Source organism: Tursiops truncatus, chromosome X (genome assembly GCF_011762595.2).
Source record: "Tursiops truncatus isolate mTurTru1 chromosome X, mTurTru1.mat.Y, whole genome shotgun sequence".
NCBI classification, from domain to species: domain Eukaryota; kingdom Metazoa; phylum Chordata; class Mammalia; order Artiodactyla; family Delphinidae; genus Tursiops; species Tursiops truncatus.
In genome coordinates, this window is record NC_047055.1 from 79,251,761 (window position 1) to 79,321,303 (window position 69,543).

Below are 69,543 nucleotides of genomic sequence, written 5' to 3' on the forward strand. Positions count from 1 at the left end.
AAAGGGAGAAGACTCAAATCAATAGAATTAGAAATGAAAAAGGAGAAGTAACAACTGACACTGCAGAAATACAAAAGATCATGAGAGTTGGCAAGCAACTCTATGCCAATAAAATGGACAGCCTGGAAGAAATGGACAAATTCTTAGAAATGCACAACCTGTCAAGACTGAATCAGGAAGAAATAGAAAATGTGAACAAACCAATCACAATCACAAGCACTGAAACTGAAACTGTGATTAAAAATCTTCCAACAAACAAAAGCCCAGGACCAGATGGCTTCACAGGAGAATCCTATCAAACATTTAGAGAAGAGCTAACACCTATCCTTCTCAAACTCTTCCAACATATAGCAGAGGGAGGAACACTCCCAAACTCATTCTAGGAGGCCACCATCACCTTGATACCAAAACCAGACAAGGATGTCACAAAGAAAGAAAACTACAGGCCAATATCACTGTTGAACATAGATGCAAAAATCCTCAACAAAATACTAGCAAACACAATCCAACAGCACATTAAAGGGATCATACACCACGATCAAGTGAGGTTTATTCCAGGAATGCAAGGATTCTTCAATATACGCAAATCAGTCAATGTGATAAACCAAATTAACAAATTGAAGGAGAAAAACCATATGATCATCTCAATAGATGCAGAGAAAGCTTCTGACAATATTCAACACCCATTTATGATAAAAACCCTGCAGAAAGTAGGCATAGAGGGAACTTTCCTCAACTTAATAAAGGCTATATATGACAAACCCACAGCCAACATCATCCTCAATGGTGAAAAACTGAAAGCATTCCACTAAGATCAGGAACAAGACAATGTTGCCCACTCTCACCACTCCTATTCAACATAGTTTTGGAAATTTAGCCACAGCAATCAGAGAAGAAAAGGAAATAAAAGGAAACCAAATCGGAAAAGAAGAAGTAAAGCTGTCACTGTTTGCAAATGACATGATACTATACATAGAGAATCCTAAAGATGCTACCAGAAAACTACTAGAGCTAATCAATGAATTTGGTAAAGTTGCAGGATACAAAGTTAATGCACAGAAATCTCTGGCATTCCTATACACTAATGATGAAAAATCTGAAATCAAGAAAACACTCCCATTTACCATTGTAACAAAAAGAATAAAATATCTAGGAATAAACCTACCTAAGGAGACAAAAGACCTGCATGCAGAAAACTCTACAACACTGATGAAAGAAATTAAAGATGATACAAATAGATGGAGAGATATGCCATGTTCTTGGATTGGAAGAATCAACATTGTGAAAGTGACTCTACTACCAAATCAATCTACAGATTCAATGCAATCCCTATCAAACTACCACTGGGATTTTTCACAGAACTAGAACAAAAAATTTCACAATTTGTATGGAAACACAAAAGACCCCGAATAGTCAAAGCAATCTTGAGAACGAAAAACGGAGCTGGAGGAGTCAGGCTCCCTGACTTCAGACTATACTAGAAAGCTACAGTAATCAAGACAGTATGGTACTGGCACAAAAACAGAAATATAGATCAATGGAACGGGATAGAAAGCCCAGACATAAACCCACGCACATATGATCACCTTATCTTTGATAAAGGAGGCAGGAATGTACAGTGGAGAAAGGACAGCCTCTTCAATAAGTGGTGCTGGGAAAACTGGACAGGTACATGTAAAAGTATGAGATTAGATCACTCCTTAACACCATACACAAAAATAAGCTCAAAATGGATTAAAGACCTAAATGTAAGGCCAGAAACTATCAAACTCTTAGAGGAAAACATAGGCAGAACACTCTATGACATAAATCACAGCAAGATCCTTTTTGACCCACCTCCTAGAGAAATGGAAATAAAAACAAAAATAAACAAATGGGAATAAAAACAAAAATAAACAAATGGGACCTAATGAAACTTAAAAGGTTTTGCACAGCAAAGGAAACCATAAACAAGATGGAAAGACAACCTCAGAATGGGCGAAAATAGTTGCAAATAAAGCAACTGACAAATGATTAATCTCCAAAATTTACAAGCAACTCATGCAGCTCAATATCAAAAAAACAAACAACCTAATCCAAAAATGGGCAGAAGGCCTAAATAGACTTTTCTCCAAAGAAGATATACAGATTGCCAACAAACACATGAAAGAATGCTCAAAATCATTAATCATTAGAGAAATGCAAATCAAAACTACAATGAGATATCTCACACCAGTCAGAATGGCCATCATCAAAAAATCTAGAAACAATAAATGCTGGTGAGGGTGTGGAGAAAAGGGAACACTCTTGCAATGTTGGTGCAAATGTAAATTGATACAGCCACTATGGAGAACAGTACGGAGGTTCCCTAAAAAACTACAAAGAGAACTACCATACGACCCAGCAATCCCACTACTGGGCATATACCCTGAGAAAACCATAATTCAAAACATGTCATGTACCAAAATGTCATTGCAGCTCTATTTACAATAGCCTGGACATGGAAGCAACCTAAGTGTCCATCAGCAGATGAATGGATAAAAAAGATGTGGCATATATATACAATGGACTATTACTCAGCCATAAAAAGAAACGAAATTCAGTTATTTGTAGTGAGGTGGATGGACCTAGAGTCTGTCATACAGAGTGAAGTAAGTCAGAAAGAGGAAAACAAATACTGTATGCTCACACATATATATATGGAATCTAAAAAAAAACAAAACAAAAAACTGGTCGTGAAGAACCTAGGGGCAAGACGGGAATACAGACACAGACCTACTAGAGAATGGACTTGAGAATACGGGGAGGGGGAAGGGTAAGCTGTGATGAAGTGAGAGAGTGGCATGGACATATATACACTACCAGACGTAAAATAGATAGCTAGTGGGAAGGAGCCGCATAGCACAGGGAGATCAGCTAGGTGGTTTGTGACCACCTAGAGGGGTGGGGTAGGGAAGGTGGGAGGGAGGGAGATGCAAGAGGGTAGAGATATGGGAACATATGTATATGTATAACTGATTCACTTTGTTATAAAGCAGAAAGTAACACCCCATTGTAAAGCAATTATACTCCAATAAAGATGTTTAAAAAAAATAAAAATATAAAAATTATTTTGTAATTTAGTTTTTATTTTATATTGGAGTATAATTTACAATGTTGTGTTAGTTTCAGGTGTACAGGACAGTGATTCAGTTATACATATACATATATCCATTCTTTTTCAGATTCTTTTTCCATATAGGTTATTACAGAATACTGAGTAGAGTTCCCTATGCTGTACAGTAGGTCCTTGTTACTATAAGTATCTATTTTGCATATAGTAGTGTGTATCTGTTAACCTCGAACTACTAATTTATCTCCCCCACCACAACCTTTCCATTTGGTAATCATAAGTAGGTTTTTTAAGTCTCTGAGTCTGCTTCTGTTTTGTAAATAAGGTCATTTGTATCATTTTTTAGATTCCACATACAAGTGATATCATATGGTATTTGTCTTTCTTTGTCTGACTTACTTCACTTAGTATGATAATCTCTAGGTCCATCCATGTTGCTGCAAATGGCATTATTTCATTCTTTTTTACACTTGAGTAATATTCCATTGTATACATGTACCACATGATCTTTTTTTTTGGCTGCATTGGGTCTTCATTGTGGCACGTGGGCTTTTTCTAGTTGTGGTGAGTGGGGGCTACTCTTTGTTGCAGTGCAACACATTAGAATTAGAACATTAGAGAATGTTCTAATTTGCTAGAAGAGAATTTGAACATTCTCTTCTCATTGTGGTGGCTTCTCTTGTGGAGCACAGGCTCTAGGGTGCGTGGGCTTAAGTAGTCGGGGCCTGTGGGCTCTAGAGCACAGGCTCGGTAGTTGTGGCACACGGGCTTTGTTGCTCCACAGCATGTAGGGTCTTCCTGGAGCAGGGATTGAAGCCATGTCCCCTGCATTGGCAGGCAGATTCTTAACCACTGTGCCACCAGGGAAGTCCTGTACCACATATTCTTTATCCACTCCTCTGTCAATGGACATTTAGGTAGCTACCATGTATTGGCTATTGTAAATAGTGCTGCAGTGAACATTGGGGTGCATGTATCTTTTCAAATTATGGTTTTCTCTGGATATATGCCCAGGAATGGGATTGCTGGATCATATGGTAGTTCTATTTTTAGTTTTTTAAGGAACCTCCATACTGTTCTCCACAGTGGTTCTACCAATTTACATTCCCACCAACAGTGTAGGATGGTTCCCTTTTCTCCACACCTTCTCCAGCATTTATTGTTTGTAGACTTTTTGATGATGGCCATTCTGATGGGTATGAGGTGATACCTCATCGTAGTTTTGATTTGCATTTCTCTAGTAATTAGTGATGCTGCGATCTTTTCATATGCTTTTTGGCCATCTGTATTGTCTTCTTTGAAAAAATCTCTATTTAGATCTTCTGTTCATCATGTTGATTGGGTCATTTGGTTTTTTTTTATATGAGCTGCAAGAGCTGTTTGTATATTTTGGAGATTAATCCCTTGGCGGTTGCTTCATTTGCAAATATTCTCTCCCATTCTGTGGGTTTTATTCCCTTTGTTTATTGTTTCCTTTGCTGTGCAAAAGCTTTTAAGTTTAATTAGGTCCCATTTGTTTATTTTTGTTTTTATTTTCATTACTCTAAGAGGTGGATCCAAAAACATATTGCTGTGCTTTATGTCAAAGAGTGTTCTGCCTGTGTTTTCCTCTAAGTGTTTTACAGTATCTGGTGTTATATTTAGGTCTTTAATCCATTCTGAGTTTATTTTTTTGTATGGTGTTAGAGAATGTTCCAATTTCATTCTTTTACATGTAGCTGTCCAGTTTTCCCAGCACCATTTATTGAAGAGGCTGTCTTTTCTCCACTGTATATTCTTGCCTGTGTGTGTGGGATCTGGGTCCAAGTTCAACTGACATGTGTGGGGCACCCCCGCTCCTCGGCCCCCATCACGTACTCCATGGAGGGAGCTCACCTCTTTTCCACTGAGGAGCCCTTGACAGTCTAGCCACCCGGCTTTGGGGTGGAGGGCCCGGGGGAGAGGAGAAGGTGGTGGAGAGAGGAGGCCAGAGTATACTAATCATTTCTCTTCATCCTGTATCTGCTGGCCTAGTGTCTCGCGCTACAGAGAGAAACAGACAACTATAAGGAGCAACTTGGTATGAGGAACCAGGGCCGGAGAGCGGTGTCTTAGTGAAGAACCCGGGTGGGCACCTGGGGTGGGGGTGGGCTGCAGGTGCAGTGGGCCTGGCAGGGACGATCATCCCTGTGGGGAGGAGAACCTCTCAGGCCTGGCCCTGGAGCTGGCTGTGCATGTACAACTGGACGTGTGTACAAATAGCAAAGTACTGTCTGGACTGCATGCACACTTTGACAACCAGACCAGTCCTAGGGAATGTCCTTCTGATAGGACTTTTAGAGATGCCTCGTTGATTTTTCCCTTGAACTGCTGCTTGGTGTGGCTTCTAAGGTTCTTGTTGGATTGTTTGTTTGTGTGTGTGACAAGTTCTGAGTGGTTGTGGCACGGCCCACAGCATGAGAGCTGCTGGCACATTTTGTTTCCCTTTAGGAACCAGCTCCACATTCAATTTGGGTGGTGGGGAGTGATCAGGCCCAGAGCTCTTTGCATCGGGTCTGGAGGGGTTTCAGGTATCAGGGCTAGGCGGTTCCTCACGGGGATAGGGGGACGGGCTTCTGTATCCCTCTGTCTGGAGCGCCTGCTAATGCCTGTCCCTGTTGCAGCCGCCATGCAGTACCTGGCTGACAAGTTGCAGACCCTTTGAAGTGAGTGTTACACACACCGTACCCCTTCCCACAGTCCTGGCTGTTGAGCAGGGCTGGGGGCTGGCCCTGGCTTCAGGCTCTTCCCTGACTCTGCTGTTTCACAGGTTGAGCCCAGCGTCTTCCTGCAAGAGGAGCAGCTGGTACCTTTGGGGCCCTGGAGCTATGGCCAAGCTCGTCCCTCCTGTTCTGCCTCAGCTAGGGCTTCCTCTCCCCCCTGTTTTGCCCCCGCCCCGCCCCAGTTTCACAGCAGTTTCCAATTAAAGTACCTCTCATATTCTGTGTTCTGCCTTCTCTCTGGAGGGGTAGGGGTCGGGGTCGGGGTAGGGGGCCGGGGCGGGGCGCTGCTCCACGTCAGAGCCTTTTCCAGAACGGTATCTGTGGCATCCTGTGGTGGGGACTCTGGGCCAGCCTCTGCTACCATCCCTGCAGTCAAGCCAGCGGAGTGTCCCAGGTCTGGGTCCTGTGTGTGCTCTGCCTGGCCACATTGGCACGTCCTCCCTTTCCCCCGAAGGCCCTCTTCTAGCTCTCTCCAAACCCCCCTCCTCCTCTGGGGTCTGGCGGTTCCCATTCATCTCTGCCATTCACCCTTCTCATCAGCAGGAACTCATGACCGCCTTCCAGAGCTCCAATCTGGAAGCATTCACATCCTCCCTGCCCTAGCCAGCTGACCACCCTCCTCCAGCCGGGTCGTCTGTACACCCTTGAGTGGAATTTGGCCCGTCAGGTTCTATGGCGAGTGTGGTTAGTCGGTCTGTGTTGTTGCACGGTCCCCGTCAAATACTCTTCCACCAGCCCCGTGACACAGATTTTCCTGGAAATGATATTTCCGTGTCCCAGCTCAATCTCCCAGACTGCCTCTTTAGAACACACGAGATTGAGTCTGAACTCCATGTTCGATTTCCCCCTCACTCGAGGTTGGGGAGCACTTCCTTCCCTCAGCCAGGACCCAGGGCTGTATCAGCCTGAGACTCAGAGGGACAGATTTGTGTTTGAGTGAGGCAAGGGTGGTTCTGCCTGACACCCTTCCTGAAAGACCGGTGTTTTACTACACAAAAGGGGGTATGATGGTAGATTGGCCATTCAAGGTTGGTGACGGTGTGTCCCTGTGTGTGAATAAATGTAATCAGGGGTAATCTCCCTTGAGGGAGAAAGATGTGATTCAGGGAGTAAAGGGAGTAGAGGCTGGTCCAGGTTCTGTAAGGCATTGAATGAGCAAAAGCAAGGGTCGGATCTGTTTTGTTCAAGGGTTGTCCTTAAATTCCCAAAACATAGGAGGGGGATGATGCAGAAGTCACCAACCCCCACGACAGGGTGTCATGATGCTCGAAATGTTGGATTCGCTGGAGGTGGCTCTCGATCCTACTCTGTGATCCTATGATGTCTGACAACTACTGTGGGTGTGGATGGAATGAGACTGGGAAGGGTGGCTCCTCAGAGTAGCTCATCTTAGAATCAGGGGACCCATATATGAGGCCACCCAACATGAGCTACCCGGGACAGGGGCAGGATGGGCGCAGTGAGGATGGGAAGTAAGGAGTGACTGCACCTGGACAATGGGGAGCACTTGGGTCCACCCTTCCCCCATATTCTCACCCTGACTCCCTTCCAGAGTCCATGGCATGAGCTCAGGTGGACAGACCACAGGTGGGATGGGACAGTCACAGACCTCAGGGTCAGAAAAGAACGTTCGTGGGACTTAATCCTTCCCCTCAAGCCCCTCCCTGGAGAAGGTGGGCTTGATTGCTGCCCAGGCCTCTGGCTGGATTCCTAGAATGTACCCAGTGCCCCACCCAGCCTGTACCAGGCTTATGTTCTAGCCCCTCTTGCTCCGGCACTGCTCCCCACTGAGCTGAGGCCATTACCCATGAGTGTGTGTGCACTTCGAGGAAACAGAGCTAGCTTAGACCTTGGACCTGCCTCTGACCAGTAGAGACAGTCATTCCAGGTCATGTGTCCCTGCAGACACTCTGGAGAGAGTGAAGCTAACTACAGGCTGGAGACAGCCATCACAGGAACTCGCTTCCCGGTGCACACTATGGATGTTAATAGAATGTTAACAGAATGTTCATAGAAACCTTATTCATAGTCACCCCAAACTGAAAGCAATCAAGATGTTATTCAACAGATGAACGAATAAAACCATACATCTATAAATGAAACATTTTTTAACAATACAAAGGAAGGAACTCTTGATACATGCAACAACTTGGATGAATCGCAAATGCATTATGCTAAATGAAAGAAGCCAGTCTCAAAATGTTACATACTGTGTGATTGTGTTTGTATAATATTTGGAAAAGGTAAAACTATAGGGATGGGAAACAGATCACCAGTTATCAGAGGTTTGGGATGGGGGAGATGGTTTGACTACAAAGCAGCAGAATGAGGGAGATTTTGGGGCTGATGGAACTGTTTTGTATCCTGATTGTGGTGATAGTTACACAAATCTGTCCATGTGTTAAAACTCATGGTACTGAAAACAAAAAAGTTAATTTTACTATGTAATAAATCAAAATATATGTAACTAAAAAAATTAAATGTGTCATACATAAAGGCTTGGGAATCATAATGGCATGCAAAATAGTACCAGCATTCTCAAAAGTGACATTGAAAGTCAGAAAACTTTTCAGCCTGAAATTATATATTAGCTATCAAATAAGCATGAAATTAAAGGTAATATTAAAGGTAATACTTGTTCATGCAAAGTCTTAAAAGAAATTATCACCCATGATACCTGGAGAATGAGTCCCATCAAAACACTGTGGTAAACCAAGAACAATGAAGGCATTAGTTCTAGGAAGCAGAAGATCCCACTTAGGGGTTTGGTAAAGGAGTGTTCGAGGAGCAACACTCTAGGCAACCGATAAAGATTGAAACTGGGTCCAGGAAAGTGATTTCCAACAACAAAGGAATGGACATAGTTGAAGATTGAGAAAATATTGCCAATAGGCCTATGACAGAAATGTAAGCTCTTGAGGGAAGGAACGTCATCTGTTTTTCTCAGTGATGTAGCACCATGTGTTAGAACAGCACCATGTGTTAGAACAGTACCTTGTCAGCCCTCAATAGAGAATTGTTAAATGGAAAGGAGAGAAAGAGTGAATGAGAAGAGAGGAATTTGAGACAGCAAGTATACACTGACTCTTAAGGAGTTTTTATGTGAAGGTGAGCAGAGAAAAATGGTGTCGCTTGAAGGGAAATTGGAATCAAAAGAAGGTTTTCTTTAATTGGGAGAAACGACAACATACTTGTATGCTGATAGGAATGATCCAAAATAGAGAAAACTATTTATGAATGAGGGAAGTTTGTTTCTGATTGCCTGTATACTCTCAATGAAATGGGAAGCAAGGTCATCAGGTGAGAGCAAAGGTGGTCCATGATCAGCAAGTACCCCCTCAACTTTCCCGGATCATCTTGTGATCTTCTTCTTTCTTTTAAAAGTTTATTTATTTATTTGGCTGCGCTGGGCCTCTGTGGCTGCGCGCGGGCTTTCTCTAGTTGCGGTGAGCAGGGTCTACTCTTCGTTGTGGTGCGCGGGCTTCTCATTGCAGTGGCTTCTCTTGTTGTGGAGCATGGGCTCTAGGCACGCAGGCTTCAGCAGTTGTGGCACGCAGGCTCTAGAGCACAGGCTCCAGTAGCTGTGCCGCACAGGCTTAGTTGCTCCGTGGCATAGGGGATCTTCTGGGACCAGGGATCGAACCCGTGTCCCCTACATTGGCAGGCAGATTCTTAACCACTGTGCCACCAGGGAAGTCCCGTGATCTTCTTGTATGGAACTTTTCATAATAAAGTGCTGTGAAAAATTAAAAAGAAGTGCTTTTGTTCGTTAAAAGGTATGATAAAAAGAGTGAAGGCAAGCTAAAAACTAGAAGATATTTACATAACACGAAATCATCAAAGAATTAAAGTATAGAATACATAAAGAACTTCCACAAATAAATATGCAAACAACCCAAGGGGAAAATGGGCAAAAGACACTAAATGAACACCTCATAGACAAGAAAATCCCCAAGGCCAAGCATATGAAAAGCTGCTCAATATTATTACTAATATTATTACTAATCAAGAAATTGCAGATTAAATCTACAATGAGACACCATTTCACTATCACAAGATTGACAACAATTTTGTACTTTGTTAATATCAAATGTTGATGAGGATGTGGAACAGTTAAACACTGTTGATAGGAGTAGAAATTAGCATGACCCCATTGTAAAAACTCTGGCATGATCTAGTAATGTTGGAAATCTTCTTTCCCTATGAGATGACAATTTCAGTCCTAAGTATGAGCACTGGAACGCAGCTTCCCAGCCATTTGATTCTATGGCTCACACAGAAAATGATGATTGTATGGCATACAGGAGTAAGATGACAAAGTTGTTCAGGGCCAGAACCAAGCGGTCCAGGGGCTGCTGTCTGGCTGTCTCTGGAGATGAAGGCCGCAAAGTCCCAGGTCCAAAAGTTGGAAAGCTCTGCCCTGGAAGGCTCTTGTACGTGGACACCAGGAAACATGCGCCAGAATGTTTATAGTAGCGCTATGAATAATATCTGCCCAAATGGAAACAACCCAAATTACCCATTGACAGTAGAATGGATACATAGGTTGAGATACAGTTGATTCTTGTTATTTGTAGATTCCATACTTGCAAATTCCCCTATTTGCTAAAATTCATTTTTAACCACAAATCAGTACCAGAGTGCTTTCCTCCTCATTCGAGAGAGCTGTGAAAAATTTGAGTTGGTGGAATATGTTCCCAACTGAGGTCAAACAAGGTGACGCTCTGCCTTCTGGTTTCAGTCTCATACTGCAAGCAAGTGTCCTTTTCATGATTTATTTGGTGCCACATAGTTTGCATTTTTGTGCTTCTTTGTTGGTGATTTCATAATTAAAGATGGCCTCCAAGCTTAGTGCTGAAGTACTGTCTAGTGTCCTTGAGTGCAAAATGACTATGACGTGCACTCAAGAAAATATGTGTGTTACATAAACCTTGCTCAGGCATGATTTATAATGCTGTTGGCTGTGAGGTCAGTGTTAATGAATCAATAATATTTGTATTAAATAGAGTGCCTTTAAACAGAAACACACATGAAACATGATTACGCAGCGATCAGTCGATGAAAATGTTGTGACCAGCGGATGGTAGGAACTTGAAATTATATTTCCCTTAGGAGCAATGTTTCAGGATTGCCTAATTCAGTGTTCATGGCAACTTTATAGACTGCAAATAACTATCATGATAATGAGAGTCTACTGTATATTCATTTGGTGGAACAGCGTACAGCAATGAAAATGAACAAGTGCCTGCCACATGCGACAACAGGGATGAATCTCAGTTACACAGTATCACACGGGAGAAGTCAGAAACAACACAAATGATTCCATTTACATAAAGACCAAAGGATGCAGCAAAACCAACGTTGTTAGGAATATGAACCTATGTAGAGAATAACTAAAGAAAAGGAAGGGAATGATGAAGACAAAGGATAGAGGTTACTTCTGAGGAGGGTGAAGGGAAAGGAATTGGAGCTTCCATGCAAAGAACTTCTAAGGTTATGGTGACGTTTGAAAAAACACTGCTATAAAAGTTTACTGAGGGAATGAATGACTCCCAAGTCTGTATCTCTCTCTAGCTTTGACCCCTCACTGGTGTTCCAGAACCAAATTTCTAAGTGCATCCTGGCTAATTCCACCTGCATGTCCTATAAGAAACACAACCTTAATGTATCCAAAATCCCATCATTTCCCTCCCAATCTTTCTTTACTTCCTGTGTCCTTATGCTCCCCACCACAAAGTCACTCAAAACGGAAATGACTTCTGCTTCCTTGTGGTGGCCATAGAAACATGCCCCTCCGATCCACTGCAGGGAACATAGTAGATTGGCAAGTGCCAGCTGCCACTTCTCTGGCACCACCATTGTTTGTGCCAAGATCCCACATCCTCTGGGTAGCTCCCAGCCAGTGACTGAGCATGGCAGGGGCATACTGCTTCAGGACAGGGACTCCTCTAAATGGCAGCTGTAGGGTGGGGACTCCACATGAGCCTGAACAAACTAAACTAAACGGAACTAAAGTTTACTGTTAGAACGAAACTGCATCTGAGATTCTTCTTATCTGATCCTCCTTTCCCCCGCGTCTCTCTTACAGACGTCAGACCCGCATCGCACCCTGAAGAAGAAGACTCATTCCTGCTCCTTCTCCTTTATCCTTCACATGCCATTCTCCCATCATGTTCGTTCATGTCCAATCATGCCTTGGTGTCCGTATTTTTGGAGGACCCAAACTAACAAAAGTGGTACCAGGAGTGGTCTGAGAAGTTAGCTATAAGATGGGGTTTATGGACCAGCTCACTCACTGCCCAAATGACAAAGAGCGTACCATTTTGAGTGTTATGTGGGGCATGGATAATCTCTAGCACAAGGTTACCTCCTGATTCCTTAAGGTTTTATCCATACGTACCTTGAAAAATATCCCAGTGGAGGGTCTTACTTGTGGCCTGTGAGATGATTCAGGCCTTTGAATGGTAGGGAGGGCACTATGTCTATAGGGAGGGCACAGGCGGCTGTTCATCACTGTTATACTGGCGCCCTGCAAAGACATAATGAGAAACTAAGGGACATTACCAAACAGTTAAGGGCCAAGTGTAAGATTCATGGGGTTTTCTTTTTTTTTTTTTTTTTTTTTTTGCGGTACACGGGCCTCTCGCTGTTGTGGCCCCTCCCATTGCGGAGCACAGGCTCCGGACGCGCAGGCTCAGCCGCCATGGCTCACAGGCCCAGCCGCTCCGCAGCATGTGGGATCTTCCCGGACCAGGGCACGAACCCGTGTCCCCTGCATCGGCAGGCGGACTCTCAACCACTGCGCCACCAGGGAAGCCCTCATGGGGTTTTCTTGGTGGCTTACAAAATGCCCTTGCCTCCTGCAGAGACAGCTGAGTAGCTCACAGATTATGCGATAACAGTAAGTGCAGAACTCCAGAGATGCATACATCCTTGACAAACACAGGCCTGTTATGGGAAGGTCAGGGCCCTTTTTGGAAAAACTTCAGACTCTGAAATGTAGGCCGGGTATATTGGCATGGATGTCCCCAAACGTTGGCTTATCAGATCCAAACGTCCTGAGGCCTCAAAGCTTGCAGGGTGGCCCTTCCTTCCCTAGCAAGAGCTAACACATGCCCTGTGCTGGTAGATGCTACAGAGTCTGCTCCCCCACAAAGTGACAGACGCCTCTCCCAGGGAAACCCTCATCTCTTCTCCATAAACTCACTGGGATATGCCGAGCCTGATAAGGGGAAAAAGAAATTATACACCAAGAAATAACAAGCCTGTACTGGCAGGAGCAGGGCAATATCCCTGGGATTGGATTTTGAGGGTGCTGGATCAAGTGGACAGGAATATAAGAGTGGATAAGCAAGTTTTGCTGAGCGGAGGCGCTTTCTCATGCCATGGGATTTAACACACGGGCAAGGACTCCAGGAGATGGAGGAAATTCACTGCCAGACTGGCCCTTTGAAACTTTGAGAAAGTGATGGCCCGTAAGGAGAGAAGTGGAAATGCCTGCCTTGGATTGGCAGATGGCAGAGGAAGGAACAATAAGGTTGAGTGATGCAGACATGCTAGAACGGACAGAAAAGGTGAGGCCAGTCACATGGCCTCATGGTTATGTCCCACTGTAGGGCTGAGAGGACACATCACTCACCAAAGCCATCAGAAGTGTTCTGGTGAGAGGGGCCCCAGCATCACTAGAAGTTTGGTGGTTGCTCCCCTCTGGAGGCCAATGCCAATGATGGAAGGAAAGTGGTCCCGACCTGGGCTCATTACCACCCATGGGAGCCAACGAATTCTGACATGATAGAGGGCAGAGGGCAGCTCTTAACCAAGAGATGCCAGCAGACCACATTTCCAGTAACGACCAGCAAGGTCAGAGGGGCAGTCAAGAGTGCCTGCTTGACCGGCAGAAAGCTGAGAAGATGGCTCAGACAGCATGGCTCCCTAGGGGCAACGACAGCCAGCAAAAGGCAAGAATGCAAGAGAAGGAGGGCCATCATCCCGCTAAAATGCCACAGTCTCCTGCTCAGTTCCTGGTCCTCAGCCAATTCAGAGACTGGCCCCACTGAAGAGGTGGATGAGTCCTGAGGAGGAAGGATCCTCCAGAAACAAGGCAGTGGGTTATGACCGTCCCTAAAGAGAATGACTGCCAGTTCTCAGGTGACTGTACCCGGAGGCTAGAAAAAGACCCAGACACTTCTACTACTACTGGACACAGGATCTGAGCTGACATTGATCCAGGAGGCCCAAAGTGTCATGATGGGGCCCCATTAGAATGGGGCTTATGAGGCCCTGACATTAAAAGGAGTTGGGAATAGAGACCGGTTCACAGTGAGCTGAATGGGTCCCTGGACCAAAATAGCAGTCATTTCTCCACTCCCCAAGCTGATAATGATAAGTGATGCACTTGGCAGTTGGAGCAATGACTTCCACATTGGGTCACTGCTCTGTGGGGTAAGAGCTATCCCGGTGGGGAAAGCCAAGAGGAACCTCTGACACTGGCTCCCACCCCAGGCCAAGAGAGTAAGTCAAAAGCAGTATTGGATCCTGGTGAGCATAGGGGGCTAAAGCAGAGATTAGTAGACATCGTTGGAGACGTATGGGATGCAGGGGAAGAGGAGGTAGGAGAGCCACAGGGACGAAGAGAGTGGAGAAGGTGAGAAGAAGTTCTGGGAGTCTCTCTCTGGGGGAGGGAGGAAGGGAATGGAAATGGTGAGAGGGAAGACGGAGGCTTCCACTGAATCCACTGGTAATGTTTCCCAGGGTGCTGGTGGATGCAGGAGATTTTGCTATATCCTTCCTTATCCATTTTAACATATTTGAAATAGCACACCACGACTTAAAAAGTCACTGGGAGAAGTGGAAGAGGGCGGTATCCACAAACGGGCAGGCACCATCGGGGGCAGGCTCGAGGAGGAGGATTGCAGATTTACAGTGCACCCAATCTCCCCTGCTCTGAAACTTCTCCAGCACGGCCAGCTTCTCAGGTGCAGACCCAGAAAACTGGGCCTTTGAGTTCCACAGGCAAGAGGGGTTCAGACACCCCAGGACTCTCCAGGAGGTCAGCCAGAGCAGGATGCAGGAGACAGAGGTGACTGAAGACAGAGGAGTATGAACGGGAAGGAGCAGAAGGAAGGTATGGGAGGAATGGAGCGGTGTCAGAGTAGGAGTGGGGTGGCAGACACGGGAAATTCTAACACCCATGGGCCGTATAGAAACCAAGGGAGGCACCACTCCCCAGACATCAGTACTGCTCAGCTCAGGGGAGCTGAGAACTGACAGTTCCAAGAAAAACTGAGGGACACCTGGCTATCCACACCCACCGCCATCACAACTGGTAGGCCTTGGTTGTGCGTCCTTCAAAACTTTAAAACATACTTGTACATATACTTAAATGAATTCTCATATATTACATAGGATTGACTGGTGTGTGTGCGTGTGCCCACGCACGCAAGTGATTTAACTTACAAACGTGAATCCAAAGCCATCGTTCTGCAACTTGCAGTTGGAAGTCAGGCGGATGCTTTCGAAAGCTGTGAGAATGGCCTGATGCATTCCGTGGGACTGCCACGCTTTGTGCTACTGGATGCTAAGCCACGTTGCATTCATCCATTTCCTTACTGACGGGAATTTGGAGTGTTCCCAGTTTTTCCCATCACCAACACCCTTGTGCATGTGTTCTTGTACACTACAGGTACCAGCGTGTCTCCGGAAGAAGTACCAGGCAGCGGACTTGCAGGAGCATAGAGGAAATAGATTCCTTCTTCCTTCCTTTTAAAGATCTTGGGCTAAAAGCAAGGACTCTGGAGTCAGATAGATTGGTTTCAATCCTGCTGCTGATCCCCACGAGCCGAATGACCTTGGGCCAGTGGCCGAACCTCTCAGTGCCTGTTTCCTCACCGGGAAGAGGCCAGTAATAGTTGGTACTATAGTTAAAGGCGTGTCACGCGGATGCATTATTATTTATGCCCAGCGCTTAGAAGAGTGCCAGGCACAGAGTGCGTGCCGGCACTAAGTTGCTTTCAATGGATTCTGCCAAATTACCTCCCCAATGCGTCTCTTGCACCACCGCCACAGGGGTTCGCTCCTAACCTCTCCCACCCTCGGAATGGTTAAGCTCTTTGAAGGTTGTCAACCTAGTGTGTGAAACCCGATTCGTGGTTTTAGTTCACATCTCCAGGATCAGCGGTGGGGAGCACCTTTTGGGGTGTAACTGGCCACTGCGATTTCCTCTTCTTTGAATTTGCCTCAGAGAGGGGGAAGGGCTGATGGAGCGAGGCCAACCCCAAGTCTATCCGCCACACCCGCCTGCCAGTAACGTCTGCTGAGCCACATTTGATGGAGCAGTTGAGACAGAGACCTTACAGAACGAAAATACGATCCCTTTGCTCTCTGGCCGACCCCTGATCACTGACTGCGGGACTCCTGTGCCCATTCTCCTGTTGGGTCTTAAGGCTTGCGGTGGAAGGGAGGCTGGCAAATGCTTTCGGCGCGTGCTAGGCATCCAGCGCCTCCATCTTGATGTTTCATGCTCACCACCCCTGGAGCCCGGCGCCCTCACTCCCCGACGCCCTCGACCCCCTGTATACATGGGAAACGGAGGCTCAGAGCTGTGACTCTAACCAGAAAGGGGAGGCGGGACAGGAGGAGGCGGGCCCAGAGGCTTGACAGAGGGAGGCACTCCCACCATCTCCTTCACCAGCCAACTGCCCGGACCGCCCACGGGCTTGCGAGCAAACCAGAGGCCCTCGGCCCCATTGGTTAGGTCTCGACGAGGGCGGGCGAACAAGGCGCCCGCTGGTTGGCGGGGGCCGGACCAATGAGGAGGCTGCGGCGCAGGCGTGAGAGGCGCGCTGAAAGTGGCGCGTCCTTTCTTTTGAGGCGAGCTCGTGCGGTGCGTGAGGTGGTTGACGCTCCCTTCTGAGCGCCGGCCGCCTAGCCCGCCGTGACCGCGACCGCGACTCGGGCCATCGACCGTCGCCCCGGTTCCGGGGCCGCCCGGGTCGCGACATGAGCTCCCCGGATGAGGTGTATGTGTGGGGAAGGCGTGTCCGCCCAAAGGTCAGGGAGCGGGCCGGCGTCCGCATAGCCAGCCCCGCAGTCCCGCCGGGGCCCGACCCAGGCCCCGAGTCTGGGGAGCCGCGGAGCGGCAAGGGCGGAGGCGGCTTCCCGGACCCCGAGGGCTTCCAGTCGAAGCGGGAGATGCTGGAAGCGCGAGGGCCTGTGCTGTGGGGCCGCGAAGGCGGACCTGGCTCCCCAGATGAGCACACGAGGGACCTCCTGGACCTGATCGACGAGTCTGAGGCGGCCAAGGAGGCCAACCTGCAGCAGCTGACCGACCAGGACGTGCTGGGCGTCCGCAGATACCCGGACCCCGAGGGCTTCCAGTCGAAGCGGGAGATGCTGGAAGCGCGAGGGCCGGTGCTGTGGGGCCGCGAAGGCGGACCTGACTCCCCAGAGGAGCACACGAGGGACCTCCTGGACCTGATCGAGGAGTCTGAGGCGGCCAAGGAGTCCAACCTGCAGCAGCTGACCGACCAGGACGTGCTGGGCGTCCGCAGGTACCCGTCCCCGGAGAGCTCCACCACCTTCAAAGAGTCCACCGTGTGGACACTGCGCCTCGAGGCGGGTCCCGGCGGTCGAGGAGCGCCCGGCCAGAGCTGTGGGGAGGCGCCGACGGCTCCAGCCGGCCCTCTCCACCTCGGTGGGCCTGAAGCGGGCCGGGCCTTGGGGAACCCTAAGAGAGGCACTAAGCGTAGGTTGAACGTGGCTGCGGATCGCCAGCGGCGCTCCGCGGAAGGCCTGGCCTGGCTGCTGTCCGACTCCGAGTCCTCAGATGAATTCAGTGAGACACAGCTGATGACGGTGAGCACTTACCGCAGAGGAGGAGGCCAGGCCAAGCCCAGCAGACCCGAGGATCCCGGGGACACTCCCAGACACTCGAAGTTCCAAGTCAGGGAGAATTACCGTCACGTGACAGGCTCTTCCCTGTCCTCGGCTCCGCGAGGACTCTCTTCGGTTGTGGAAAGGCAGGGCGTGGGAGAGCAGGGCATCTCTTCCCCTAAGAAAATGCAGAGCATGCTGTGGGGCAAGGGGGGCAGCAAGCCCAGCTACCCGGGAGCTGCTGCTGCTGCTGCTGCTGCTGCTTCTGTTTCTGCTGCTGCTGCAGGTGGCCTGCCGCGGGTCACTCCTAGGAAGAACGGAGCCCAGGAGAAGAAATCCGTCGGGGAAGCGTCCAAACTTGCCCTGGGGGGAACCTTCTGTTCCCGGGGGCAGCGAATCTCGGCAACTCCCGTGGAACCGGCCACCTTCCCCCCAATCTCTGGTATTCCGCTGCCTGGGAGACCCAAGAGTTATACCTTGGTCCTTTCGGGAACCAAACAGTCCAAGCACAGTGGCGCTGGGAAGAAATCCGTGGTCAGGTGGGCAAGGGAGTCTGAGGCGGTGGCGGGAGAAGATAAGGACCCAAATAGAGACCCAGCCCCAAAGGGCCAAGTGAGTAGGCCATGCTCCTCCTCTCTCCCCACTCTTCCCCCCCCCACAGCACCCAGGGCACACGTCTTCACCCATGCTGCCTCTGTCCACCCCTCAGAGGTTAGCATTGGGTGCCCCTCGGTCACTGGGTCATTACGATGCCAGATCGGGCTCCTTTTCCTAGGGACAAACATTAAGGTAGCACTTCGGGTGTCCTGGGCCCGGTTCTCCACCCTTGGCCTCTTTCCAACCTCCTCTGAGAGACTTGGGCTGGGATGGAAGGGAGGGCTGGTAGCTGAATTGGGTCGGGGGATCCCTTAAAAGCTTCCCCGGAAAGCCTCAGTATTCAGACTCACCAGCTTCCCGAATCCTCCTTCCTAGCTGTTCCCCAGACCTTCCTTGCAGGGGGCCTGGGCTTTCTCAGTGTCCCACTGTTGTGCCTAGATCAGCTCTGCCTACTGGCCTGGGGCTGACTGAGGGAGAAAGTGCTAATGAGATCAGCCTTTCAATTCCCTTCCCAATTCCCTGCCTCACCCTGGCCCGAATCACACAACTCTCTCTCTCTGTCTCTCTCTCTCTCTGTCTCTCTCTCTGGCTCTGTCTCTCTGTCTCTCTGTCTCTCTGTCTCTCTCTCTCTCTCTCTCTCTCTCTCTCTCTCACACACACACACACACTTCCTTAGTCCAAATCGGTGAGAAATTTTTGTTTCAGCTGCTAACTCACAGGCCAGGGACATCTTGTCTGCGCATGCATCGTAGAAAAGCCAGCAGTGGCGACGTCAACACCAGAGGCCCCCAAGATCCAGGAAACTCAGAACCCTTGGCCCTGAACCAGGGAGAAGTCATGCCCAGGGGGCCTGCCCCCTCAGGTGAGTGTCGTGGGTTTGATATGAGGGGAGGGAAGAGGGGTTGAGGACAGAAACCTCTGCCTCTGTCTCTGCCGGGGGCACAGCCTTGCTCCCAGGCAGCTTCTCCCACAGAAGACGGGGTGCTGGCAGGGCTGGCCTTGAGCCACATCATCCTCTGTGTGGGGTTTGTGCGGCCGGGGTGATCGGTGGCAGTGCCCCAAACAGCTGCTCCCGGTGTAGACTTGCAGGGGAACAGCCTTTTCTGTTAAGTCCTGTTCGGCCACATTGCTCTCCCACGTGCTGGCTGTGGCTGCAGCTCTGGGAGGGTCGAATCCAGAGCCACATTGTTTGGGGACCACAGTGGCGAAATGGCTGTCCCCGGGGAACAGGGGAAGCAGGCCCAGAGACAAGGTTCCGGCTGCTGGGCAGAGCAGGGGCGGCTGGTTGCCAGCAGAGGGTGGTGCTGCCTCACCTCACTTTAGAGCCCGCTTGGCCCTTTCCACCTCACTGGGAGCCTGGGAAGCTGGATTGTGTGTCCTTTCCCTCTCAGGTGACCGGGGGCCACTTGACCATCCCCCAAGACCGGAAACGCAGCAGCAGCCACTGGGAACGCCCTGCTGTCCTTGGGTAATGCTTCCACTGCATCCTGGAAATGCAGGCCCAAACTCAAGGGTGGGATCTGGGTCCAAGTTCAGCTGACATGTGTGGGCTCCCCCTCCCCTGCCCCCATCACGTACCCCATGGAGGGAGCCCACCTCCTTTCCACTGAGGAGCCCTTGCCAGTCTAACCACCCGGCTTTGGGGTGGAGGGCCCGGGGGAGAGGAGAAGGTGGAGGAGAGAGGAGGCCAGAGTATACTAATCATTTCTCTTCCTCCTCTGTCTGCTGGCCTAGTGTCTCGAGCTAAAGAGAGAAGTAGACGAACTTAAGGAGCAACTTGGTATGAGGAACCAGGGCCGGAGAGCGGTGTCTTAGTGAAGAACCCGGGTGGGCACCTGGGGTGGGGGTGGGCTGCAGGTGCGGTGGGCCTGGCAGGGACGATCATCCCTGTGGGGAGGAGAACCTCTCAGGCCTGGCCCTGGAGCTGGCTGTGCATGTACAACTGGGCGTGTGTACAAATAGCAAAGTACTGTCTGGACTGCATGCACACTTTGACAACCAGACCAGTCCTAGGGAATGTCCTTCTGATAGGACTTTTAGAGATGCCTCGTTGATTTTTCCCTTGAACTGCTGCTTGGTGTGGCTTCTAAGGTTCTTGCTGGATTGTTTGTTTGTGTGTGTGACAAGTTCTGAGTGGTTGTGGCACGGCCCACAGCATGAGAGCTGCTGGCACATTTTGTTTCCCTTTAGGAACCGGTTCCACATTCAATTTGGGTGGTGGGGAGTGATCAGGCCCAGAGCTCTTTGCATCGGGTCTGGAGGGGTTTCAGGTATCAGGGCTAGGCGGTTCCTCACGGGGATAGGGGGACGGGCTTCTGTATCCCTCTGTCTGGAGCGCCTGCTAATGCCTGTCCCTGTTGCAGCCGCCATGCAGTACCTGGCTGACAAGTTGCAGACCCTTTGAAGTGAGTGTTACACACACCGTACCCCTTCCCACAGTCCTGGCTGTTGAGCAGGGCTGGGGGCTGGCCCTGGCTTCAGGCTCTTCCCTGACTCTGCTGTTTCACAGGTTGAGCCCAGCGTCTTCCTGCAAGAGGAGCAGCTGGTACCTTTGGGGCCCTGGAGCTGTGGCCAAGCTCGTTCCCTCCTGTTCTGCCTCAGCTAGGGCTTCCTCTCCCCCTTGTTTTGCCCCCGCCCCGCCCCAGTTTCACAGCAGTTTCCAATTAAAGTACCTCTCATATTCTGTGTTCTGCCTTCTCTCTGGAGGGGTAGGGGTCGGGGTCGGGGTAGGGGGCCGGGGCGGGGCGCTGCTCCACGTCAGAGCCTTTTCCAGAACGGTATCTGTGGCATCCTGTGGTGGGGACTCTGGGCCAGCCTCTGCTACCATCCCTGCAGTCAAGCCAGCGGAGTGTCCCAGGTCTGGGTCCTGTGTGTGCTCTGCCTGGCCACATTGGCACGTCCTCCCTTTCCCCCGAAGGCCCTCTTCTAGCTCTCTCCAAACCCCCCTCCTCCTCTGGGGTCTGGCGGTTCCCATTCATCTCTGCCATTCACCCTTCCCATCAGCAGGAACTCATGACCCCCTTCCAGAGCTCCAATCTGGAAGCATTCACATCCTCCCTGCCCTAGCCAGCTGACCACCCTCCTCCAGCCGGGTCGTCTGTACACCCTTGAGTGGAAATTGGCCTGTCAGGTTCTATGGCGAGTGTGGTTAGTCGGTCTGTGTTGTTGCATGGTCCCCGTCAACTACTCTTCCACCAGCCCCATGACACAGATATTCCTGGAAATGATATTTCCGTGTCCCAGCTCAATCTCCCAGACTGCCTCTTTAGGACACACGAGATTGAGTCTGAACTCCATGTTCGATTTCCCCCTCACTCGAGGTTGGGGAGCACTTCCTTCCCTCAGCCAGGACCCAGGGCTGTACCAGCCTGAGACTCAGAGGGACAGACTTGTGTTTGAGTGAGGCAAGGGTGGTTGTGCCTGACACCCTTCCCGAAAGACCGGTGTTTTACTACACAAAAGGGGGTATGATGGTAGATTGGCCATTCAAGGTTGGTGACGGTGTGTCCCTGTGTGTGAATAAATGTAATCAGGGGTAATCTCCCTTGAGGGAGAAAGATGTGATTCAGGGAGTAAAGGGAGTAGAGGCTGGTCCAGGTTCTGTAAGGCATTGAATGAGCAAAAGCAAGGGTCGGATCTGTTTTGTTCAAGGGTTGTCCTTAAATTCCCAAAACATAGGAGGGGGATGATGCAGAAGTCACCAACCCCCACGACAGGCTGTCGGGATGCTCGAAATGTTGGATTCGCTGGAGGTGGCTCTCGATCCTACTCTGTGATCCTATGATGTCTGACAACTACTGTGGGTGTGGATGGAATGAGATTGGGAAGGGTGGCTCCTCAGAGTAGCTCATCTTAGAATCAGGGGACCCATATATGAGGCCACCCAACATGAGCTACCCGGGACAGGGGCAGGATGGGCGCAGTGAGGATGGGAAGTAAGGAGTGACTGCACCTGGACAATGGGGAGCACTTGGGTCCACCCTTCCCCCATATTCTCACCCTGACTCCCTTCCAGAGTCCATGGCATGAGCTCAGGTGGACAGACCACAGGTGGGATGGGACAGTCACAGACCTCAGGGTCAGAAAAGAACGTTCGTGGGACTTAATCCTTCCCCTCAAATCCCTCCCTGGAGAAGATGGGCTTGATTGCTGCCCAGGCCTCTGGCTGGATTCCTAGAATGTACCCAGTGCCCCACCCAGCCTGTACCAGGCTTATGTTCTAGCCCCTCTTGCTCCGGCACTGCTCCCCACTGAGCTGAGGCCATTACCCATGAGTGTGTGTGCACTTCGAGGAAACAGAGCTAGCTTAGACCTTGGACCTGCCTCTGACCAGTAGAGACAGTCATTCCAGGTCATGTGTCCCTGCAGACACTCTGGAGAGAGTGAAGCTAACTACAGGCTGGAGACAGCCATCACAGGAACTCGCTTCCCAGTGCACACTATGGATGTTAATAGAATGTTAACAGAATGTTCATAGAAACCTTATTCATAGTCACCCCAAACTGAAAGCAATCAAGATGTTATTCAACAGATGAACGAATAAAACCATACATCTATAAATGAAACATTCTTTAACAATACAAAGGAAGGAACTCTTGATACATGCAACAACTTGGATGAATCGCAAATGCATTATGCTAAATGAAAGAAGCCAGTCTCAAAATGTTACATACTGTGTGATTGTGTTTGTATAATATTTGGAAAAGGTAAAACTATAGGGATGGGAAACAGATCACCAGTTATCAGAGATTTGGGATGGGGGAGATGGTTTGACTACAAAGCAGCAGAATGAGGGAGATTTTGGGGCTGATGGAACTGTTTTGTATCCTGATTGTGGTGATAGTTACACAAATCTGTCCATGTGTTAAAACTCATGGTACTGAAAACAAAAAAGTTAATTTTACTATGTAATAAATCAAAATATATGTAACTAAAAAAATTAAATGTGTCATACATAAAGGCTTGGGAATCATAATGGCATGCAAAATAGTACCAGCATTCTCAAAAGTGACATTGAAAGTCAGAAAACTTTTCAGCCTGAAATTATATATCAGCTATCAAATAAGCATGAAATTAAAGGTAATATTAAAGGTAATACTTGTTCATGCAAAGTCTTAAAAGAAATTGTCACCCATGGTACCTGGAGAATGAGTCCCATCAAAACACTGTGGTAAACCAAGAACAATGAAGGCATTAGTTCTAGGAAGCAGAAGATCCCACTTAGGGGTTTGGTAAAGGAGTGTTCGAGGTGCAACACTCTAGGCAACCGATAAAGATTGAAACTGGGTCCAGGAAAGTGATTTCCAACAACAAAGGAATGGACATAGTTGAAGATTGAGAAAATATTGCCAATAGGCCTATGACAGAAATGTAAGCTCTTGAGGGAAGGAACGTCATCTGTTTTTCTCAGTGATGTAGCACCATGTGTTAGAACAGCACCATGTGTTAGAACAGTACCTTGTCAGCCCTCAGTAGAGAATTGTTAAATGGAAAGGAGAGAGAGAGAAGGAGAAGAGAGGAATTTGAGACAGCAAGTATACACCGACTCTTAAGGAGTTTTTATGTGAAGGTGAGCAGAGAAAAATGGTGTCGCTTGAAGGGAAATTGGAATCAAAAGAAGGTTTTCTTTAATTGGGAGAAACGACAACATACTTGTATGCTGATAGGAATGATCCAAAATAGAGAAAACTATTTATGAATGAGGGAAGTTTGTTTCTGATTGCCTGTATACTCTCAATGAAATGGGAAGCAAGGTCATCAGTTGAGAGCAAAGGTGGTCCATGATCAGCAAGTACCCCCTCAACTTTCCCGGATCATCTTGTGATCTTCTTCTTTCTTTTAAAATTTTATTTATTTATTTGGCTGCGCTGGGCCTCTGTGGCTGCGCGCGGGCTTTCTCTAGTTGCGGTTAGCAGGGTCTACTCTTCGTTGTGGTGCGCGGGCTTCTCCTTGCAGTGGCTTCTCTTGTTGTGGAGCATGGGCTCTAGGCACGCAGGCTTCAGCAGTTGTGGCACGCAAGCTCTAGAGCACAGGCTCCAGTAGCTGTGCCGCACAGGCTTAGTTGCTCCGTGGCATAGGGGATCTTCTGGGACCAGGGATCGAACCCGTGTCCCCTACATTGGCAGGCAGATTCTTAACCACTGTGCCACCAGGGAAGTCCCGTGATCTTCTTGTATGGAACTTTTCATAATAAAGTGCTGTGAAAAATTAAAAAGAAGTGCTTTTGTTCGTTAAAAGGTATGATAAAAAGAGTGAAGGCAAGCTAAAAACTAGAAGATATTTACATAACACGAAATCATCAAAGAATTAAAGTATAGAATACATAAAGAACTTCCACAAATAAATATGCAAACAACCCAAGGGGAAAATGGGCAAAGGACACTAAATGAACACCTCATAGACAAGAAAATCCCCAAGGCCAAGCATATGAAAAGCTGCTCAATATTATTACTAATATTATTACTAATCAAGAAATTGCAGATTAAATCTACAATGAGACACCATTTCACTATCACAAGATTGACAACAATTTTGTACTTTGTTAATATCAAATGTTGATGAGGATGTGGAACAGTTAAACACTGTTGATAGGAGTAGAAATTAGCATGACCCCATTGTAAAAACTCTGGCATGATCTAGTAATGTTGGAAATCTTCTTTCCCTATGAGATGACAATTTCAGTCCTAAGTATGAGCACTGGAACGCAGCTTCCCAGCCATTTGATTCTATGGCTCACACAGAAAATGATGATTGTATGGCATACAGGAGTAAGATGACAAAGTTGTTCAGGGCCAGAACCAAGCGGTCCAGGGGCTGCTGTCTGGCTGTCTCTGGAGATGAAGGCCTCAAAGTCCCAGGTCCAAAAGTTGGAAAGCTCTGCCCTGGAAGGCTCTTGTACGTGGGCACCAGGAAACATGCGCCAGAATGTTTATAGTAGCGCTATGAATAATATCTGCCCAAATGGAAACAACCCAAATTACCCATTGACAGTAGAATGGATACATAGGTTGAGATACAGTTGATTCTTGTTATTTGTAGATTCCATACTTGCAAATTCCCCTATTTGCTAAAATTCATTTTTAACCACAAATCAGTACCAGAGTGCTTTCCTCCTCATTCGAGAGAGCTGTGAAAAATTTGAGTTGGTGGAATATGTTCCCAACTGAGGTCAAACAAGGTGACGCTCTGCCTTCTGGTTTCAGTCTCATACTGCAAGCAAGTGTCCTTTTCATGATTTATTTGGTGCCACATAGTTTGCATTTTTGTGCTTCTTTGTTGGTGATTTCATAATTAAAGATGGCCTCCAAGCTTAGTGCTGAAGTACTGTCTAGTGTCCTTGAGTGCAAAATGACTATGACGTGCACTCAAGAAAATATGTGTGTTACATAAACCTTGCTCAGGCATGATTTATAATGCTGTTGGCTGTGAGGTCAGTGTTAATGAATCAATAATATTTGTATTAAATAGAGTGCCTTTAAACAGAAACACACATGAAACATGATTACGCAGCGATCAGTCGATGAAAATGTTGTGACCAGCGGATGGTAGGAACTTGAAATTATATTTCCCTTAGGAGCAATGTTTCAGGATTGCCTAATTCAGTGTTCATGGCAACTTTATAGACTGCAAATAACTATCATGATAATGAGAGTCTACTGTATATTCATTTGGTGGAACAGCGTACAGCAATGAAAATGAACAAGTGCCTGCCACATGCGACAACAGGGATGAATCTCAGTTACACAGTATCACACGGGAGAAGTCAGAAACAACACAAATGATTCCATTTACATAAAGACCAAAGGATGCAGCAAAACCAACGTTGTTAGGAATATGAACCTATGTAGAGAATAACTAAAGAAAAGGAAGGGAATGATGAAGACAAAGGATAGAGGTTACTTCTGAGGAGGGTGAAGGGAAAGGAATTGGAGCTTCCATGCAAAGAACTTCTAAGGTTATGGTGACGTTTGAAAAAACACTGCTATAAAAGTTTACTGAGGGAATGAATGACTCCCAAGTCTGTATCTCTCTCTAGCTTTGACCCCTCACTGGTGTTCCAGAACCAAATTTCTAAGTGCATCCTGGCTAATTCCACCTGCATGTCCTATAAGAAACACAACCTTAATGTATCCAAAATCCCATCATTTCCCTCCCAATCTTTCTTTACTTCCTGTGTCCTTATGCTCCCCACCACAAAGTCACTCAAAACGGAAATGACTTCTGCTTCCTTGTGGTGGCCATAGAAACATGCCCCTCCGATCCACTGCAGGGAACATAGTAGATTGGCAAGTGCCAGCTGCCACTTCTCTGGCACCACCATTGTTTGTGCCAAGATCCCACATCCTCTGGGTAGCTCCCAGCCAGTGACTGAGCATGGCAGGGGCATACTGCTTCAGGACAGGGACTCCTCTAAATGGCAGCTGTAGGGTGGGGACTCCACATGAGCCTGAACAAACTAAACTAAACGGAACTAAAGTTTACTGTTAGAACGAAACTGCATCTGAGATTCTTCTTATCTGATCCTCCTTTCCCCCGCGTCTCTCTTACAGACGTCAGACCCGCATCGCACCCTGAAGAAGAAGACTCATTCCTGCTCCTTCTCCTTTATCCTTCACATGCCATTCTCCCATCATGTTCGTTCATGTCCAATCATGCCTTGGTGTCTGTATTTTTGGAGGACCCAAACTAACAAAAGTGGTACCAGGAGTGGTCTGAGAAGTTAGCTATAAGATGGGGTTTATGGACCAGCTCACTCACTGCCCAAATGACAAAGAGCGTACCATTTTGGGTGTTATGTGGGGCATGGATAATCTCTAGCACAAGGTTACCTCCTGATTCCTTAAGGTTTTATCCATACGTACCTTGAAAAATATCCCAGTGGAGGGTCTTACTTGTGGCCTGTGAGATGATTCAGGCCTTTGAATGGTAGGGAGGGCACTATGTCTATAGGGAGGGCAGAGGCGGCTGTTCATCACTGTTACACTGGCGCCCTGCAAAGACATAATGAGAAACTAAGGGACATTACCAAACAGTTAAGGGCCAAGTGTAAGATTCATGGGGTTTTCTTGGTGGCTTACAAAATGCCCTTGCCTCCTGCAGAGACAGCTGAGTAGCTCACAGATTATGCGATAACAGTAAGTGCAGAACTCCAGAGATGCATACATCCTTGACAAACACAGGCCTGTTATGGGAAGGTCAGGGCCCTTTTTGGAAAAACTTCAGACTCTGAAATGTAGGCCGGGTATATTGGCATGGATGTCCCCAAATGTTGGCTTATCAGATCCAAACGTCCTGAGGCCTCAAAGCTTGCAGGGTGGCCCTTCCTTCCCTAGCAAGAGCTAACACATGCCCTGTGCCGGTAGATGCTACAGAGTCTGCTCCCCCACAAAGTGACAGACGCCTCTCCCAGGGAAACCCTCATCTCTTCCCCATAAACTCACTGGGATATGCCGAGCCTGATAAGGGGAAAAGGAAATTATACACCAAGAAATAACAAGCCTGTACTGGCAGGAGCAGGGCAATATCCCTGGGATTGGATTTTGAGGGTGCTGGATCAAGTGGACAGGAATATAAGAGTGGATAAGCAAGTTTTGCTGAGCGGAGGCGCTTTCTCATGCCATGGGATTTAACACACGGGCAAGGACTCCAGGAGATGGAGGAAATTCACTGCCAGACTGGCCCTTTGAAACTTTGAGAAAGTGATGGCCCGTAAGGAGAGAAGTGGAAATGCCTGCCTTGGATTGGCAGATGGCAGAGGAAGGAACAATAAGGTTGAGTGATGCAGACATGCTAGAACGGACAGAAAAGGTGAGGCCAGTCACATGGCCTCATGGTTATGTCCCACTGTAGGGCTGAGAGGACACATCACTCACCAAAGCCATCAGGAGTGTTCTGGTGAGAGGGGCCCCAGCATCACTAGAAGTTTGGTGGTTGCTCCCCTCTGGAGGCCAATGCCAATGATGGAAGGAAAGTGGTCCCGACCTGGGCTCATTACCACCCATGGGAGCCAACGAATTCTGACATGATAGAGGGCAGAGGGCAGCTCTTAACCAAGAGATGCCAGCAGACCACATTTCCAGTAACGACCAGCAAGGTCAGAGGGGCAGTCAAGAGTGCCTGCTTGACCGGCAGAAAGCTGAGAAGATGGCTCAGACAGCATGGCTCCCTAGGGGCAACGACAGCCAGCAAAAGGCAAGAATGCAAGAGAAGGAGGGCCATCATCCCGCTAAAATGCCACAGTCTCCTGCTCAGTTCCTGGTCCTCAGCCAATTCAGAGACTGGCCCCACTGAAGAGGTGGATGAGTCCTGAGGAGGAAGGATCCTCCAGAAACAAGGCAGTGGGTTATGACCGTCCCTAAAGAGAATGACTGCCAGTTCTCAGGTGACTGTACCCGGAGGCTAGAAAAAGACCCAGACACTTCTACTACTACTGGACACAGGATCTGAGCTGACATTGATCCAGGAGGCCCAAAGTGTCATGATGGGGCCCCATTAGAATGGGGCTTATGAGGCCCTGACATTAAAAGGAGTTGGGAATAGAGACCGGTTCACAGTGAGCTGAATGGGTCCCTGGACCAAAATAGCAGTCATTTCTCCACTCCCCAAGCTGATAATGATAAGTGATGCACTTGGCAGTTGGAGCAATGACTTCCACATTGGGTCACTGCTCTGTGGGGTAAGAGCTATCCCGGTGGGGAAAGCCAAGAGGAACCTCTGACACTGGCTCCCACCCCAGGCCAAGAGAGTAAGTCAAAAGCAGTATTGGATCCTGGTGAGCATAGGGGGCTAAAGCAGAGATTAGTAGACATCGTTGGAGACGTATGGGATGCAGGGGAAGAGGAGGTAGGAGAGCCACAGGGACGAAGAGAGTGGAGAAGGTGAGAAGAAGTTCTGGGAGTCTCTCTCTGGGGGAGGGAGGAAGGGAATGGAAATGGTGAGAGGGAAGACGGAGGCTTCCACTGAATCCACTGGTAATGTTTCCCAGGGTGCTGGTGGATGCAGGAGATTTTGCTATATCCTTCCTTATCCATTTTAACATATTTGAAATAGCACACCACGACTTAAAAAGTCACTGGGAGAAGTGGAAGAGGGCGGTATCCACAAACGGGCAGGCACCATCGGGGGCAGGCTCGAGGAGGAGGATTGCAGATTTACAGTGCACCCAATCTCCCCTGCTCTGAAACTTCTCCAGCACGGCCAGCTTCTCAGGTGCAGACCCAGAAAACTGGGCCTTTGAGTTCCACAGGCAAGAGGGGTTCAGACACCCCAGGACTCTCCAGGAGGTCAGCCAGAGCAGGATGCAGGAGACAGAGGTGACTGAAGACAGAGGAGTATGAACGGGAAGGAGCAGAAGGAAGGTATGGGAGGAATGGAGCGGTGTCAGAGTAGGAGTGGGGTGGCAGACACGGGAAATTCTAACACCCATGGGCCGTATAGAAACCAAGGGAGGCACCACTCCCCAGACATCAGTACTGCTCAGCTCAGGGGAGCTGAGAACTGACAGTTCCAAGAAAAACTGAGGGACACCTGGCTATCCACACCCACCGCCATCACAACTGGTAGGCCTTGGTTGTGCGTCCTTCAAAACTTTAAAACATACTTGTACATATACTTAAATGAATTCTCATATATTACATAGGATTGACTGGTGTGTGTGCGTGTGCCCACGCACGCAAGTGATTTAACTTACAAACGTGAATCCAAAGCCATCGTTCTGCAACTTGCAGTTGGAAGTCAGGCGGATGCTTTCGAAAGCTGTGAGAATGGCCTGATGCATTCCGTTGGACTGCCACGCTTTGTGCTACTGGATGCTAAGCCACGTTGCATTCATCCATTTCCTTACTGACGGGAATTTGGAGTGTTCCCAGTTTTTCCCATCACCAACTCCCTTGTGCATGTGTTCTTGTACACTACAGGTACCAGCGTGTCTCCGGAAGAAGTACCAGGCAGCGGACTTGCAGGAGCATAGAGGAAATAGATTCCTTCTTCCTTCCTTTTAAAGATCTTGGGCTAAAAGCAAGGACTCTGGAGTCAGATAGATTGGTTTCAATCCTGCTGCTGATCCCCACGAGCCGAATGACCTTGGGCCAGTGGCCGAACCTCTCAGTGCCTGTTTCCTCACCGGGAAGAGGCCAGTAATAGTTGGTACTATAGTTAAAGGCGTGTCACGCGGATGCATTATTATTTATGCCCAGCGCTTAGAAGAGTGCCAGGCACAGAGTGCGTGCCGGCACTAAGTTGCTTTCAATGGATTCTGCCAAATTACCTCCCCAATGCGTCTCTTGCACCACCGCCACAGGGGTTCGCTCCTAACCTCTCCCACCCTCGGAATGGTTAAGCTCTTTGAAGGTTGTCAACCTAGTGTGTGAAACCCGATTCGTGGTTTTAGTTCACATCTCCAGGATCAGCGGTGGGGAGCACCTTTTGGGGTGTAACTGGCCACTGCGATTTCCTCTTCTTTGAATTTGCCTCAGAGAGGGGGAAGGGCTGATGGAGCGAGGCCAACCCCAAGTCTATCCGCCACACCCGCCTGCCAGTAACGTCTGCTGAGCCACATTTGATGGAGCAGTTGAGACAGAGACCTTACAGAACGAAAATACGATCCCTTTGCTCTCTGGCCAACCCCTGATCACTGACTGCGGGACTCCTGTGCCCATTCTCCTGTTGGGTCTTAAGGCTTGCGGTGGAAGGGAGGCTGGCAAATGCTTTCGGCGCGTGCTAGGCATCCAGCGCCTCCATCTTGATGTTTCATCCTCACCACCCCTGGAGCCCGGCGCCCTCACTCCCCGACGCCCTCGACCCCCTGTATACATGGGAAACGGAGGCTCAGAGCTGTGACTCTAACCAGAAAGGGGAGGCGGGACAGGAGGAGGCGGGCCCAGAGGCTTGACAGAGGGAGGCACTCCCACCATCTCCTTCACCAGCCAACTGCCCGGACCGCCCACGGGCTTGCGAGCAAACCAGAGGCCCTCGGCCCCATTGGTTAGGTCTCGACGAGGGCGGGCGAACAAGGCGCCCGCTGGTTGGCGGGGGCCGGACCAATGAGGAGGCTGCGGCGCAGGCGTGAGAGGCGCGCTGAAAGTGGCGCGTCCTTTCTTTTGAGGCGAGCTCGTGCGGTGCGTGAGGTGGTTGACGCTCCCTTCTGAGCGCCGGCCGCCTAGCCCGCCGTGACCGCGACCGCGACTCGGGCCATCGACCGTCGCCCCGGTTCCGGGGCCGCCCGGGTCGCGACATGAGCTCCCCGGATGAGGTGTATGTGTGGGGAAGGCGTGTCCGCCCAAAGGTCAGGGAGCGGGCCGGCGTCCGCATAGCCAGCCCCGCAGTCCCGCCGGGGCCCGACCCAGGCCCCGAGTCTGGGCAGCCGCGGAGCGGCAAGGGCGGAGGCGGCTTCCCGGACCCCGAGGGCTTCCAGTCGAAGCGGGAGATGCTGGAAGCGCGAGGGCCTGTGCTGTGGGGCCGCGAAGGCGGACCTGGCTCCCCAGATGAGCACACGAGGGACCTCCTGGACCTGATCGACGAGTCTGAGGCGGCCAAGGAGGCCAACCTGCAGCAGCTGACCGACCAGGACGTGCTGGGCGTCCGCAGATACCCGGACCCCGAGGGCTTCCAGTCGAAGCGGGAGATGCTGGAAGCGCGAGGGCCGGTGCTGTGGGGCCGCGAAGGCGGACCTGACTCCCCAGAGGAGCACACGAGGGACCTCCTGGACCTGATCGAGGAGTCTGAGGCGGCCAAGGAGTCCAACCTGCAGCAGCTGACCGACCAGGACGTGCTGGGCGTCCGCAGGTACCCGTCCCCGGAGAGCTCCACCACCTTCAAAGAGTCCACCGTGTGGACACTGCGCCTCGAGGCGGGTCCCGGCGGTCGAGGAGTGCCCGGCCAGAGCTGTGGGGAGGCGCCGACGGCTCCAGCCGGCCCTCTCCGCCTCGGTGGGCCTGAAGCGGGCCGGGCCTTGGGGAACCCTAAGAGAGGCACTAAGCGTAGGTTGAACGTGGCTGCGGATCGCCAGCGGCGCTCCGCGGAAGGCCTGGCCTGGCTGCTGTCTGACTCCGAGTCCTCAGATGAATTCAGTGAGACACAGCTGATGACGGTGAGCACTTACCGCAGAGGAGGAGGCCAGGCCAAGCCCAGCAGACCCGAGGATCCCGGGGACACTCCCAGACACTCGAAGTTCCAAGTCAGGGAGAATTACCGTCACGTGACAGGCTCTTCCCTGTCCTCGGCTCCGCGAGGACTCTCTTCGGTTGTGGAAAGGCAGGGCGTGGGAGAGCAGGGCATCTCTTCCCCTAAGAAAATGCAGAGCGTGCTGTGGGGCAAGGGGGGCAGCAAGCCCAGCTACCCGGGAGCTGCTGCTGCTGCTGCTGCTGCTGCTGCTTCTGTTTCTGCTGCTGCTGCAGGTGGCCTGCCGCGGGTCACTCCTAGGAAGAACGGAGCCCAGGAGAAGAAATCCGTCGGGGAAGCGTCCAAACTTGCCCTGGGGGGAACCTTCTGTTCCCGGGGGCAGCGAATCTCGGCAACTCCCGTGGAACCGGCCACCTTCCCCCCAATCTCTGGTATTCCGCTGCCTGGGAGACCCAAGAGTTATACCTTGGTCCTTTCGGGAACCAAACAGTCCAAGCACAGTGGCGCTGGGAAGAAATCCGTGGTCAGGTGGGCAAGGGAGTCTGAGGCGGTGGCGGGAGAAGATAAGGACCCAAATAGAGACCCAGCCCCAAAGGGCCAAGTGAGTAGGCCATGCTCCTCCTCTCTCCCCACTCTTCCCCCCCCCCCACAGCACCCAGGGCACACGTCTTCACCCATGCTGCCTCTGTCCACCCCTCAGAGGTTAGCATTGGGTGCCCCTCGGTCACTGGGTCATTACGATGCCAGATCGGGCTCCTTTTCCTAGGGACAAACATTAAGGTAGCACTTCGGGTGTCCTGGGCCCGGTTCTCCACCCTTGGCCTCTTTCCAACCTCCTCTGAGAGACTTGGGCTGGGATGGAAGGGAGGGCTGGTAGCTGAATTGGGTCGGGGGATCCCTTAAAAGCTTCCCCGGAAAGCCTCAGTATTCAGACTCACCAGCTTCCCGAATCCTCCTTCCTAGCTGTTCCCCAGACCTTCCTTGCAGGGGGCCTGGGCTTTCTCAGTGTCCCACTGTTGTGCCTAGATCAGCTCTGCCTACTGGCCTGGGGCTGACTGAGGGAGAAAGTGCTAATGAGATCAGCCTTTCAATTCCCTTCCCAATTCCCTGCCTCACCCTGGCCCGAATCACACAACTCTCTCTCTCTGTCTCTCTCTCTCTCTGTCTCTCTCTCTGGCTCTGTCTCTCTGTCTCTCTGTCTCTCTGTCTCTCTGTCTCTCTCTCTGTCTCTCTCTCTCTCTCTCTCACACACACACACACACACACACACACACACACACTTCCTTAGTCCAAATCGGTGAGAAATTTTTGTTTCAGCTGCTAACTCACAGGCCAGGGACATCTTGTCTGCGCATGCATCGTAGAAAAGCCAGCAGTGGCGACGTCAACACCAGAGGCCCCAAAGATCCAGGAAACTCAGAACCCTTGGCCCTGAACCAGGGAGAAGTCATGCCCAGGGGGCCTGCCCCCTCAGGTGAGTATCGTGGGTTTGATATGAGGGGAGGGAAGAGGGGTTGAGGACAGAAACCTCTGCCTCTGTCTCTGCCGGGGGCACAGCCTTGCTCCCAGGCAGCTTCTCCCACAGGAGATGGGGTGCTGAGAGGGCTGTCCTTGAGCCACATCATCCTCTGAGTGGGGTTTGTGCGGCCGGGGTGATCGGTGGCAGTGCCGCAAACAGCTGCTCCGGGTGTAGACTTGCAGGGGAACAGCCTTTTCTGTTATGTCCTGTTCGGCCACATTGCTCTCCCACGTGCTGGCTGTGGCTGCAGCTCTGGGAGGGTCGAATCCAGAGCCACATTGTTTGGGGACCACAATGGCGAAATGGCTGCCCCCGGGGAACAGGGGAAGCAGGCCCAGAGACAAGGTTCCGGCTGCTGCGCAGAGCAGGGCGGCTGGTTGCCAGCAGAAGATGGTGCTGCCTCACCTCACTTTAGAGCCCGCTTGGCCCTTTCCACCTCACTGGGAGCCTGGGAAGCTGGATTGTGTGTCCTTTCCCTCTCAGGTGACCAGGGGCCACTTGACCATCCCCCAAGACCGGAAACGCAGCAGCAGCCACTGGGAACGCCCTGCTGTCCTTGGGTAATGCTTCCTCTGCATCCTGGAAATGCAGGCCCAAACTCGAGGGTGGGATCTGGGTCCAAGTTCAGCTGACATGTGTGGGCTCCCCCTCCCCTGCCCCCATCACGTACCCCACGGAGGGAGCCCACCTCCTTTCCACTGAGGAGCCCTTGCCAGTCTGACCACCCGGCTTTGGGGTGGAGGGCCCGGGGGAGAGGAGAAGGTGGAGGGGAGAGGAGAAGGTGGAGGAGAGAGGAGGCCAGAGTATACTAATCATTTCTCTTCCTCCTCTGTCTGCTGGCCTAGTGTCTCGAGCTAAAGAGAGAAGTAGACGAACTTAAGGAGCAACTTGGTATGAGGAACCAGGGCCGGAGAGCGGTGTCTTAGTGAAGAACCCGGGTGGGCACCTGGGGTGGGGGTGGGCTGCAGGTGCGGTGGGCCTGGCAGGGACGATCATCCCTGTGGGGAGGAGAACCTCTCAGGCCTGGCCCTGGAGCTGGCTGTGCATGTACAACTGGGCGTGTGTACAAATAGCAAAGTACTGTCTGGACTGCATGCACACTTTGACAACCAGACCAGTCCTAGGGAATGTCCTTCTGATAGGACTTTTAGAGATGCCTCGTTGATTTTTCCCTTGAACTGCTGCTTGGTGTGGCTTCTAAGGTTCTTGCTGGATTGTTTGTTTGTGTGTGTGACAAGTTCTGAGTGGTTGTGGCACGGCCCACAGCATGAGAGCTGCTGGCACATTTTGTTTCCCTTTAGGAACCAGTTCCACATTCAATTTGGGTGGTGGGGAGTGATCAGGCCCAGAGCTCTTTGCATCGGGTCTGGAGGGGTTTCAGGTATCAGGGCTAGGCGGTTCCTCACGGGGATAGGGGGACGGGCTTCTGTATCCCTCTGTCTGGAGCGCCTGCTAATGCCTGTCCCTGTTGCAGCCGCCATGCAGTACCTGGCTGACAAGTTGCAGACCCTTTGAAGTGAGTGTTACACACACCGTACCCCTTCCCACAGTCCTGGCTGTTGAGCAGGGCTGGGGGCTGGCCCTGGCTTCAGGCTCTTCCCTGACTCTGCTGTTTCACAGGTTGAGCCCAGCGTCTTCCTGCAAGAGGAGCAGCTGTTTGGGGCCCTGGAGCTGTGGCCAAGCTCGTTCCCTCCTGTTCTGCCTCAGCTAGGGCTTCCTCTCCCCCCTGTTTTGCCCCCGCCCCGCCCCAGTTTCACAGCAGTTTCCAATTAAAGTACCTCTCATATTCTGTGTTCTGCCTTCTCTCTGGAGGGGTAAGGGTCGGGGTCGGGGTAGGGAGCCGGGGCGGGGCGCTGCTCTACATCAGAGCCTTTTCCAGAACGGTATCTGTGGCATCCTGTGGTGGGGACTCTGGGCCAGCCTCTGCTACCATCCCTGCAGTCAAGCCAGCGGAGTGTCCCAGGTCTGGGTCCTGTGTGTGCTCTGCCTGGCCACATTGGCACGTCCTCCCTTTCCCCCGAAGGCCCTCTTCTAGCTCTCTCCAAACCCCCCTCCTCCTCTGGGGTCTGGCGGTTCCCATTCATCTCTGCCATTCACCCTTCCCATCAGCAGGAACTCATGACCCCCTTCCAGAGCTCCAATCTGGAAGCATTCACATCCTCCCTGCCCTAGCCAGCTGACCACCCTCCTCCAGCCGGGTCGTCTGTACACCCTTGAGTGGAATTTGGCCCGTCAGGTTCTATGGCGAGTGTGGTTAGTCGGTCTGTGTTGTTGCATGGTCCCCGTCAAATACTCTTCCACCAGCCCCATGACACAGATATTCCTGGAAATGATATTTCCGTGTCCCAGCTCAATCTCCCAGACTGCCTCTTTAGGACACACGAGATTGAGTCTGAACTCCATGTTCGATTTCCCCCTCACTCGAGGTTGGGGAGCACTTCCTTCCCTCAGCCAGGACCCAGGGCTGTACCAGCCTGAGACTCAGAGGGACAGACTTGTGTTTGAGTGAGGCAAGGGTGGTTGTGCCTGACACCCTTCCCGAAAGACCGGTGTTTTACTACACAAAAGGGGGTATGATGGTAGATTGGCCATTCAAGGTTGGTGACGGTGTGTCCCTGTGTGTGAATAAATGTAATCAGGGGTAATCTCCCTTGAGGGAGAAAGATGTGATTCAGGGAGTAAAGGGAGTAGAGGCTGGTCCAGGTTCTGTAAGGCATTGAATGAGCAAAAGCAAGGGTCGGATATGTTTTGTTCAAGGGTTGTCCTTAAATTCCCAAAACATAGGAGGGGGATGATGCAGAAGTCACCAACCCCCACGACAGGGTGTCGGGATGCTCGAAATGTTGGATTCGCTGGAGGTGGCTCTCGATCCTACTCTGTGATCCTATGATGTCTGACAACTACTGTGGGTGTGGATGGAATGAGATTGGGAAGGGTGGCTCCTCAGAGTAGCTCATCTTAGAATCAGGGGACCCATATATGAGGCCACCCAACATGAGCTACCCGGGACAGGGGCAGGATGGGCGCAGTGAGGATGGGAAGTAAGGAGTGACTGCACCTGGACAATGGGGAGCACTTGGGTCCACCCTTCCCCCATATTCTCACCCTGACTCCCTTCCAGAGTCCATGGCATGAGCTCAGGTGGACAGACCACAGGTGGGATGGGACAGTCACAGACCTCAGGGTCAGAAAAGAACGTTCGTGGGACTTAATCCTTCGCCTCAAATCCCTCCCTGGAGAAGATGGGCTTGATTGCTGCCCAGGCCTCTGGCTGGATTCCTAGAATGTACCCAGTGCCCCACCCAGCCTGTACCAGGCTTATGTTCTAGCCCCTCTTGCTCCGGCACTGCTCCCCACTGAGCTGAGGCCATTACCAATGAGTGTGTGTGCACTGCGAGGAAACAGAGCTAGCTTAGACCTTGGACCTGCCTCTGACCAGTAGAGACAGTCATTCCAGGTCATGTGTCCCTGCAGACACTCTGGAGAGAGTGAAGCTAACTACAGGCTGGAGACAGCCATCACAGGAACTCGCTTCCCAGTGCACACTATGGATGTTAATAGAATGTTAACAGAATGTTCATAGAAACCTTATTCATAGTCACCCCAAACTGAAAGCAATCAAGATGTTATTCAACAGATGAACGAATAAAACCATACATCTATAAATGAAACATTCTTTAACAATACAAAGGAAGGAACTCTTGATACATGCAACAACTTGGATGAATCGCAAATGCATTATGCTAAATGAAAGAAGCCAGTCTCAAAATGTTACATACTGTGTGATTGTGTTTGTATAATATTTGGAAAAGGTAAAACTATAGGGATGGGAAACAGATCACCAGTTATCAGAGGTTTGGGATGGGGGAGATGGTTTGACTACAAAGCAGCAGAATGAGGGAGATTTTGGGGCTGATGGAACTGTTTTGTATCCTGATTGTGGTGATAGTTACACAAATCTGTCCATGTGTTAAAACTCATGGTACTGAAAACAAAAAAGTTAATTTTACTATGTAATAAATCAAAATATATGTAACTAAAAAAATTAAATGTGTCATACATAAAGACTTGGGAATCATAATGGCATGCAAAATAGTACCAGCATTCTCAAAAGTGACATTGAAAGTCAGAAAACTTTTCAGCCTGAAATTATATATCAGCTATCAAATAAGCATGAAATTAAAGGTAATATTAAAGGTAATATTTGTTCATGCAAAGTCTTAAAAGAAATTATCACCCATGGTACCTGGAGAATGAGTCCCATCAAAACACTGTGGTAAACCAAGAACAATGAAGACATTAGTTCTAGGAAGCAGAAGATCCCACTTAGGGTTTTGGTAAAGGAGTGTTCTAGGAGCAACACTCTAGGCAACCGATAAAGATTGAAACTGGGTCCAGGAAAGTGATTTCCAACAGCAAAGGAATGGACATAGTTGAAGATTGAGAAAATATTGCCAATAGGCCTATGACAGAAATGTAAGCTCTTGAGGGAAGGAACGTCATCTGTTTTTCTCAGTGATGTAGCACCATGTGTTAGAACAGCACCATGTGTTAGAACAGTACCTTGTCAGCCCTCAATAGAGAATTGTTAAATGGAAAGGAGAGAAAGAGTGAATGAGAAGAGAGGAATTTGAGACAGCAAGTATACACTGACTCTTAAGGAGTTTTTATGTGAAGGTGAGCAGAGAAAAATGGTGTCGCTTGAAGGGAAATTGGAATCAAAAGAAGGTTTTCTTTAATTGGGAGAAACGACAACATACTTGTATGCTGATAGGAATGATCCAAAATAGAGAAAACTATTTATGAATGAGGGAAGTTTGTTTCTGATTGCCTGTATACTCTCAATGAAATGGGAAGCAAGGTCATCAGTTGAGAGTGAAGGTGGTCCATGATCAGCAAGTACCCCCTCAACTTTCCCGGATCATCTTGTGATCTTCTTCTTTCTTTTAAAAGTTTATTTATTTATTTATTTATTTGGCTGCGCTGGGCCTCTGTGGCTGCGCGCGGGCTTTCTCTAGTTGCGGTGAGCAGGGGCTACTCTTCGTTGTGGTGCGCGGGCTTCTCATTGCAGTGGCTTCTCTTGTTGTGGAGCATGGGCTCTAGGCACGCAGGCTTCAGCAGTTGTGGCACGCAGGCTCTAGAGCACAGGCTCCAGTAGCTGTGCCGCACAGGCTTAGTTGCTCCGTGGCATAGGGGATCTTCTGGGACCAGGGATCGAACCCGTGTCCCCTACATTGGCAGACAGATTCTTAACCACTGTGCCACCAGGGAAGTCCCGTGATCTTCTTGTATGGAACTTTTCATAATAAAGTGCTGTGAAAAATTAAAAAGAAGTGCTTTTGTTCGTTAAAAGGTATGATAAAAAGAGTGAAGGCAAGCTAAAAACTAGAAGATATTTACATAACACGAAATCATCAAAGAATTAAAGTATAGAATACATAAAGAACTTCCACAAATAAATATGCAAACAACCCAAGGGGAAAATGGGCACAAGACACTAAATGAACACCTCATAGACAAGAAAATCCCCAAGGCCAAGCATATGAAAAGCTGCTCAATATTATTACTAATATTATTACTAATCAAGAAATTGCAGATTAAATCTACAATGAGACACGATTTCACTATCACAAGACTGACAACAATTTTGTACTTTGTTAATATCAAATGTTGATGAGGATGTGGAACAGTTAAACACTGTTGATAGGAGTAGAAATTAGCATGACCCCATTGTAAAAACTCTGGCATGATCTAGTAATGTTGGAAATCTTCTTTCCCTATGAGATGACAATTTCAGTCCTAAGTATGAGCACTGGAACGCAGCTTCCCAGCCATTTGATTCTATGGCTCACACAGAAAATGATGATTGTATGGCATACAGGAGTAAGATGACAAAGTTGTTCAGGGCCAGAACCAAGCGGTCCAGGGGCTGCTGTCTGGCTGTCTCTGGAGATGAAGGCCTCAAAGTCCCAGGTCCAAAAGTTGGAAAGCTCTGCCCTGGAAGGCTCTTGTACGTGGGCACCAGGAAACATGTGCCAGAATGTTTATAGTAGCGCTATGAATAATATCTGCCCAAATGGAAACAACCCAAATTACCCATTGACAGTAGAATGGATACATAGCTTGAGATACAGTTGATTCTTGTTATTTGTAGATTCCATACTTGCAAATTCCCCTATTTGCTAAAATTCATTTTTAACCACAAATCAGTACCAGAGTGCTTTCCTCCTCATTCGAGAGAGCTGTGAAAAATTTGAGTTGGTGGAATATGTTCCCAACTGAGGTCAAACAAGGTGACGCTCTGCCTTCTGGTTTCAGTCTCATACTGCAAGCAAGTGTCCTTTTCATGATTTATTTGGTGCCACATAGTTTGCATTTTTGTGCTTCTTTGTTGGTGATTTCATAATTAAAGATGGCCTCCAAGCTTAGTGCTGAAGTACTGTCTAGTGTTCTTGAGTGCAAAATGACTATGACGTGCACTCAAGAAAATATGTGTGTTACATAAACCTTGCTCAGGCATGATTTATAATGCTGTTGGCTGTGAGGTCAGTGTTAATGAATCAATAATATTTGTATTAAATAGAGTGCCTTTAAACAGAAACACACATGAAACATGATTACGCAGCGATCAGTCGATGAAAATGTTGTGACCAGCGGATGGTAGGAACTTGAAATTATATTTCCCTTAGGAGCAATGTTTCAGGATTGCCTAATTCAGTGTTCATGGCAACTTTATAGACTGCAAATAACTATCATGATAATGAGAGTCTACTGTATATTCATTTGGTGGAACAGTGTACAGCAATGAAAATGAACAAGTGCCTGCCACATGCGACAACAGGGATGAATCTCAGTTACACAGTATCACACGGGAGAAGTCAGAAACAACACAAATGATTCCATTTACATAAAGACCAAAGGATGCAGCAAAACCAACGTTGTTAGGAATATGAACCTATGTAGAGAATAACTAAAGAAAAGGAAGGGAATGATGAAGACAAAGGATAGAGGTTACTTCTGAGGAGGGTGAAGGGAAAGGAATTGGAGCTTCCATGCAAGGAACTTCTAAGGTTATGGTGACGTTTGAAAAAACACTGCTATAAAAGTTTACTGAGGGAATGAATGACTCCCAAGTCTGTATCTCTCTCTAGCTTTGACCCCTCACTGGTGTTCCAGAACCAAATTTCTAAGTGCATTCCACCTGCATGTCCTATAAGAAACACAACCTTAATGTATCCAAAATCCCATCATTTCCCTCCCAATCTTTCTTTACTTCCTGTGTCCTTATGCTCCCCACCACAAAGTCACTCAAAACGGAAATGACTTCTGCTTCCTTGTGGTGGCCATAGAAACATGCCCCTCCGATCCACTGCAGGGAACATAGTAGATTGGCAAGTGCCAGCTGCCACTTCTCTGGCACCACCATTGTTTGTGCCAAGATCCCACATCCTCTGGGTAGCTCCCAGCCAGTGACTGAGCATGGCAGGGGCATACTGCTTCAGGACAGGGACTCCTCTAAATGGCAGCTGTAGGGTGGGGACTCCACATGAGCCTGAACAAACTAAACTAAACGGAACTAAAGTTTACTGTTAGAACGAAACTGCATCTGAGATTCTTCTTATCTGACCCTCCTTTCCCCCGCGTCTCTCTTACAGACGTCAGACCCGCATCGCACCCTGAAGAAGAAGACTCATTCCTGCTCCTTCTCCTTTATCCTTCACATGCCATTCTCCCATCATGTTCGTTCATGTCCAATCATGCCTTGGTGTCCGTATTTTTGGAGGACCCAAACTAACAAAAGTGGTACCAGGAGTGGTCTGAGAAGTTAGCTATAAGATGGGGTTTATGGACCAGCTCACTCACTGCCCAAATGACAAAGAGCGTACCATTTTGAGTGTTATGTGGGGCATGGATAATCTCTAGCACAAGGTTACCTCCTGATTCCTTAAGGTTTTATCCATACGTACCTTGAAAAATATCCCAGTGGAGGGTCTTACTTGTGGCCTGTGAGATGATTCAGGCCTTTGAATGGTAGGGAGGGCACTATGTCTATAGGGAGGGCAGAGGCGGCTGTTCATCACTGTTATACTGGCGCCCTGCAAAGACATAATGAGAAACTAAGGGACATTACCAAACAGTTAAGGGCCAAGTGTAAGATTCATGGGGTTTTCTTGGTGGCTTACAAAATGCCCTTGCCTCCTGCAGAGACAGCTGAGTAGCTCACAGATTATGCGATAACAGTAAGTGCAGAACTCCAGAGATGTATACATCCTTGACAAACACAGGCCTGTTATGGGAAGGTCAGGGCCCTTTTTGGAAAAACTTCAGACTCTGAAATGTAGGCCGGGTATATTGGCATGGATGTCCCCAAACGTTGGCTTATCAGATCCAAACGTCCTGAGGCCTCAAAGCTTGCAGGGTGGCCCTTCCTTCCCTAGCAAGAGCTAACACATGCCCTGTGCCGGTAGATGCTACAGAGTCTGCTCCCCCACAAAGTGACAGACGCCTCTCCCAGGGAAACCCTCATCTCTTCCCCATAAACTCACTGGGATATGCCGAGCCTGATAAGGGGAAAAAGAAATTATACACCAAGAAATAACAAGCCTGTACTGGCAGGAGCAGGGCAATATCCCTGGGATTGGATTTTGAGGGTGCTGGATCAAGTGGACAGGAATATAAGAGTGGATAAGCAAGTTTTGCTGAGCGGAGGCGCTTTCTCATGCCATGGGATTTAACACACGGGCAAGGACTCCAGGAGATGGAGGAAATTCACTGCCAGACTGGCCCTTTGAAACTTTGAGAAAGTGATGGCCCGTAAGGAGAGAAGTGGAAATGCCTGCCTTGGATTGGCAGATGACAGAGGAAGGAACAATAAGGTTGAGTGATGCAGACATGCTAGAACGGACAGAAAAGGTGAGGCCAGTCACATGGCCTCATGGTTATGTCCCACTGTAGGGCTGAGAGGACACATCCCACTGTAGGACACATGTCCCACTGTAGGGCTGAGAGGACACCAAAGCCATCAGGAGTGTTCTGGTGAGAGGGGCCCCAGCATCACTAGAAGTTTGGTGGTTGCTCCCCTCTGGAGGCCAATGCCAATGATGGAAGGAAAGTGGTCCCGACCTGGGCTCATTACCACCCATGGGAGCCAACGAATTCTGACATGATAGAGGGCAGAGGGCAGCTCTTAACCAAGAGATGCCAGCAGACCACATTTCCAGTAACGACCAGCAAGGTCAGAGGGGCAGTCAAGAGTGCCTGCTTGACCGGCAGAAAGCTGAGAAGATGGCTCAGACAGCATGGCTCCCTAGGGGCAACGACAGCCAGCAAAAGGCAAGAATGCAAGAGAAGGAGGGCCATCATCCCGCTAAAATGCCACAGTCTCCTGCTCAGTTCCTGGTCCTCAGCCAATTCAGAGACTGGCCCCACTGAAGAGGTGGATGAGTCCTGAGGAGGAAGGATCCTCCAGAAACAAGGCAGTGGGTTATGACCGTCCCTAAAGAGAATGACTGCCAGTTCTCAGGTGACTGTACCCGGAGGCTAGAAAAAGACCCAGACACTTCTACTACTACTGGACACAGGATCTGAGCTGACATTGATCCAGGAGGCCCAAAGTGTCATGATGGGGCCCCATTAGAATGGGGCTTATGAGGCCCTGACATTAAAAGGAGTTGGGAATAGAGACCGGTTCACAGTGAGCTGAATGGGTCCCTGGACCAAAATAGCAGTCATTTCTCCACTCCCCAAGCTGATAATGATAAGTGATGCACTTGGCAGTTGGAGCAATGACTTCCACATTGGGTCACTGCTCTGTGGGGTAAGAGCTATCCCGGTGGGGAAAGCCAAGAGGAACCTCTGACACTGGCTCCCACCCCAGGCCAAGAGAGTAAGTCAAAAGCAGTATTGGATCCTGGTGAGCATAGGGGGCTAAAGCAGAGATTAGTGACATCATTGGAGACGTATGGGATGCAGGGGAAGAGGAGGTAGGAGAGCCACAGGGACGAAGAGAGTGGAGAAGGTGAGAAGAAGTTCTGGGAGTCTCTCTCTGGGGGAGGGAGGAAGGGAATGGAAATGGTGAGAGGGAAGACGGAGGCTTCCACTGAATCCACTGGTAATGTTTCCTAGGGTGCTGGTGGATGCAGGAGATTTTGCTATATCCTTCCTTATCCATTTTAACATATTTGAAATAGCACACCACGACTTAAAAAGTCACTGGGAGAAGTGGAAGAGGGCGGTATCCACAAACGGGCAGGCACCATCGGGGGCAGGCTCGAGGAGGAGGATTGCAGATTTACAGTGCACCCAATCTCCCCTGCTCTGAAACTTCTCCAGCACGGCCAGCTTCTCAGGTGCAGACCCAGAAAACTGGGCCTTTGAGTTCCACAGGCAAGAGGGTTCAGACACCCCAGGACTCTCCAGGTGGTCAGCCAGAGCAGGATGCAGGAGACAGAGGTGACTGAAGACAGAGGAGTATGAACGGGAAGGAGCAGAAGGAAGGTATGGGAGGAATGGAGCGGTGTCAGAGTAGGAGTGGGGTGGCAGACACGGGAAATTCTAACACCCATGGGCCGTATAGAAACCAAGGGAGGCACCACTCCCCAGATATCAGTACTGCTCAGCTGAGGGAAGCTGAGAACTGACAGTTCCAAGAAAAACTGAGGGACACCTGGCTATCCACACCCACCGCCATCACAACTGGTAGGCCTTGGTTGTGCGTCCTTCAAAACTTTAAAACATACTTGTACATATACTTAAATGAATTCTCATATATTACATAGGATTGACTGGTGTGTGTGCGTGTGCCCACGCACGCAAGTGATTTAACTTACAAATGTGAATCCAAAGCCATCGTTCTGCAACTTGCAGTTGGAAGTCAGGCGGATGCTTTCGAAAGCTGTGAGAATGGCCTGATGCATTCCGTTGGACTGCCACGCTTTGTGCTACTGGATGCTAAGCCACGTTGCATTCATCCATTTCCTTACTGACGGGAATTTGGAGTGTTCCCAGTTTTTCCCATCACCAACTCCCTTGTGCATGTGTTCTTGTACACTACAGGTACCAGCGTGTCTCCGGAAGAAGTACCAGGCAGCGGACTTGCAGGAGCATAGAGGAAATAGATTCTTTCTTCCTTCCTTTTAAAGATCTTGGGCTAAAAGCAAGGACTCTGGAGTCAGATTGATTGGTTTCAATCCTGCCGCTGATCCCCACGAGCCGAATGACCTTGGGCCAGTGGCCGAACCTCTCAGTGCCTGTTTCCTCACCGGGAAGAGGCCAGTAATAGTTGGTACTATAGTTAAAGGCGTGTCACGCGGATGCATTATTATTTATGCCCAGCGCTTAGAAGAGTGCCAGGCACAGAGTGCGTGCCGGCACTAAGTTGCTTTCAATGGATTCTGCCAAATTACCTCCCAAATGCGTCTCTTGCACCACCGCCACAGGGGTTCGCTCCTAACCTCTCCCACCCTCGGAATGGTTAAGCTCTTTGAAGGTTGTCAACCTAGTGTGTGAAACCCGATTCGTGGTTTTAGTTCACATCTCCAGGATCAGCGGTGGGGAGCACCTTTTGGGGTGTAACTGGCCACTGCGATTTCCTCTTCTTTGAATTTGCCTCAGAGAGGGGGAAGGGCTGATGGAGCGAGGCCAACCCCAAGTCTATCCGCCACACCCGCCTGCCAGTAACGTCTGCTGAGCCACATTTGATGGAGCAGTTGAGACAGAGACCTTACAGAACGAAAATACGATCCCTTTGCTCTCTGGCCGACCCCTGATCACTGACTGCGGGACTCCTGTGCCCATTCTCCTGTTGGGTCTTAAGGCTTGCGGTGGAAGGGAGGCTGGCAAATGCTTTCGGCGCGTGCTAGGCATCCAGCGCCTCCATCTTGACGTTTCATCCTCACCACCCCTGGAGCCCGGCGCCCTCACTCCCCGACGCCCTCGACCCCCTGTATACATGGGAAACGGAGGCTCAGAGCTGTGACTCTAACCAGAAAGGGGAGGCGGGACAGGAGGAGGCGGGCCCAGAGGCTTGACAGAGGGAGGCACTCCCACCACCTCCTTCACCAGCCAACTGCCCGGACCGCCCACGGGCTTGCGAGCAAACCAGAGGCCCTCGGCCCCATTGGTTAGGTCTCGACGAGGGCGGGCGAACAAGGCGCCCGCTGGTTGGCGGGGGCCGGACCAATGAGGAGGCTGCGGCGCAGGCGTGAGAGGCGCGCTGAAAGTGGCGCGTCCTTTCTTTTGAGGCGAGCTCGTGCGGTGCGTGAGGTGGTTGACGCTCCCTTCTGAGCGCCGGCCGCCTAGCCCGCCGTGACCGCGACCGCGACTCGGGCCATCGACCGTCGCCCCGGTTCCGGGGCCGCCCGGGTCGCGACATGAGCTCCCCGAATAAGATGTCTGTGTGGGGAAGGCTTTTCCGCCCAAAGGGCAGGGAGCGGGCCGGCGTCCGCGAGGCCGGCCCCGCAGTCCAACGGGGACCCGCCCCAGGCCCCGAGATGGGGGAGCTGCAGAGCGGCGAGGGCGCAGGCGTCTTCCCAGACCCCGAGGGCTTCTATTTGAAAAGGGAGATGGTGGAAGCGCGAGGGCCCGTGCTGTGGGGCCGCGAAGGCCGACCTGGCTCCCCTGCTTACCACAAGAGGGATCTCCTGGACTTGATTGAGGAGTCTGAGGAGGCCAACCTGCAGCAGCTGACCGACCAGGACGTGCTGGGCGTCCGCAGGTACCCGACCCTGGAGAGCTCCACCGCCTTCAAAGAGTCCACCGTGTGGACACTGCGCCTCGACGCGGGTCCCGGCGGTCGAGGAGTGCCCGGCCAGAGCTGTGGGGAGGGGCCGACGGCTCCAGCCGGCCCTCTCGACCTCGGTAGGCCTGAAGCGGGCCGGGCCTTGGGGAACCCTAAGAGAGGCACTAACCGTAAGTTGAACGTGGCTGCGGATCGCCAGCGGCGCTCCGCGGAAGGCCTGGCCTGGCTGCTGTCCGACTCCGAGTCCTCAGATGAATTCAGTGAGACACAGCTGATGACGGTGAGCACTTACCGCAGAGGAGGAAGCCAGGCCAAGCCCAGCAGACCCGAGGATCCCGGGGACACTCCCAGACACTCGAAGTTCCAAATCAGGGAGAATTTCCTTCACGTGACAGGCTCTTCCCTGTCCTTGGCTCCGCGAGGACTCTCTTCGGTTGTGGAAAGGCAGGGCGTGGGAGAGCAGGGCATCTCTTCCCCTAAGAAAATGCAGAGCGTGCTGTGGGGCAAGGGGGGCAGCAAGCCCAGCTACGCGGGAGCTGCTGCTGCTGCTGCTGCTTCTGTTTCTGCTGCTGCTGCAGGTGGCCTGCCGCAGGTCACTCCTAGGAAGAACGGAGCCCAGGAGAAGAAATCCGTCGGGGGAGCATCCAAACTTGCCCTGGGGGGAACCTTCCGTTCCCGGGGGCAGCGAATCTCGGCAACTCCCGTGGAACCGGCCACCTTCCCCCCAATCTCTGGTATTCCGCTGCCTGGGAGACCCAAGAGTTATACCTTGGTCCTTTCGGGAACCAAACAGTCCAAGCACAGCGGCGCTGGGAAGAAATCCGTGGTCAGCTGGGCAAGGGAGTCTGAGGCGGTGGCGGGAGAAGATAAGGACCCAAATAGAGACCCAGCCCCAAAGGGCCAAGTGAGTAGGCCATGCTCCTCCTCTCTCACCACTCTTCCCCCACCACAGCACCCAGGGCACACGTCTTCACCCATGCTGCCTCTGTCCACCCCTCAGAGGTCAGCATTGGGTGCCCCTCGGTCACTGGGTCATTACGATGCCAGATCGGGCTCCTTTTCCTAGGGACAAACATTAAGGTAGCACTTCGGGTGTCCTGGGCCCGGTTCTCCACCCTTGGCCTCTTTCCAGCCTCCTCTGAGAGACTTCGGCTGGGATGGAAGGGAGGGCTGGTCGCTGAATTGGGTTGGGGGATCCCTTAAAAGCTTCCCCGGAAAGCCTCAGTATTTAGACTCACCAGCTTCCTGAATCCTCCTTCCTAGCTGTTCCCCAGACCTTCCTTGCAGGGGGCCTGGGCTTTCTCAGTGTCCCACTGTTGTGCCTAGATCAGCTCTGCCTGCTGGCCTGGGGCTGACTGAGGGAGAAAGTGCTAATGAGATCAGCCTTTCAATTCCCTTCCCAATTCCCTGCCTCACCCTGGCCCGAATCACACAACTCTCTCTCTCTGTCTCTCTCTCTCTTTCTCTCTGTCTCTCTTTCTGTCTCTGTCTCTCTCTCTCTCTCTCTGTCTCTCTCTCTCTCTCTCTCACACACACACACACACACACACACACACACACACACACACACATCCTTAGTCCAAATCGGTGAGAAATTTTTGTTTCAGCTGCTAACTCACAGGCCAGGGACATCTTGTCTGCGCATGCATCGTAGAAAAGCCAGCAGTGGCGACGTCAACACCAGAGGCCCCCAGGATCCAGGAAACTCAGAGCCCTTGGCCCTGAACCAGGGAGAAGTCATGCCCAGGGGGCCTGCCCCCTCAGGTGAGGGTCGTGGGTTTGATATGAGGGGAAGGAAGAGGGGTTGAGGACAGAAACCTCTGCCTCTGTCTCTGCTGGGGGCACAGCCTTGCTCCCAGGCAGCTTCTCCCACAGGAGACGGGGTGCTGGCAGGGCTGGCCTTGAGCCACATCATCCTCTGTGTGGGGTTTGTGCGGCCGGGGTGATCGGTGGCAGTGCTCCGGGTGTAGACTTGCACGGGAACAGCCTTTTCTGTTAAGTCCTGTTCGGCCACATTGCTCTCCCATGTGCTGGCTGTGGCTGCAGCTCTGGGAGGGTCGAATCCAGAGCCACATTGTTTGGGGACCACAATGGCGAAATGGCTGCCCCCGGGGAACAGGGGAGGCAGGCCCAGAGACAAGGTTCCGGCTGCTGGGCAGAGCAGGGGCGGCTGGTTGCCAGCAGAGGATGGTGCTGCCTCACCTCACTTTAGAGCCCGCTTGGCCCTTTCCACCTCACTGGGAGCCTGGGAAGCTGGATTGTGTGTCCTTTCCCTCTCAGGTGACCGGGAGCCACTTGACCATACCCCAAGACCGGAAACGCAGCAGCAGCCACTGGGAACGCCCTGCTGTCCTTGGGTAATGCTTCCTCTGCATCCTGGAAATGCAGGCCCAAACTCGAGGGTGGGATCTGGGTCCAAGTTCAGCTGACATGTGTGGGCGCCCCCCTCCCCTGCCCCCATCACGTACCCCACGGAGGGAGCCCACCTCCTTTCCACTGAGGAGCTCTTGCCAGTCAGGTCCCCCGGCTTTGGGGTGCAGGGCCCAGGCGAGAGGAGAAGGTGGAGGAGAGAGGAGGCCAGAGTATAGTAATCATTTCTCTTCCTCCTCTGTCTGCTGGCCTAGTGTCTCGAGCTAGAGAGAGAAGTAGTCAAACTTAAGGAGCAACTTGGTATGAGGAACCAGGACCGGAGAGCGGTGTCATAGTGCAGAACACAGGTGGGCACCTGGGGTGGGGCTGGGCTGCAGGTTCAGTCGGCCAGGCAGGGACCAACATCCCTGTGGGGAGAACCTCTGAGACCTGGCCCGGCAGCCGGCTGTGCATGTACAACTAGGCATGTGTACAAATAGCAAAGTACTGTCTGGACTGCATGCACACTTTGACAACCAGACCAGTCCTAGGGAATGTCCTTCTGATAGGACTTTTAGAGATGCCTTTTTGATTTTTCCGTCGAACTGCTGCTTGGTGTGGCTTCTAAGGTTCTTGTTGGATTGTTTGTTTGTGTGTGTGACAAGTTCTGAGTGGTTGTGGCACGGCCCACAGCATGAGAGCTGCTGGCACATTTTGTTTCCCTGTAGGTACCGGTTCCACATTTAGTTTGGGTGGTGGGGAGTGATCAGGCCCAGAGCTCTTTGCATCGGGTCTGGAGGGGTTTCAGGTATCAGGGCTAGGCGGTTCCTCACGGGGATTGGGGACAGGCTTCTGTATCCCTCTGTCTGGAGCACCTGCTAATGCCTGTCCCTGTTGAAAACGCCATGCAGTACCTGGCTGACAAGTTGCAGACCCTTTGAAGTGAGTGTTACACACACCGTACCCCTTCCCACAGTCCTGGCTGTTGAGCAGGGCTGGGGGCTGGCCCTGGCTTCAGGCTCTTCCCTGACTCTGCTGTTTCACAGGTTGAGCCCAGCGTCTTCCTGCAAGAGGAGCAGCTGGTACCTTTGGGGCCCTGGAGCTGTGGCCAAGCTCGTTCCCTCCTGTTCTGCCTCAGCTAGGGCTTCCTCTCCCCCTTGTTTTGCCCCCGCCTCGCCCCAGTTTCACAGCAGTTTCCAATTAAAGTACCTCTCATATTCTGTGTTCTACCTTCTCTCTGGAGGGGTCGAGGTCGGGGTCGGGGTGGCGGTAGGGAGCCGGGGCGGGGCGCTGCTCTACATCAGAGCCTTTTCCAGAACGGTATCTGTGGCATCCTGTGGTGGGGACTCTGGGCCAGCCTCTGCTACCATCCCTGCAGTCAAGCCAGCGGAGTGTCCCAGGTCTGGGTCCTGTGTGTGCTCTGCCTGGCCACATTGGCACGTCCTCCCTTTCCCCCGAAGACCCTCTTCTAGTTCTCTCCAAACCCCCCTCCTCCTTTGGGGTCTGGCGGTTCCCATTCATCTCTGCCATTCACCCTTCCCATCAGCAGGAACTCATGACCCCCTTCCAGAGCTCCAATCTGGAAGCATTCACATCCTCCCTGCCCTAGCCAGCTGACCACCCTCCTCCAGCCGGGTCGTCTGTACACCCTTGAGTGGAAATTGGCCTGTCAGGTTCTATGGCGAGTGTGGTTAGTCGGCCTGTGTTGTTGCATGGTCCCCGTCAAATACTCTTCCACCAGCCCCATGACACAGATTTTCCGGGAAATGATATTTCCGTGTCCCAGCTCAATCTCCCAGACTGCCTCTTTAGGACACACGAGATTGAGTCTGAACTCCATGTTCGATTTCCCCCTCACTCGAGGTTGGGGAGCACTTCCTTCCCTCAGCCAGGACCCAGGGCTGTACCAGCCTGAGACTCAGAGGGACAGATTTGTGTTTGAGTGAGGCAAGGGTGGTTCTGCCTGACACCCTTCCCGAAAGACCGGTGTTTTACTACACAAAAGGGGGTATGATGGTAGATTGGCTATTCAAGGTTGGTGACGGTGTGTCCCTGTGTGTGAATAAATGTAATCAGGGGTAATCTCCCTTGAGGGAGAAAGATGTGATTCAGGGAGTAAAGGGAGTAGAGGCTGGTCCAGGTTCTGTAAGGCATTGAATGAGCAAAAGCAAGGGTCGGATCTGTTTTGTTCAAGGGTTGTCCTTAAATTCCCAAAACATAGGAGGGGGATGATGCAGAAGTCACCAAACCCCACGACAGGCTGTCGGGATGCTCGAAATGTTGGATTCGCTGGAGGTGGCTCTCGATCCTACTCTGTGATCCTATGATGTCTGACAACTACTGTGGGTGTGGATGGAATGAGATTGGGAAGGGTGGCTCCTCAGAGTAGCTCATCTTAGAATCAGGGGACCCATATATGAGGCCACCCAACATGAGCTACCCGGGACAGGGGCAGGATGGGCGCAGTGAGGATGGGAAGTAAGGAGTGACTGCACCTGGACAATGGGGAGCACTTGGGTCCACCCTTCCCCCATATTCTCACCCTGACTCCCTTCCAGAGTCCATGGCATGAGCTCAGGTGGACAGACCACAGGTGGGATGGGACAGTCACAGACCTCAGGGTCAGAAAAGAACGTTCGTGGGACTTAATCCTTCCCCTCAAACCCCTCCCTGGAGAAGGTGGGCTTGATTGCTGCCCAGGCCTCTGGCTGGATTCCTAGAATGTACCCAGTGCCCCACCCAGCCTGTACCAGGCTTATGTTCTAGCCCCTCTTGCTCCGGCACTGCTCCCCACTGAGCTGAGGCCATTACCAATGAGTGTGTGTGCACTTCGAGGAAACAGAGCTAGCTTAGACCTTGGACCTGCCTCTGACCAGTAGAGACAGTCATTCCGGGTCATGTGTCCCTGCAGACACTCTGGAGAGAGTGAAGCTAACTACAGGCTGGAGACAGCCATCACAGGAACTCGCTTCCCAGTGCACACTATGGATGTTAATAGAATGTTAACAGAATGTTCATAGAAACCTTATTCATAGTCACCCCAAACTGAAAGCAATCAAGATGTTATTCAACAGATGAACGAATAAAACCATACATCTATAAATGAAATATTTTTTTAACGATACAAAGGAAGGAACTCTTGATACATGCAACAACTTGGATGAGTCGCAAATGCATTATGCTAAATGAAAGAAGCCAGTCTCAAAATGTTACATACTGTGTGATTGTGTTTGTATAATATTTGGAAAAGGTAAAACTATAGGGATGGGAAACAGATCACCAGTTATCAGAGATTTGGGATGGGGGAGATGGTTTGACTACAAAGCAGCAGAATGAGGGAGATTTTGGGGCTGATGGAACTGTTTTGTATCCTGATTGTGGTGATAGTTACACAAATCTGTCCATGTGTTAAAACTCATGGTACTGAAAACAAAAAAGTTAATTTTACTATGTAATAAATCAAAATATATGTAACTAAAAAAATTAAATGTGTCATACATAAAGGCTTGGGAATCATAATGGCATGCAAAATAGTACCAGCATTCTCAAAAGTGACATTGAAAGTCAGAAAACTTTTCAGCCTGAAATTATATATCAGCTATCAAATAAGCATGAAATTAAAGGTAATATTAAAGGTAATACTTGTTCATGCAAAGTCTTAAAAGAAATTATCACCCATGGTACCTGGAGAATGAGTCCCATCAAAACACTGTGGTAAACCAAGAACAATGAAGACATTAGTTCTAGGAAGCAGAAGATCCCACTTAGGGTTTTGGTAAAGGAGTGTTCTAGGTGCGACACTCTAGGCAACCAATAAAGATTGAAACTGGGTCCAGGAAAGTGATTTCCAACAACAAAGGAATGGACATAGTTGAAGATTGAGAAAATATTGCCAATAGGCCTATGACAGAAATGTAAGCTCTTGAGGGAAGGAACGTCATCTGTTTTTCTCAGTGATGTAGCACCATGTGTTAGAACAGCACCATGTGTTAGAACAGTACCTTGTCAGCCCTCAATAGAGAATTGTTAAATGGAAAGGAGAGAAAGAGTGAATGAGAAGAGAGGAATTTGAGACAGCAAGTATACACCGACTCTTAAGGAGTTTTTATGTGAAGGTGAGCAGAGAAAAATGGTGTCGCTTGAAGGGAAATTGGAATCAAAAGAAGGTTTTCTTTAATTGGGAGAAACGACAACATACTTGTATGCTGATAGGAATGATCCAAAATAGAGAAAACTATTTATGAATGAGGGAAGTTTGTTTCTGATTGCCTGTATACTCTCAATGAAATGGGAAGCAAGGTCATCAGGTGAGAGCAAAGGTGGTCCATGATCAGCAAGTACCCCCTCAACTTTCCCGGATCATCTTGTGATCTTCTTCTTTCTTTTAAAATTTTATTTATTTATTTGGCTGCGCTGGGCCTCTGTGGCTGCGCGCGGGCTTTCTCTAGTTGCGGTTAGCAGGGGCTACTCTTCGTTGTGGTTTGCGGGCTTCTCATTGCAGTGGCTTCTCTTGTTGTGGAGCATGGGCTCTAGGCAGGCAGGCTTCAGCAGTTGTGGCACGCAGGCTCTAGAGCACAGGCTCCAGTAGCTGTGCCGCACAGGCTTAGTTGCTCCGTGGCATATGGGATCTTCTGGGACCAGGGATCGAACCCGTGTCCCCTACATTGGCAGGCAGATTCTTAACCTCTGTGCTTCCAGGGAAGTCCCGTGATCTTCTTGTATGGAACTTTTCATAATAAAGTGCTGTGAAAAATTAAAAAGAAGTGCTTTTGTTCATTAAAACGTATGATAGGGCCTTCCCTGGTGGCGCAGTGGTTGGGAGTCCGCCTGCCGATGCAGGGGACACGGGTTCGTGCCCCGGTCCAGGAAGATCCCACATGCCGCGGAGCGGTTGGGCCCGTGAACCATCGCCGCTGAGCCTGCGCGTCCGGAGGCTGTGCTCCGCAACGGGAGAGGCCACAACAGGGAGACGCCCGCGTACTGCAAAAAAAAAAAAAAAAAAAAAAAAAAGGTATGATAAAAAGAGGGAAGGCAAGCTAAAAACTAGAAGATATTTACATAATATGAAATCATCAAAGGATTAAAGTATAGAATACATAAAGAACTTCCACAAATAAATATGCAAACAACCCAAGGGGAAAATGGGCACAAGACACTAAATGAACACCTCATACACAAGAAAATCCCCAAGGCCAAGCATATGAAAAGCTGCTCAATATTATTACTAATATTATTACTAATCAAGAAATTGTAGATTAAATCTACAATGAGACGCCATTTCACTATCACAAGATTGACAACAATTTTGTACTTTGTTAATATCAAATGTTGATGAGGATGTGGAACAGTTAAACACTATTGATAGGAGTAGAAATTAGCATGACCCCATTGAAAAACTCTGGCATGATCTAGTAATGTTGGAAATCTTCTTTCCCTATGAGATGACAATTTCAGTCTTAAAAATGAGCACTGAAGCAGCTTCCCAGCCATTTGATTCTATGGCTCACACAGAAAATGATGATTGTATGGCATACAGGAGTAAGATGACAAAGTTGTTCAGGGCCAAAACCAAGCGGTCCAGGGGCTGCTGTCTGGCTGTCTCTGGAGATGAAGGCCTCAAAGTCCCAGGTCCAAAAGTTGGAAAGCTCTGCCCTGGAAGGCTCTTGTACGTGGGCACCAGGAAACATGCGCCAGAATGTTTATAGTAGCGCTATGAATAATATCTGCCCAAATGGAACAAACCCAAATTACCCATTGACAGTAGAATGGATACATAGCTTGAGATACAGTTGATTCTTGTTATTTGTAGATTCCATACTTGCAAATTCCCCTATTTGCTAAAATTCATTTTTAACCACAAATCACTACCAGAGTGCTTTCCTCCTCATTCGAGAGAGCTGTGAAAACCTGAGTTGGTGGAATATGTTCCCAACTGAGGTCAAACAAGGTGACGCCCTGCCTTCTGGTTTCAGTCTCATACTGCAAGCAAGTGTCCTTTTCATGATTTATTTGGTGCCACATAGTTTGCATTTTTGTGCTTCTTTGTTGGTGATTTCATAATTAAAGATGGCCTCCAAGCTTAGTGCTGAAGTACTGTCTAGTGTTCTTGAGTGCAAAATGACTATGACGTGCACTCAAGAAAATATGTGTGTTACATAAACCTTGCTCAGGCATGATTTATAATGCTGTTGGCTGTGAGGTCAGTGTTAATGAATCAATAATATTTGTATTAAATAGAGTGCCTTTAAACAGAAACACACATGAAACATGATTACGCAGCGATCAGTCGATGAAAATGTTGTGACCAGCGGATGGTAGGAACTTGAAATTATATTTCCCTTAGGAGCAATGTTTCAGGATTGCCTAATTCAGTGTTCATGGCAACTTTATAGACTGCAAATAACTATCATGATAATGAGAGTCTACTGTATATTCATTTGGTGGAACAGCGTACAGCAATGAAAATGAACAAGTGCCTGCCACATGCGACAACAGGGATGAATCTCAGTTACACAGTATCACACGGGAGAAGTCAGAAACAACACAAATGATTCCATTTACATAAAGACCAAAGGATGCAGCAAAACCAACGTTGTTAGGAATATGAACCTATGTAGAGAATAACTAAAGAAAAGGAAGGGAACGATGAAGACAAAGGATAGAGGTTACTTCTGAGGAGGGTGAAGGGAAAGGAATTGGAGCTTCCATGCAAGGAACTTCTAACGTTATGGTGACGTTTGAAAACACACTGCTATAAAAGTTTACTGAGGGAATGAATGACTCCCAAGTCTGTATCTCTCTCTAGCTTTGACCCCTCACTGGTGTTCCAGAACCAAATTTCTAAGTGCATTCCACCTGCATGTCCTATAAGAAACACAACCTTAATGTATCCAAAATCCCATCATTTCCCTCCCAATCTTTCTTTACTTCCTGTGTCCTTATGCTCCCCACCACAAAGTCACTCAAAACGGAAATGTTAGTCACCTTTGACTTCTGCTTCCTTGTGGTGGCCATAGAAACATGCCCCTCCGATCCACTGCAGGGAACATAGTAGATTGGCAAGTGCCAGCTGCCACTTCTCTGGCACCACCATTGTTTGTGCCAAGATCCCACATCCTCTGGGTAGCTCCCAGCCAGTGACTGAGCATGGCAGGGGCATACTGCTTCAGGACAGGGACTCCTCTAAATGGCAGCTGTAGGGTGGGGACTCCACATGAGCCTGAACAAACTAAACTAAACGGAACTAAAGTTTACTGTTAGAACGAAACTGCATCTGAGATTCTTCTTATCTGATCCTCCTTTCCCCTGCGTCTCTCTTACAGACGTCAGACCCGCATCGCACCCTGAAGAAGAAGACTCATTCCTGCTCCTTCTCCTTTATCCTTCACATGCCATTCTCCCATCATGTTCGTTCATGTCCAATCATGCCTTGCTGTCCGTATTTTTGGAGGACCCAAACTAACAAAAGTGGTACCAGGAGTGGTCTGAGAAGTTAGCTATAAGATGGGGTTTATGGACCAGCTCACTCACTGCCCAAATGACAAAGAGCGTACCATTTTGAGTGTTATGTGGGGCATGGATAATCTCTAGCACAAGGTTACCTCCTGATTCCTTAAGGTTTTATCCATACGTACCTTGAAAAATATCCCAGTGGAGGGTCTTACTTGTGGCCTGTGAGATGATTCAGGCTTTTTAATGGTAGAGAGGGCACTATGTCTATAGGGAGGGCAGAGGCGGCTGTTCATCACTGTTATACTGGCGCCCTGCAAAGACATAATGAGAAACTAAGGGACATTACCAAACAGTTAAGGGCCAAGTGTAAGATTCATGGGGTTTTCTTGGTGGCTTACAAAATGCCCTTGCCTCCTGCAGAGACAGCTGAGTAGCTCACAGATTATGTGATAACAGTAAGTGCAGAACTCCAGAGATGTATACATCCTTGACAAACACAGGCCTGTTATAGGAAGGTCAGGGCCCTTTTTGGAAAAACTTCAGACTCTGAAATGTAGGCCAGGTATATTGGCATGGATGTCCCCAAACGTTGGCTTATCAGATCCAAACGTCCTGAGGCCTCAAAGCTTGCAGGGTGGCCCTTCCTTCCCTAGCAAGAGCTAACACATGCCCTGTGCTGGTAGATGCTACAGAGTCTGCTCCCCCACAAAGTGACAGACGCCTCTCCCAGGGAAACCCTCATCTCTTCTCCATAAACTCACTGGGATATGCCGAGCCTGATAAGGGGAAAAAGAAATTATACACCAAGAAATAACAAGCCTGTACTGGCAGGAGCAGGGCAATATCCCTGGGATTGGATTTTCAGGGTGCTGGATCAGGTGGACAGGAATATAAGAGTGGATAAGCAAGTTTTACTGAGCGGAGGCGCTTTCTCATGCCATGGAATTTAACACACGGGCAAGGACTCCAGGAGGTGGAGGAAATTCACTGCCAGACTGGCCCTTTGAAACTTTGAGAAAGTGATGGCCCATAAGGAGAGAAGTGGAAATGCCTGCCTTGGATTGGCAGATGGCAGAGGAAGGAACAAAAAGGTTGAGTGATGCAGACATGCTAGAACGGACAGAAAAGGTGAGGCCAGTCACATGGCCTCATGGTTATGTCCCACTGTAGGGCTGAGAGGACACATCCCACTGTAGGACACATGTCCCACTGTAGGGCTGAGAGGACACCAAAGCCATCAGGAGTGTTCTGGTGAGAGGGGCCCCAGCATCACTAGAAGTTTGGTGGTTGCTCCCCTCTGGAGGCCAATGCCAATGATGGAAGGAAAGTGGTCCCGACCTGGGCTCATTACCACCCATGGGAGCCAACGAATTCTGACATGATAGAGGGCAGAGGGCAGCTCTTAACCAAGAGATGCCAGCAGACCACATTTCCAGTAACGATCAGCAAGGTCAGAGGGGCAGTCAAGAGTGCCTGCTTGACCGGCAGAAAGCTGAGAAGATGGCTCAGACAGCATGGCTCCCTAGGGGCAACGACAGCCAGCAAAAGGCAAGAATGCAAGAGAAGGAGGGCCATCATCCCGCTAAAAAGCCACAGTCTCCTGCTCAGTTCCTGGTCCTCAGCTAATTCAGAGACTGGCCCCACTGAAGAGGTGGATGAGTCCTGAGGAGGAAGGATCCAGAAACAAGGCAGTGGGTTATGACCGTCCCTAAAGAGAATGACTGCCAGTTCTCAGGTGACTGTACCCGGAGGCTAGAAAAAGACCCAGACACTTCTACTACTACTGGACACAGGATCTGAGCTGACATTGATCCAGGAGGCCCAAAGTGTCATGATGGGGCCCCATTAGAATGGGGCTTATGAGGCCCTGACATTAAAAGGAGTTGGGAATAGAGACCGGTTCACAGTGAGCTGAATGGGTCCCTGGACCAAAATAGCGGTCATTTCTCCAGTCCCCAAGCTGATAATGATAAGTGATACACTTGGCAGTTGGAGCAATGACTTCCACATTGGGTCACTGCTCTGTGGGGTAAGAGCTATCCCGGTGGGGAAAGCCAAGAGGAACCTCTGACACTGGCTCCCACCCCAGGCCAAGAGAGTAAGTCAAAAGCAGTATTGGATCCTGGTGAGCATAGGGGGCTAAAGCAGAGATTAGTGACTTCATTGGAGACGTATGGGATGCAGGGGAAGAGGAGGTAGGAGAGCCACAGGGACGAAGAGAGTGGAGAATGTGAGAAGAAGTTCTGGGAGTCTCACTCTGGGGGAGGGAGGAAGGGAATGGAAATGGTGAGAGGGAAGACGGAGGCTTCCACTGAATCCACTGGTAATGTTTCCCAGGGTGCTGGTGGATGCAGGAGATTTTGCTATATCCTTCCTTATCCATTTTAACATATTTGAAATAGCACACCACGACTTAAAAAGTCACTGGGAGAAGTGGAAGAGGGCGGTATCCACAAACGGGCAGGCACCATCGGGGGCAGGCTCGAGGAGGAGGATTGCAGATTTACAGTGCACCCTATCTCCCCTGCTCTGAAACTTCTCCAGCACGGCCAGCTTCTCAGGTGCAGACCCAGAAAACTGGGCCTTTGAGTTCCACAGGCAAGAGGGGTTCAGACACCCCAGGACTCTCCAGGAGGTCAGCCAGAGCAGGTTGCAGGAGAGAGAGGTGACTGAAGACAGAGGAGTATGAACGGGAAGGAGCAGAAGGAAGGTATGGGAGGAATGGAGCGGTGTCAGAGTAGGAGTGGGGTGGCAGACACGGGAAATTCTAACACCCATGGGCCGTAGAGAAACCAAGGGAGGCACCACTCCCCAGACATCAGTACTGCTCAGCTCAGGGGAGCTGAGAACTGACAGTTCCAAGAAAAATTGAGAGACACCTGGCTATCCACACCCACCGCCATCACAACTGGTAGGCCTTGGTTGTGCGTCCTTCAAAACTTTAAAACATACTTGTACATATACTTAAATGAATTCTCATATATTACATAGCATTGACTGGTGTGTGTGCGTGTGCCCACGCACGCAAGTGATTTAACTTACAAATGTGAATCCAAAGCCATCGTTCTGCAACTTGCAGTTGGAAGTCAGGCGGATGCTTTCGAAAGCTGTGAGAATGGCCTGATGCATTCCGTTGGACTGCCACGCTTTATGCTACTGGATGCTAAGCCACGTTGCATTCATCCATTTCCTTACTGACGGGAATTTGGAGTGTTCCCAGTTTTTCCCATCACCAACACCCTTGTGCATGTGTTCTTGTACACTACAGGTACCAGCGTGTCTCCGGAAGAAGTACCAGGCATCGGACTTGCAGGAGCATAGAGGAAATAGATTCTTTCTTCCTTCCTTTTAAAGATCTTGGGCTAAAAGCAAGGACTCTGGAGTCAGATTGATTGGTTTCAATCCTGCCGCTGATCCCCACGAGCCGAATGACCTTCGGCCAGTGGCCGAATCTCTCAGTGCCTGTTTCCTCACCGGGAAGAGGCCAGTAATAGTTGGTACTATAGTTAAAGGCGTGTCACGCGGATGCATTATTATTTATGCCCAGCGCTTAGAAGAGTGCCAGGCACAGAGTGCGTGCCGGCACTAAGTTGCTTTCAATGGATTCTGCCAAATTACCTCCCCAATGCGTCTCTTGCACCACCGCCACAGGGGTTTGCTCCTAACCTCTCCCACCCTCGGAATGGTTAAGCTCTTTGAAGGTTGTCAACCTAGTGTATGAAACCCGATTCGTGGTTTTAGTTCACATCTCCAGGATCAGCGGTGGGGAGCACCTTTTGGGGTGTAACTGGCCACTGCGATTTCCTCTTCTTTGAATTTGCCTCAGAGACGGGGAAGGGCTAATGGAGCGAGGCCAACCCCAAGTCTATCCGCCACACCCGCATGCCAATAACGTCTGCTGAACCACATTTAATGGAGCAGTTGAGACAGAGACCTTACAGAACGAAAATACGATCCCTTTGCTCTCTGGCCGACCCCTGATCACTGACTGCAGGACTCCTGTGCCCATTCTCCTGTTGGGTCTTAAGGCTTGCGGTGGAAGGGAGGCTGGCAAATGCTTTCGGCGCGTGCTAGGCATCCAGCGCCTCCATCTTGACGTTTCATCCTCACCACCCCTGGAGCCCGGCGCCCTCACTCCCCGACGCCCTCGACCCCCTGTACACATGGGAAACGGAGGCTCAGAGCTGTGACTCTAACCAGAAAGGGGAGGCGGGACAGGAGGAGGCGGGCCCAGAGGCTTGACAGAGGGAGGCACTCCCACCAACCCCTTCACCAGCCAACTGCCCGGAACGCCCAGGGGCTTGCTAGCAAACCAGAGGCCCTCGACCCCATTGGTTAGGTCTCGACGGGGGCGGGCGAACAAGGCGCCCGCTGGTTGGCGGGTGCCGGACCAATGAGGAGGCCGCGGCGCGGGCGTGTGAGGCGCGCTGAAAGTGGCGCGTCCTTTCCTTTGAGGCGAGCTCGTGCGGCGCGTGAGGAGGCTGACGCTCCCTTCTGAGCGCCGGCCGCCTAGCCCGCCGAGACCGCGACCGCGACCCAGGCCATCGACCGTCCCCCCGGTTCCGGGGCTGCCCGGGTCGCGACATGAGCTCCCCGAATAAGATGTCTGTGTGGGGAAGGCTTTTCCGCCCAAAGGGCAGGGAGCGGGCCGGCGTCCGCGAGGCCGGCCCCGCAGTCCAACGGGGACCCGCCCCAGGCCCCGAGACTGGGGAGCCGCAGAGCGGCGAGGGCGCAGGCGGCTTCCCAGACCCCGAGGGCTTCCAGTTGAAACGGGAGATGGTGGAAGCGCGAGGGCCCGTGCTGTGGGGCCGCGAAGGCCGACCTGGCTCCCCTGCTTACCACAAGAGGGATCTCCTGGACCTGATCGAGGAGTCTGAGGAGGCCAACCTGCAGCAGCTGACCGACCAGGACGTGCTGGGCGTCCGCAGGTACCCGACCCCGGAGAGCTCCACTGCCTTCAAAGAGTCCACCGTGTGGACACTGCGCCTCGAGGCGGGTCCCGGCGGTCGAGGAGCGCCCGGCCAGAGCTGTGGGGAGGGGCCGACGGCTCCAGCCGGCCCTCTCGACCTCGGTAGGCCTGAAGCGGGCCGGGCCTTGGGGAACCCTAAGAGAGGCACTAACCGTAAGTTGAACGTGGCTGCGGATCGCCAGCGGCGCTCCGCGGAAGGCCTGGCCTGGCTGCTGTCCGACTCCGAGTCCTCAGATGAATTCAGTGAGACACAGCTGATGACGGTGAGCACTTACCGCAGAGGAGGAGGCCAGGCCAAGCCCAGCAGACCCGAGGATCCCGGGGACACTCCCAGACACTCGAAGTTCCAAATCAGGGAGAATTTCCTTCACGTGACAGGCTCTTCCCTGTCCTTGGCTCCGCGAGGACTCTCTTCGGTTGTGGAAAGGCAGGGCGTGGGAGAGCAGGGCATCTCTTCCCCTAAGAAAATGCAGAGCGTGCTGTGGGGCAAGGGGGGCAGCAAGCCCAGCTACGCGGGAGCTGCTGCTGCTGCTGCTGCTGCTGCTTCTGTTTCTGCTGCTGCTGCAGGTGGCCTGCCGCGGGTCACTCCTAGGAAGAACGGAGCCCAGGAGAAGAAATCCGTCGGGGGAGCATCCAAACTTGCCCTGGGGGGAACCTTCGGTTCCCGGGGGCAGCGAATCTCGGCAACTCCCGTGGAAGCGGCCACCTTCCCCCCAATCTCTGGTATTCCGCTGCCTGGGAGACCCAAGAGTTATACCTTGGTCCTTTCGGGAACCAAACAGTCCAAGCACAGCGGCGCTGGGAAGAAATCCGTGGTCAGGTGGGCAAGGGAGTCTGAGGCGGTGGCGGGAGAAGATAAGGACCCAAATAGAGACCCAGCCCCAAAGGGCCAAGTGAGTAGGCCATGCTCCTCCTCTCTCCCCACTCTTCCCCCCCCCCACAGCACCCAGGGCACACGTCTACACCCATGCTGCCTCTATCCACCCCTCAGAGGTCAGCATTGGGTGCCCCTCGGTCACTGGGTCATTACGATGCCAGATCGGGCTCCTTTTCCTAGGGACAAACATTAAGGTAGCACTTCGGGTGTCCTGGGCCCGGTTCTCCACCCTTGGCCTCTTTCCAGCCTCCTCTGAGAGACTTGGGCTGGGATGGAAGGGAGGGCTGGTAGCTGAATTGGGTCGGGGGATCCCTTAAAAGCTTCCCCAGAAAGCCTCAGTATTTAGACTCACCAGCTTCCTGAATCCTCCTTCCTAGCTGTTCCCCAGACCTTCCTTGCAGGGGGCCTGGGCTTTCTCAGTGTCCCACTGTTGTGCCTAGATCAGCTCTGCCTGCTGGCCTGGGGCTGACTGAGGGAGAAAGTGCTAATGAGATCAGCCTTTCAATTCCCTTCCCAATTCCCTGCCTCACCCTGGCCCGAATCACACAACTCTCTCTCTCTGTCTCTCTTTCTGTCTCTGTCTCTCTGTCTCTATCTCTCTCTGTCTCTCTCTCTCTCTCTCACACACACACACACACACACACACACACACACACACACACACTTCCTTAGTCCAGATCGGTGAGAAATTTTTGTTTCAGCTGCTAACTCACAGGCCAGGGACATCTTGTCTGCGCATGCATCGTAGAAAAGCCAGCAGTGGCGACGTCAACACCAGAGGCCCCCAAGATCCAGGAAACTCAGAACCCTTGGCCCTGAACCAGGGAGAAGTCATGCCCAGGGGGCCTGCCCCCTCAGGTGAGTGTCGTGGGTTTGATATGAGGGGAGGGAAGAGGGGTTGAGGACAGAAACCTCTGCCTCTGTCTCTGCCGGGGGCACAGCCTTGCTCCCAGGCAGCTTCTCCCACAGGAGACGGGGTGCTGGCAGGGCTGGCCTTGAGCCACATCATCCTCTGTGTGGGTTTTGTGCGGCCGGGGTGATCGTTGGCAGTGCTCCGGGTGTAGACTTGCAGGGGAACAGCCTTTTCTGTTAAGTCCTGTTCGGCCACATTGCTCTCCCACGTGCTGGCTGTGGCTGCAGCTCTGGGAGGGTCGAATCCAGAGCCACATTCTTTGGGGACCACAATGGCGAAATGGCTGCCCCCGGGGAACAGGGGAGGCAGGCCCAGAGACAAGGTTCCGGATGCTGGGCAGAGCAGGGGCGGCTGGTTGCCAGCAGAGGATGGTGCTGCCTCACCTCACTTTAGAGCCCGCTTGGCCCTTTCCACCTCACTGGGAGCCTGGGAAGCTGGATTGTGTGTCCTTTCCCTCTCAGGTGACCAGGGGCCACTTGACCATCCCCCAAGACCGGAAACGCAGCAGCAGCCACTAGGAACGCCCTGCTGTCTTTGGGTAATGCTTCCTCTGCATCCTGGAAATGCAGGCCCAAACTCGAGGGTGGGATCTGGGTCCAAGTTCAGCTGACATGTGTGGGCGCCCCCCTCCCCTGCCCCCATCACGTACCCCACGGAGGGAGCCCACCTCCTTTCCACTGAGGAGCTCTTGCCAGTCAGGTCCCCCGGCTTTGGGGTGGAGGGCCCAGGCGAGAGGAGAAGGTGGAGGAGAGAGGAGGCCAGAGTATAGTAATCATTTCTCTTCCTCCTCTGTCTGCTGGCCTAGTGTCTCGAGCTAGAGAGAGAAGTAGTCAAACTTAAGGAGCAACTTGGTATGAGGAACCAGGACCGGAGAGCGGTGTCATAGTGCAGAACACAGGTGGGCACCTGGGGTGGGGCTGGGCTGCAGGTTCAGTCGGCCAGGCAGGGACCAACATCCCTATGGGGAGAACCTCTGAGACCTGGCCCGGCAGCCGGCTGTGCATGTACAACTAGGCATGTGTACAAATAGCAAAGTACTGTCTGGACTGCATGCACACTTTGACAACCAGACCAGTCCTAGGGAATGTCCTTCTGATAGGACTTTTAGAGATGCCTCGTTGATTTTTCCCTTGAACTGCTGCTTGGTGTGGCTTCTAAGGTTCTTGTTGGATTGTTTGTTTGTGTGTGTGACAAGTTCTGAGTGGTTGTGGCACGGCCCACAGCATGAGAGCTGCTGGCACATTTTGTTTCCCTGTAGGTACCAGTTCCACATTCAGTTTGGGTGGTGGGGAGTGATCAGGCCCAGAGCTCTTTGCATCGGGTCTGGAGGGGTTTCAGGTATCAGGGCTAGGCGGTTCCTCACGGGGATAGGGGACAGGCTTCTGTATCCCTGTGTCTGGAGCGCCTGCTAATGCCTGTCCCTGTTGAAGCCGCCATGCAGTACCTGGCTGACAAGTTGCAGACCCTTTGAAGTGAGTGTTACACACACCGTACCCCTTCCCACAGTCCTGGCTGTTGAGCAGGGCTGGGGCCTGGCCCTGGCTTCAGGCTCTTCCCTGACTCTGCTGTTTCACAGGTTGAGCCCAGCATCTTCCTGCAAGAGGAGCAGCTGGTACCTTTGGGGCCCTGGAGCTCTGGCCAAGCTCGTTCCCTCCTGTTCTGCCTCAGCTAGGGCTTCCTCTCCCTCTTGTTTTGCCCCCGCCCCGCCCCAGTTTCACAGCAGTTTCCAATTAAAGTACCTCTCATATTCTGTGTTCTGCCTTCTCTCTGGAGGGGTAGGGGTTGGGGTCGGGGTAGGGGTAGGGGGCCGGGGCGGGGCGCTGCTCCACGTTAGAGCCTTTTCCAGAACGGTATCTGTGGCATCCTGTGGTGGGGACTCTGGGCCAGCCTCTGCTACCATCCCTGCAGTCAAGCCAGCGGAGTGTCCCAGGTCTGGGTCCTGTGTGTGCTCTGCCTGGCCACATTGGCACGTCCTCCCTTTCCCCCGAAGGCCCTCTTCTAGCTCTCTCCAAACCCCCCTCCTCCTCTGGGGTCTGGCGATTCCCATTCATCTCTGCCATTCACCCTTCCCATCAGCAGGAACTCATGACCCCCTTCCAGAGCTCCAATCTGGAAGCATTCACATCCTCCCTGCCCTAGCCAGCTGACCACCCTCCTCCAGCCGGGTCGTCTGTACACCCTTGAGTGGAATTTGGCCCGTCAGGTTCTATGGCGAGTGTGGTTAGTAGGTCTGTGTTGTTGCATGGTCCCCGTCAAATACTCTTCCACCAGCCCCATGACACAGATATTCCTGGAAATGATATTTCCGTATCCCAGCTCAATCTCCCAGACTGCCTCTTTAGGACACACGAGATTGAGTCTGAACTCCATGTTCGATTTCCCCCTCACTCGAGGTTGGGGAGCACTTCCTTCCCTCAGCCAGGACCCAGGGCTGTACCAGCCTGAGACTCAGAGGGACAGACTTGTGTTTGAGTGAGGCAAGGGTGGTTCTGCCTGACACCCTTCCCGAGAGACCGGTGTTTTACTACACAAAAGGGGGTATGATGGTAGATTGGCTATTCAAGGTTGGTGACGGTGTGTCCCTGTGTGTGAATAAATGTAATCAGGGGTAATCTCCCTTGAGGGAGAAAGATGTGATTCAGGGAGTAAAGGGAGTAGAGGCTGGTCCACGTTCTGTAAGGCATTGAATGAGCAAAAGCAAGGTTCGGATCTGTTTTGTTCAAAGGTTGTCGTTAAATTCCCAAAACATAGGAGGGGGATGATGCAGAAGTCACCAAACCCCACGACAGGCTGTCGGGATGCTCGAAATGTTGGATTCGCTGGAGGTGGCTCTCGATCCTACTCTGTGATCCTATGATGTCTGACAACTACTGTGGGTGTGGATGGAATGAGATTGGGAAGGGTGGCTCCTCAGAGTAGCTCATCTTAGAATCAGGGGACCCATATATGAGGCCACCCAACATGAGCTACCCGGGACAGGGGCAGGATGGGCGCAGTGAGGATGGGAAGTAAGGAGTGACTGCACCTGGACAATGGGGAGCACTTGGGTCCACCCTTCCCCCATATTCTCACCCTGACTCCCTTCCAGAGTCCATGGAATGAGCTCAGGTGGACAGACCACAGGTGGGATGGGACAGTCACAGACCTCAGGGTCAGAAAAGAACGTTCGTGGGACTTAATCCTTCCCCTCAAGCCCCTCCCTGGAGAAGGTGGGCTTGATTGCTGCCCAGGCCTCTGGCTGGATTCCTAGAATGTACCCAGTGCCCCACCCAGCCTGTACCAGGCTTATGTTTTAACCCCTCTTGCTCCGGCACTGCTCCCCACTGAGCTGAGGCCATTACCAATGAGTGTGTGTGCACTTCGAGGAAACAGAGCTAGCTTAGACCTTGGACCTGCCTCTGACCAGTAGAGACAGTCATTCCAGGTCATGTGTCCCTGCAGACACTCTGGAGAGAGTGAAGCTAACTACAGGCTGGAGACAGCCATCACAGGAACTCGCTTCCCAGTGCACACTATGGATGTTAATAGAATGTTAACAGAATGTTCATAGAAACCTTATTCATAGTCACCCCAAACTGAAAGCAATCAAGATGTTATTCAACAGATGAACGAATAAAACCATACATCTATAAATGAAACATTTTTTAACGATACAAAGGAAGGAACTCTTGATACATGCAACAACTTGGATGAGTCGCAAATGCATTATGCTAAATGAAAGAAGCCAGTCTCAAAATGTTACATACTGTGTGATTGTGTTTGTATAATATTTGGAAAAGGTAAAACTATAGGGATGGGAAACAGATCACCAGTTATCAGAGATTTGGGATGGGGGAGATGGTTTGACTACAAAGCAGCAGAATGAGGGAGATTTTGGGGCTGATGGAACTGTTTTGTATCCTGATTGTGGTGATAGTTACACAAATCTGTCCATGTGTTAAAACTCATGGTACTGAAAACAAAAAGTTAATTTTACTATGTAATAAATCAAAATATATGTAACTAAAAAATTAAATGTGTCATACATAAAGGCTTGGGAATCATAATGGCATGCAAATAGTACCAGCATTCTCAAAAGTGACATTGAAAGTCAGAAACTTTTCAGCCTGAAATTATATATCAGCTATCAAATAAGCATGAAATTAAAGGTAATATTAAAGGTAATACTTGTTCATGCAAAGTCTTAAAGAAATTATCACCCATGGTACTGGAGAATGAGTCCCATCAAAACACTGTGGTAAACCAAGAACAATGAAGACATTAGTTCTAGGAAGCAGAAGATCCCACTTAGGGGTTTGGTAAAGGAGTGTTCTAGGAGCGACACTCTAGGCAACCGATAAAGATTGAAACTGGGTCCAGGAAAGTGATTTCCAACAACAAAGGAATGGACATAGTTGAAGATTGAGAAAATATTGCCAATAGGCCTATGACAGAAATGTAAGCTCTTGAGGGAAGGAACGTCATCTGTTTTTCTCAGTGATGTAGCACCATGTGTTAGAACAGCACCATGTGTTAGAACAGTACCTTGTCAGCCCTCAATAGAGAATTGTTAAATGGAAAGGAGAGAAAGAGTGAATGAGAAGAGAGGAATTTGAGACAGCAAGTATACACCGACTCTTAAGGAGTTTTTATGTGAAGGTGAGCAGAGAAAAATGGTGTCGCTTGAAGGGAAATTGGAATCAAAAGAAGGTTTTCTTTAATTGGGAGAAACGACAACATACTTGTATGCTGATAGGAATGATCCAAAATAGAGAAAACTATTTATGAATGAGTGAAGTTTGTTTCTGATTGCCTGTATACTCTCAATGAAATGGGAAGCAAGGTCATCAGGTGAGAGCAAAGGTGGTCCATGATCAGCAAGTACCCCCTCAACTTTCCCGGATCATCTTGTGATCTTCTTCTTTCTTTTAAAATTTTATTTATTTATTTGGCTGCGCTGGGCCTCTGTGGCTGCGCGCGGGCTTTCTCTAGTTGCGGTTAGCAGGGGCTACTCTTCGTTGTGGTTTGCGGGCTTCTCATTGCAGTGGCTTCTCTTGTTGTGGAGCATGGGCTCTAGGCAGGCAGGCTTCAGCAGTTGTGGCACGCAGGCTCTAGAGCACAGGCTCCAGTAGCTGTGCCGCACAGGCTTAGTTGCTCCGTGGCATATGGGATCTTCTGGGACCAGGGATCGAACCCGTGTCCCCTACATTGGCAGGCAGATTCTTAACCTCTGTGCTTCCAGGGAAGTCCCGTGATCTTCTTGTATGGAACTTTTCATAATAAAGTGCTGTGAAAAATTATAAAGAAGTGCTTTTGTTCGTTAAAAGGTATGATAGGGCTTCCCTGGTGGTGCAGTGGTTGAGAGTCTGCCTGCCGATGCAGGGGACACGGGTTCACGCCCCGGTCCGGGAGGATCCCACATGCCGCGGAGTGGCTGGGCCCGTGAGCCATGGCCACTGAGCCTGCGCGTCCGGAGCCTGTGCTCCGCAACGGGAGAGGCCACAACAGTGAGAGGCCAGCGTACTGCAAAAAAAAAAAAAAAAAAAAAAAAAAAAAAGGTGATAAAAAGAGTGAAGGCAAGCTAAAAACTAGAAGATATTTACATAACATGAAATCATCAAAGAATTAAAGTATAGAATACATAAAGAACTTCCACAAATAAATATGCAAACAACCCAAGGGGAAAATGGGCAAAAGACACTAAATGAACACCTCATACACAAGAAAATCCCCAAGGCCAAGCATATGAAAAGCTGCTCAATATTATTACTAATATTATTACTAATCAAGAAATTGCAGATTAAATCTACAATGAGACACCATTTCACTATCACAAGATTGACAACAATTTTGTACTTTGTTAATATCAAATGTTGATGAGGATGTGGAACAGTTAAACACTGTTGATAGGAGTAGAAATTAGCATGACCCCATTGTAAAAACTCTGGCATGATCTAGTAATGTTGGAAATCTTCTTTCCCTATGAGATGACAATTTCAGTCCTAAGTATGAGCACTGGAACACAGCTTCCCAGCCATTTGATTCTATGGCTCACACAGAAAATGATGATTGTATGGCATACAGGAGTAAGATGACAAAATTGTTCAGGGCCAGAACCAAGTGGTCCAGGGGCTGCTGTCTGGCTGTCTCTGGAGATGAAGGCCTCAAAGTCCCAGGTCCAAAAGTTGGAAAGCTCTGCCCTGGAAGGCTCTTGTACGTGGGCACCAGGAAACATGCGCCAGAATGTTTATAGTAGCGCTATGAATAATATCTGCCCAAATGGAAACAACCCAAATTACCCATTGACAGTAGAATGGATACATAGGTT

The 69,543-nt window shown here is 50.4% G+C and overlaps 4 protein-coding genes and 1 long non-coding RNA gene across 6 annotated transcripts; 4 read left to right on the top strand and 1 right to left on the bottom strand.

The window, feature by feature from the left end:
• Positions 1 to 16,830: 16,830 nt before the first annotated feature.
• Positions 16,831 to 20,985, top strand: LOC117310198 (uncharacterized protein CXorf49 homolog). The gene is made up of 6 exons (XM_073798889.1): positions 16,831 to 18,315; positions 18,796 to 19,162; positions 19,692 to 19,768; positions 20,035 to 20,080; positions 20,664 to 20,705; positions 20,810 to 20,985. Exons 1-5 carry the CDS (start codon positions 16,831 to 16,833, stop codon positions 20,702 to 20,704), a joined length of 2,016 nt encoding a protein of 671 aa, XP_073654990.1. The 3' UTR covers position 20,705; positions 20,810 to 20,985.
• A 1,621-nt stretch (positions 20,986 to 22,606) lies between these two features.
• LOC141277542 (uncharacterized) lies at positions 22,607 to 33,915 on the bottom strand. The gene is made up of 5 exons (XR_012329112.1): positions 33,357 to 33,915; positions 32,884 to 32,960; positions 29,990 to 32,714; positions 27,162 to 27,290; positions 22,607 to 24,497 (listed from the first exon to the last, which is right to left on the bottom strand). It is a non-coding gene; the product is annotated as an uncharacterized lncRNA (long non-coding RNA).
• Positions 31,471 to 35,720, top strand: LOC117310199 (uncharacterized protein CXorf49 homolog). Of its 2 annotated transcripts, XM_073798789.1 has the most exons (6): positions 31,471 to 33,019; positions 33,736 to 33,892; positions 34,421 to 34,497; positions 34,783 to 34,828; positions 35,412 to 35,453; positions 35,558 to 35,720. In XM_073798789.1, exons 1-5 carry the CDS (start codon positions 31,532 to 31,534, stop codon positions 35,450 to 35,452), a joined length of 1,809 nt encoding a protein of 602 aa, XP_073654890.1. In that variant the 5' UTR covers positions 31,471 to 31,531; the 3' UTR covers position 35,453; positions 35,558 to 35,720. The 2 variants fall into 2 exon arrangements, with proteins under 2 accessions (XP_073654890.1, XP_073654889.1); XM_073798788.1 differs by lacking the exon at positions 35,558 to 35,720 and having other exon boundaries at positions 35,412 to 35,542.
• Positions 35,721 to 46,308: 10,588 nt separating this feature from the next.
• Positions 46,309 to 47,807, top strand: LOC117310200 (uncharacterized protein CXorf49 homolog). The gene has a single exon (XM_033849300.2). It carries the CDS (start codon positions 46,309 to 46,311, stop codon positions 47,740 to 47,742), a length of 1,434 nt encoding a protein of 477 aa, XP_033705191.2. The 3' UTR covers positions 47,743 to 47,807.
• A 13,262-nt stretch (positions 47,808 to 61,069) lies between these two features.
• On the top strand, positions 61,070 to 62,503 carry LOC117310201 (uncharacterized protein CXorf49 homolog). Its single transcript, XM_073798890.1, has 2 exons — positions 61,070 to 62,339; positions 62,390 to 62,503. The coding sequence occupies exons 1-2, from the start codon at positions 61,080 to 61,082 to the stop codon at positions 62,501 to 62,503; spliced, it is 1,374 nt and encodes a 457-aa protein (XP_073654991.1). The 5' UTR covers positions 61,070 to 61,079.
• The last annotated feature ends 7,040 nt before the right edge of the window (positions 62,504 to 69,543 follow it).

What these genes read in the sequence shown, in the direction of transcription:
- LOC117310198 (XM_073798889.1), top strand. Translation starts at nt 16,831, where the DNA reads ATGAGCTCCCCGGATGAGGTGTATGTGTGGGGAAGGCGTGTCCGCCCA. An exon ending in ACCCAGCCCCAAAGGGCCAA is followed by an intron (nt 18,316 to 18,795) that starts GTGAGTAGGCCA and finishes TAATGAGATCAG; the next exon opens with CCTTTCAATTCCCTTCCCAA. An exon ending in CGAACTTAAGGAGCAACTTG is followed by an intron (nt 20,081 to 20,663) that starts GTATGAGGAACC and finishes TCCCTGTTGCAG; the next exon opens with CCGCCATGCAGTACCTGGCT.
- LOC117310199 (XM_073798789.1), top strand. Translation starts at nt 31,532, where the DNA reads ATGAGCTCCCCGGATGAGGTGTATGTGTGGGGAAGGCGTGTCCGCCCA. An exon ending in GAACGCCCTGCTGTCCTTGG is followed by an intron (nt 34,498 to 34,782) that starts GTAATGCTTCCT and finishes CTGCTGGCCTAG; the next exon opens with TGTCTCGAGCTAAAGAGAGA. An exon ending in CGAACTTAAGGAGCAACTTG is followed by an intron (nt 34,829 to 35,411) that starts GTATGAGGAACC and finishes TCCCTGTTGCAG; the next exon opens with CCGCCATGCAGTACCTGGCT.
- LOC117310200 (XM_033849300.2), top strand. Translation starts at nt 46,309, where the DNA reads ATGAGCTCCCCGAATAAGATGTCTGTGTGGGGAAGGCTTTTCCGCCCA.
- LOC117310201 (XM_073798890.1), top strand. Translation starts at nt 61,080, where the DNA reads ATGTCTGTGTGGGGAAGGCTTTTCCGCCCAAAGGGCAGGGAGCGGGCC. An exon ending in ACCCAGCCCCAAAGGGCCAA is followed by an intron (nt 62,340 to 62,389) that starts GTGAGTAGGCCA and finishes CCCCCCCCACAG; the next exon opens with CACCCAGGGCACACGTCTAC.